The 60948-nt window shown below is 45.6% G+C and overlaps 1 protein-coding gene and 1 long non-coding RNA gene across 4 annotated transcripts; both read left to right on the top strand.

Moving 5' to 3' along the window:
• Window positions 1-8079: 8079 nt before the first annotated feature.
• GDF6 (growth differentiation factor 6) lies at window positions 8080-27596 on the top strand. The gene is made up of 2 exons (XM_058698634.1): window positions 8080-9577; window positions 24455-27596. The coding sequence occupies exons 1-2, from the start codon at window positions 9154-9156 to the stop codon at window positions 25417-25419; spliced, it is 1389 nt and encodes a 462-aa protein (XP_058554617.1). The 5' UTR covers window positions 8080-9153; the 3' UTR covers window positions 25420-27596.
• Window positions 27597-42893: 15297 nt separating this feature from the next.
• Window positions 42894-50230, top strand: LOC131494332 (uncharacterized). Of its 3 annotated transcripts, XR_009253326.1 has the most exons (5): window positions 42894-42998; window positions 43548-43632; window positions 44967-45178; window positions 46039-46662; window positions 50022-50230. It is a non-coding gene; the product is annotated as an uncharacterized LOC131494332 (long non-coding RNA). The 3 variants fall into 3 exon arrangements; XR_009253328.1 differs by lacking the exon at window positions 43548-43632 and having other exon boundaries at window positions 50022-50226; XR_009253327.1 differs by lacking the exons at window positions 43548-43632; window positions 44967-45178 and having other exon boundaries at window positions 50022-50225.
• Window positions 50231-60948: the final 10718 nt, after the last annotated feature.

The following is a 60948-nucleotide window of genomic DNA, read 5'->3' as shown; positions in this document are numbered from 1 at the left end:
ACCTTTAGCATTAAAATTATACTTTCAGGTATTATTGAGTTACACTCCTAAAGTGATATTCTTGGCACGTTGGATACTGCCTAATATTGCTAAAATATGAACAAACTTCTAAGTGCGGGTCAAACAATCCATGGCAGCTCTTTAAACCTTCAAAAAAAAAAAAAAAACCCATCAAGGGAATCATAGTGTTGGCTCCATCCAATCGTAAAAATGCACCCCACAGAGAAATAATCAGTATTTATTTGATGCTATACTTAAATGAATATCAAATAATAAAATCCTTATGGGGAGATAGGGTTCCCCCCCCCACCACCATCAGGGCCACTGTGGGAAAATAAATCTATCAAGGGACACATTTAAATAAAAAGAAAAGTAGATTAGTTTCAAGTGGTAGGGTTTTGGGGTTTTTAAGGAGAAAAATATTTCAATTCACTTGGTGCTTAAATAAGGATCAACAGGAAAGCAAAGTTTTTTTAATGTGCTTCAGTCCCAAATTGTTCAAGGACAGGAATAGAAAGAGTGGTGGAATGAGGAGGAGAGAGAGGAAAGGAAGGCGGGGAGAAAGAAGAGGGGCGGGGACAGAAGGAGAGATTGAGGAACCAGGTGTGGGGATGAGAGCCAGTGGCCAAGCTGAGCCTGAAGAGCATTCTCGAAGGATGCTGTGACCGGAAAGTCTCAAGGAGTCAGGGAAGTGGAAACAACTGAAGGCGAACTGTGGTGATCTTAACTGAGGGAATAAATAAGAGGAATTGAGGATGGTTCACATAATATAGCTGGAGAGGTGAAGAGTTGGATTTTAATCCCCAAAAGACTAATATGAGTTTTCCACTTGAAATTTGTGTAGATAGGTATAAATTCACCCTTAGTTACGCTTATTAACAGAGTCTGTGCAAAGGGGTTAAAAAGCCAAAATTGTCAAAAAAAAAACTTGTCTAGATGTTTCTGCCTTTATAAACATTATTTTACAAATGGGCATTTCTTGAATTGTTTTATTAAATCTTTGTCTTTTTTTACTGAAGTAAAATATACACAACAAGAAAACTGCCCATTTTAGCAATTTTAAGCATACAATTCAGCGGCATTAAGTATATTCATGTTGTTGTCTTATTGGGACCACCATCCATCTCCAGAATTTTCTCATTTTCCCAAATTGAAAATTTTTATTCATTGAACATTAACTTCCCATTCTGACCCCTACCCCTCACCCTGCCCAGGTCTTTGGCAACCACTATCTACTTTGTCTCTGTACTTTTTCTGAAGACCAATTCATTATGACTTGTAACTATGACATTTCATAATCTTAGCATTTGGGAAGCAAAATCAAGGAGAGAAGTCTTTTTGAGGAAAGGTAGGGCTTACACTGACTTTTCGAACCTTAAGTTCCATATTTATCGATTTCAAAATGAAATTTCAACCATTTCTCAGATTTAAAAGTGTTCATTTAATTAATGCTAAATGAAGAGGCAATGAATTTGACTTTATTTTTAGTGATTCCCAGACAAGATACATTAGAGTATTGTTTTCTAAAAGTGCATGAAATTAAATAGTTACATCAGTCATTTCTATTTGACTGGAATATATTGAAACTAGTCAGTGTAGGCTCATGCCCTAAATATTAACATAAAACAAGTGAAATTGTTTCTAAAACAACTGAGGAAGCATGCACTATTTTTGATGGAGTAGTTAGTTGTTCTTTGCGACTTCTTTTACAAGTTAAACCTGGCCTTTAAACAAATGGAGAAGCGAGCAATAAACAATAGACACTGAAATCATTTAGCTAATACGATTTAGAGTTCTGAAGCAAAAATAGATTATGATACATTCATAGTAAATGTGACGTTCTTAGTGCATGTAAATAAACCCTGAATTTGAGAACCTTTGTTTTCCCAGAGCCCTAGTAAATACACTTTTAACAGAGATCTCATGTAAAGTAGCCATATGCTTATAATTATCCAAATATTGTAGATCCCCTGTGTGAGATTTCACATCTTTATTGCTTCTATTTTAATGTTTACAAAGTTGGTAGTAATTTTTAAAACCAAATCTGATCCCAAACAGGAAAGACAATTTCCTATGTAATTGTAATTCTCTATGCGAGATTTGGCAAGGAGCAAATCGTTTCTAGGATTTAATCATCTTTACTCTTGTAAGCATCCTCTACGCTCATTTGAGAAGGCACTTTGTCTGCTCAGTTTAAGTATCCCAATACCTATTGGCAAACTGCAATGTGTTTTTAATCTAGAATATTTGGACAAACATAAAACATGTCGAATCATTACAGAAGAAAAGTGTTGCCACCAATCCACAGTGAAATACAGTAAAAGCTCACTATGTCAAACACATTTAGCCTTTTGAGAGGAGTTGCTTAACAAAAAGAAATTCTTAAGAGGACAAGAAAGCTAGTCAGACTGACGTTTTGAAATGTAATTTTGAAAAAAAGTAAAATGTAATTTTGGAGCAAATGTATAAAGATTGAGAACTGCTAACAGAACTATTAACAGAACAGAGAACAGAGAACTATTAACAGAATTATTTGAGACTTAAATCCAAATGGTCAACTAATGAATGACCTCCATACTTACTAAACGTCTGTAATAAAAATTTATATGTGCTGTTGTATGTGTAATCTGCATAAAAAAAACCTAGAGAGACAGATTTTTACCTCCATCTGAGGGGACAAACGTAAAGTTAGAAGATTTTGTGTTCATGGAGTTAGAGAGTGAGACAGAGGTGGGATCTGGGATCAGAACCATCAGCTCCAATCCCCTCCTGTTTCTTTCACATCCGTAGTACATAAGATGTCTACACCCTGCTTCATTCTGATGCAGTTTCTGTCTCCCTTCCAGGTTCCAAACAGGCTCAACGTTGCTTACATCTAGCGATCTGACCAGATTAGGCACATTTGGCCTGCTATGACTGTAGACAATTAAATACACCTGGTTCGCGTGGGGAATGAAAATTATTTGCTCATTAGGAATAAGAATCACTAATTTGAGAATAAAGTTGCATACTATGCATTTCCTTTACAGCTTTCTCTTAAAAATCAAAGCATTTCTTGGGGCGCCTGGGTGGCTCAGTCGGTTAAGCATCCGACACCGGCTCAGGTCATGATCTCGCGGTCCGTGAGTTCGAGCCCCGTTTTGGGCTCTGTGCTGACCGCTCAGAGCCTGGAGCCTGTTTCAGATTCTGTGTCTCCCTCTCTCTCTGCCCCTTCCCTGTTCATGCTCTGTCTCTCTCTGTCTCAAAAATAAATAAAACGTTAAAAAAAATTAAAAAAAAAATCAAAGCATTTCTCGAAGTTTTTGGCAGGTAAATTGCCCCTATTTCATGGCACAGACAGTGTGGACCAATGGTTCTCCAACGTAGGCAAGCATCAGAATCCCCCGAGGGCTTGTTGATGTGTAGGTCTCTGGGCCCCAGCCCCAGAGTTTCTGATTCAGTAGATCTGAGGTAAGGCCCAGGAATGTGCATTCCTAAAAAGCTTCCCGGTGATGTTGATGTGATGTCCCTGGTCCAGGGACCACCCTTTGAGAACTATTGGTATTGGCAAACTACAACATGGTTGGACATCTCTGTGCCACGCGGTGCAACCGAGCAAAGGAGAGCAGTGAGTGGCTGATGTGACACTCCAGTGGGTCTTTGTGCTTCTCGCGATATTCAGAACTGAAGCTCACGTTCCCTGCCAATCTCAGTGCTGTCATACTGGAGGCAGGCATGGGACCGGCCACATCTGAGTCAGCCGATGGAGTGGGGAAACCGAGGCCAGAGAGGTTGTGAGTAGGATACCAGCAGGCACGACGCTTCATTCTGTTTCATCTAACTTGTCTGTGATTCATTCTGGGAAAGAATGGGAGTGCCAAGCCAACAAGCAGAGGAAACAACAGAAGAACCAGAATCATCAGTCCCAACACAACAGGAGGCTGTCAGAGCTGGTACCTCCCAGTCTGAGGTGTGAAGAAGAAGTTGTATCTTACGTGTACCCTTTCCTCCACGGTCTTTTTCCCATAGCGTTTGGTTAGGTTTGCTTTCGTCCCACCCTCTGCCGAGAATCGTCACCTTTTTCCTGCTGCTACATTTTTCACTCTTTAAGGAACATTGTTCATTCATGACTCTAAGCCAATGGCTTCTTTTTTTCCTTTTGGAAGGAACTTTTCTGCAGGTGAAATTTTCTGAAAATGTCAAAAACATAAGAGCGGGGCTGCTCAGGTTGGAGTGAGTATGGTTGATGTGAGCCTCACCTGGCTGGCTTCCTCCTCAGCACTTTAAAGAAAAAATTTTTTTAATGTTTATTTATTTTTGAGAGACAGAGAAAGAGACAGAGCATGAGCGGGGAGGGGCAGAGAGAGAGGGAGACACAGTATCCGAAGCAGGCTCCAGGCTCTGAGCTGTCAGCACAGAGCCCAATGTGGGGCTGGAACTCATGAGCTGTGAGTTCATGACCTGAGCTGAAGTCGGACGCTCAACCGACTGAGCCACACAGGCGCCCCTCTCGTCAGAACTTTAAACCCACTTATTGGACCCTTTCTGTCATTTGCTTTCTTTTAACCCAAATCTACCAATTTTGAATCTCATTTCTCTTGGTCCACATAGGTCACAACTAATCTTATCAGATTACCAGTTTATCAATTTATGCAGAATAGTATAATGCTGGTCATAAAATATGAATGGGGACTCTACTCAATAACATTTGTATTTTAACTCCAGAACCTTTAAAGAATGGTTACCTCACCTGTGGGTGGGGCCCACATTAAAATTCAAATCTCTGCAGTTACTTAAAAAAATTCTATTTATTTATTTTGAGAGAGAGAGAGAGAGCAAGCGAGCAGCGGAGAGGCAGAGAGAGATGGAGAGAGAGAATCCTAAGCAGGTTCTGCTCCATCAGCACTGGGCCCGAGGCAGGGTTTGAACTCACGATCAGTGAGATCATGATCTGAGCCGAAACCAAGTGTAGGACACTTAATGGACTGAACCACCCAGGCGCCCCTCTTCAGTTACTTTTACTAAAGTTGCTTTCCAAGTGACATTTCAATTAAAAATGACATAATAAAAGATATAAACTCCTTTATTTAAGAGCATCTTTCTCCTTGGGTAAATATGAAATAATAATTTAGAGACAATGGCAGCTCAGATTTCAGATAGTAACAGGCCATTTCTACTTGTTTTTGGTCCAATATTTCTGGGCAGGCACATCTCTCACCTATGGAGACTTTGTTGTCAAATGCTACACACATTCGAGAGTCAAATGACTCTCTAATTTCTTAAAATCATGTTCATAGATGTCCCTATCCCTAGCTGATCTTGGCAAGCTCCTATCAACATTCTGTGTCAGCATGGTTTGGGTGCTCCAAAGTTAACTCCCTCGCTGTCCACAGGGGGGCAGGACATACCATACTGCACGTTGTCCCTATTCCCTTCTACGTGGGGGAAAATCTAACCGTGGAAAAGAATGCCCCAGGAAACTGCTAAAGGTGCCTATGCCAGACCTCAGTTCAGCTCAAGAAACTCTTACCCCTTTTTTATGTTCTTCATAGATGAAACCACTGAGGAAATATGAGAGAATTGAAGACTGGACTGAAACTTAACTCCTATCTACTATTTCAAATTCTCAAAATGTTGTGAGAAGATCTAAAAGCATATGTTCACTTGTAGTTTTTTCTCTGTATATTTTTACCACACACACACACACACACGCACGCACGCACAGCAAAGGCCTTGGCATGGCCTTACTAACATTGGGGTGAATTCCTATTTGAAACGTATCCATGAGGGAGGAAGAGATAAGACTTTATACATGACTGGGGATCATTGCCACGATATTTGAAATATGAGATGTTTTTTAATATATGGGAAGCCTTGGATTAGGAGTCACAATGACTTGCCTCCCAGACCTGACTAGACTACTGACCAGCATTCGACCTTGGGCCCAGCCCCCGAGTTTATTTGCTCACCTGTAAGTCAGAGCTGCAGCCCATCAGGCAAAGGGCAGCCTACACTTTCCTTGCATAGACCAGAAGTGGGTAGTTATGTAGGAGAGTAGTATTCCCCTCCCCCCGCCCCCCCCCCCCCCCCCGCCGGGGGAATCTTAGAGCTGGGAAGACAGACCACATCCTTTGTGGTCCCTGTCTCAGTGTCATTTACACTAACACATGACTCTATCTAGTGTGCTGAGAGATCCCAAGCCACAGCAAATAGGCTCATTACTTTGTTTCCTGTTTACCGATAACTTGTAGCTGATAATGATTGCTGTGAGCAAAATGAAGAGAGAACACGCTGGGTTGCAGTTACAGGCAGGAAGCATTCTTATTGGATGGAGGGTCTGAAACCATGAATCATCATTAACCAGACTCCATACTGATAGAAATTAAAACACTGATAACACAAACCACAAGTGTTCATTTCCCCGAGGGAAAGGATGGAGAGAGACCACAAGGAGGAAGCCTCTTCTGGATGACACTTGGAGACGGATGTACAGAGCCAGAAGCGGGGCCAGGCCAGGAGAGACGGCGTGCATCCCAGGGGTGACAGGTAGGCAGAAGGGGGGAAATGCTGCTTCTGCAGGTGAGAAGTGGCTTTTGAGTCTGTGGTTTTGCAGAGGTGGCATGTGCAGGCCTGGAGAAAGGGGGTGAAGACCTGCAGAGAGGGGCAGGAGGGCACAGGGGAGAGATGTGGGGGGAAATGGGCTTGGCCTTAATACAAAAAGCAAACAAAAGAATGAAAAGAAGGACCAGCAGATGTGCTTTGGGCATAATGTTAAGTGACAAGGGCGGGATACAGCACGGCATCTACCCCTGGATTGCAGTAATATGGAAATGATGTGCACAAAAAAGTAAAGAAGGAATGGAAGGGAACTCATAAAGGTAAAAACATTTTAATTTGGTGATTTGTTGGAGCAGCTAAAAATCTGAGAAACAACTTTTCCCCATTCAGTGTCATTCCCTTTTATGTTCCTAATTTAGTAAATAGTAAACAATTTTAATGCACAGACAGGAAAGAAGGTCATGGTAAAGCATCCCTTGAGTCTAAAGGTCAGAACCTGCCAATCACAAAGTTCAAACTAGGGGATGTACATGGGATTGCTATAGGGCCACAGGGGCATCTGTGGAGGAGATGAGGAGGAGAACAGCCAGCACAGATCCTGGAGCTGTGTGACCTGAGGTCTCAGTTTCCCTACCTGTAAAATAGGGATAATACAGCACTTATAAGACTATTTTGAAGATTAAATAAAATAATATGTGTAAAGGGCTTACAATCCTGCCAGTTCACAAGTTCTCTTAGGTGTTTGCTATTATCTGGGGGAGGCCAGTGCCGAAGAAGCCAAACCAGAGCCCAAACCTTGAGGAAGTTAAGGCATGAAGGGAGAGGGGAAGAGCAACTTCCCCCTGCAGTCAAGCCAGTGGACCTCTGCAGGGACAGAAAAAGGCAGGGAGAAGCAAAAGTGAGAGGAAGGGGAATAGAAGACTGGCAACACACACATACAAAACAAGTGTGGGAGGAAATCATCTGAGATCAAATAAAACCATAAAGAAGAAAAAGGCACAAATGCGATAGAGGTTTAGGGTCCGCGATGCATTCTTCTATGTTGGAATGGGAACACTGGATTTGGGGTCTGTGCCCTCGGTTCTCTCCCTGGCTGCATGTCCTCTTGTCTGAGTGTCCTTGGAAAAGTCATTTATCCCCTGTCTCATTTTTTTAAATCTGTGAAAGTGAAAATGGTGAGGCCAACTGCACAGAGCTGTTGGGATGACTAAAGGAGAGCATGTTATGGTTGGTGGCTGAACACCCAAAAAATGCACAAGGAGATTCTAGGACCATAGCATTCCAGGGCACAGAGCACTGTGGGAGAGAAGCAGTCCTCCGCCTTGACTTCCAGCGTTCAGGCCCAGGAATGAGCGAGGCAGTGGGCGGGGAAGACACGCACGGGGAATCTGGGGACAGATAAAGGAAACTCGTGATGGGGCGAGGCTGGGCTGAAGAGAAACAGATTGGGGAAGAGCTGCAAAGGGAGGGGTCCGCTGAAAGAGGAGGGGGAGGCCGCGGAGGGAGAGGGTGGGAAGGCAGAGATGGGAGGGCAGTGTGAGAAGAAAAGCAGGCTGGGGAAAGAAGGATTGGAATGCAGAAGGAACTTAGGGAAGGAGAAAGTATTGAAGGCGGGAGGGAAAGACGAGTGGGAGAATGGGGATGCAGTGGAGCGGGGGACCAGGCCGCGCGAGGAAAGAGGACCCCGGGAAGAGACGGAGGAGAAAAGAAGCGGCTAAAGCCAGCGCCAGAAGAGTCTGGGGACTTCGAGAAGAGAGGCTGGGGCCTGCAGTAGAGCGCGGCAGCTTTCAGCATCCATCCGGACTCTAAAGACTCGTGGCCTTTGCTTGACCTCGAGGGTCGGGAACAGACGCCCTGTCTTTGTGGAGAGCGGTACCCCACCGAGAGAATGGGGCTGTTCGGGGTTGGGCCCTGCGCCTGGAGCCCGGTGAGGCTTCGCTGGCCCCGGGCGGGCCCCTGAAGGCGACGAACGGCCGGCCTGGAGGTCGGGGCCGAGGAAGGAAGGTATCACCAGCCAGAGCCAGAGCGCAGTCCGCTGCAGACGCGCCTGCCGGGAGCAGTCTCTGGGGGGCGCCGCCGCCGCTTTCCTCCTCCGGGGCCGCTTGCTCCCCGAACAGTGGAGGCAGCGGGAGAGGACTTAGCGCCCGCGCTGCGCTGCGGGGGAGGTGAGGGGGCGGGGGCGAGCTTCCGACGGTGCTAGGGGGACTCTGGCGCTGCGGATGCTCCTGGCCTCCTCGCCGCCGGGCGACCGCGCCCGCCTTCCCTGGCCCAGCGCTCCCGGCCCGCTCTGCGCACGCCGCCCGGCAACCCCGCGCGCGTCCCGCGGGGGCGCTGCGTCTCCCAGCCACACCGGCACACCGCGGCCCCTCTCCCCCACACCTCCTGGCCACACCACCGGCCTCTCCTCCCACCCTCCGCTCCCCTCCTCCCCCCACCCCTCCCCTCCCAACGAGGGGCGGGAGGGGGCGTGGCAGGGCCGGGGTTTGTGTGGCTGGGACCCGGCTCCTTGCACTCTGAGTCCGCGCGAGGAGCCGGGCCCCGGCCGCTGTCCAGCCGCTCCGTGCCCCTCACGCCCTGCGCCGCTGCCTCTCTGGGAGACGCTGCCACTCGCTCGCCATGGATACCCCTAGAGTCCTGCTGTCGGCCGTCTTCCTCATCAGTTTCCTGTGGGATTTGCCCGGTTTCCAGCAGGCTTCCATCTCATCCTCCTCGTCGTCCGCGGAGCTGGGCTCCGCCAAGGGAATGCGAAGCCGCAAGGAAGGGAAGATACCGCGGGCGCCACGAGACAGTGCCACGGCCGGGGAGCCCCAGCAGCGCCACGAGCCACAACCGCGGCCACAGGATGAGCCCCGGCGGCGGCCGCCGCAGCAGCCCGAAGCGCAGGAGCCCCCCGGCAGGGGCCCACGCGTGGTGCCCCACGAGTACATGCTGTCAATCTACAGGACTTACTCCATCGCCGAGAAGCTGGGCATCAACGCCAGCTTTTTCCAGTCTTCCAAGTCGGCTAATACGATCACTAGCTTTGTAGACAGGGGACTAGGTAAGTGGCAAAGAAGACGCCCCACTCCTCTCTCCCTGGAACTCCGCAGCCAGGGCGCTGCTTCGGCTCTGGCAGGAGGCTGCGTTTGTGAATTACCATTCCGCTCTGGACACCTCCCCCTTTCTTTTCTTAAATTGTTTTTCTCAAGCCCGAATAAGTTTGTGACTGCAGCTGCAGATTTGACTCCAGTTTTCGACCCTCCCTTCCTCGCTTCCTTCTTTCCCTTCCTTCCTTCTCTCTCGTCTTTCTTTCTCTTGTCTTTTGCAGAAAGCAGCGTGGTGGCCGCTCGTCTGGTGGCTGGTGGAGGAAGCGTGGAGGACGGGAGGTGGCAGGCAAATCACTGGGTCTGGAGAGGGGACGCGGCGGGGACTGACGGCACCCTTGCCACGGGGTCTCGGGGTGTGCGTGGTGCGCGGTACAAGGCCTGAGCTGCGGTGGCCGACCGGGAGGGCCCTGGGGCACGAGTGAGCAGTTGTAAAGCCCCGAGCTCCCGTTCGCTCCGGGAAAAGCCGGCAGAAGCAAGTCCCGCGGTCGGAGGAGCGAGTCCTTGAGCGGCGTCTGGCATTACCCCGACCCAGCCGCAGCAAGGGTTCTCAGCTCACCCCAGCGCTGGATGTGGGGGGTATTAACAGCCTGGAGGGAGCCCCGCGCCCTCGGGCGTTTTTGCTCCTGCAGCGTGCTCTCTGCGGCTCCGAGGCGTCAACTTGGTCGTTTCTGCTAAGGCAGCCGCGAGCAACTGGCAGGGCGGGGCAGGGGCAGGACAACTAAGTTTGGGGTTTGTTGGTACTTAATCCATATGGGTGCATGGATGTGTTCATCCACCTTTCCCAGCCAGGCATCGCTCCTCTCTTTGAGCTTCTCCCAGGGGCCCTATTCGTGGTCCCCTCCGAGGGTGTGGGTGCATGAGTGGGTGCCTGCGGAAACTCGTGCACCAGCTCCTTGCCACCCGGGATGGCCCACGTGGTGAGTGCCTTCAAGAGAACCCCGCTCTCTCCATGGCCCCCAGAAACTGAGGAGGGATCCACAGGCACCAGGAACTCAGCAACTAAAGAGACAATAACGTGGAAGGAGGCAGGAAAGGAGGGGAGAAAAGGGAAAGAAAAGGGAAAGGGGAGGAAGGAGTCGAGAAGAAAGGGAGGAGGAGGTAAAAGAGAGCGAGATTTGGGGGCAGCTATACATTCCACCATCCTGCCCAGACTTCGCTCCGCGGCTTTGACCGGTTCCCCTCCTCCTACTTCCAGGTCAGTGAAAGTGGGGTCGCTCAGGAACCCGCGAGCGCCAGGGTTCAGGCGGACAGGGCTGCTCCGCTCGGCCTGCCTTGAATACACGCAGGTCCTCGGACCTTTTCGGAGGAGGCTAACGGCCCCCGAGCCCCGGGCTCTTCCCGGGCTTCAGACCCCAGCCTCCACCCTTGCAGCCACCTTCCTTGCAGACCAGGGTTCCTGCCCACGCTGGATTCGCTGCTGCAGCCGAGGTCAGCGAGGTTCATGAGCTGCTGAAAGGTCCAGGCAGCAAATTAACGCCGGCTATTTTATGGTGATTTTAGGGCTACTAAAGTCACCTTTGCAGACACACGTGGCTTCTTCGTAGCGCTGCAACTGGATCCCCAACCTCGGTGCCGGCAGCGCAGCTCGCCCCCTCCCCCCACCCGGTCTTCTCCCTGCGTCTGTTGTCTCCCTCCCTCTAAATCCTGTTTACCGTCCGCCTTCTCTGCTACCCTAGTCAAAGACTACCCTACACTTCCCTGGTGGGGACACTAAAGAAGCTCAGAGAAAATTGCTTAAGAGGCCTTTCCCCAGGGGAAGAAATCCCGGAGGCCCAGGCTGGCGGGAGGCTGGGCGCCTGTTTTCTTTTCCCCAAAGGAAGTGGCAAGAGTCTCCGCCCCTCCCCCAAGCAGGCACCCCTAACTCGTAAGCTGCGCCCTCCGAGTTTGGCCCGGGACCAAGGGACCCTGCAGGCTGTCGGGAGGTGTCTACCGAAGCCTGTGGCGTGCAGGCAGGAGTGGGAGGTCTCTGGAGGGTTCAGCTCCCGCGCCGACGCGGCCTCCCTTCTCCACTGCTGGCGCTGCAGTCTCCCCCCCCCCCCCCCCCCCCCCCGGGCACCGCACTGGGCGCCCCGGGCGCCGGAGGTAGGGAAAGGGACTGGCTGCGCGCCCAGGCCTGGGGGCCTCTGTTCCCCAGCCAGGTCTCCAGGCTAGCGGGACCAAGACCCAGACGTCGGCTTCAACTCTGGAACGCGGTCCCCAGCCGGAGGAGACGCGGAGTGACCACTTGGACCTCAGCTTCGAAGGCGCGGTCTCCTCCACTCTCTCAGGTTCCCAGAAAACGCGAAGAAAGGCAGTTAGTTGACTGGGAAGGCTGTGCGACTCGTCGCACGCCGCTCGGGGGCGAAGGCGTGCGGAGCTCGAGGCCGGAGGGGGCGCGCAGAGGAGGGGTTGCGTTGCGGGCTACAGCGCCAGCTTGATAAAGGGAAAGCCTCACTTTCCCTCTCAGTGATTTTGATTTGATGTGTCACCGGCGGTGACCTCGGGCTGGACCTTCCGGGGCTTGCTTAGCATCGGGCCCCTGATTGGAGTGTTTCAACTCAGCGATCTAATTGAGGGTTCATGTCATAACACATCAAACGGTGTCTAGTCTCCCGTGATGGAAGGGACCCGCCAGCCGCGCATCCCCGGCTCCTGGCGAGGACTTCCGCCCCTCTCACGTGGGGACTCTGAACCGCGCCAAACCCTGCTACATCCCCTCCCCCAACCCGTGGATGGCAGGGCAAGTAGGAGAGAGCAGCGGCCAGCCGAGAGCTGGGCCCGCCGCGCTAACTTGGCGCCTTGCCTCGGGGATGTTTAAACCGCCGTCGAATGCGGCAGGCTTGGCTTGGAGCTGCAGGGTCCCTCAGGGGGAGGAGCAAAGAAAATGCAAGGAGTCCTGAAGCCGGTCCGGGAGGCAGGAACTCCTTACTTACCTACAGTATTTGTAAAAAGCCTTTCTCACCCGGGAACCCCGGAACCTCAAAAGTCACCCCTCAAGCTTGCGATTAAGAGTGGGCGAGTAGGGATAAATTCTGTCGGAAGTGAATGAAGAGCGCTTTGGGTCTATAAAGATAGCACGTTCTCTGTTACCTCACCCTTGCCACCTTCTCCCCACCCCATACACACACCTAATGAGGAGACCTGGTTGCAACTTTCAAAAAAAGGTCCCTCCTTTCGGTTTGCTCTTCCAGCATCTAGGGGTGATAATAATAGCCAACATATATTGAGCATTTACTGTATACCAAGTACTGTGCTAAAATCTATTACCTGAATTATTTCATCTAATTCTAACAACGATCCCTGGGGAAAGTGCTATAAACAGTGTTTTACAGGTGAATTAAGGAAGACAGAGAGGTTAAGCAAGTTGCTTAAGGTCACACAGAGTGAGGGGTGAAGCACACATCCAATTCTAGATCTTGCGTACTTAACGATGACACTATATGGATAGGATAAGGGGTGAGAAAGTTTCTAAAGGATGGTGGCAGGAAGCGGGAACAAAAAAAGGGAGGGGGGCAGATTTGCCACCCGGTCTAATATTCTATGATTTCTAAGAACCAGTTTGGAGTTGGAGCAGATCTTTGGATTTGAGGGTCTGAATCTGTGCTGTGCTTTGTAGTCTCTGTAAAGGCACAAACCACATTATCCCTGATCTTTACAAATTCTTGCAATGACTTTGGATCCACAAAGATGGAAACTGCACGTTTGTGCTGGTGCAGTCATAAGATCAGAATAGATCAGTTTGGATACAGAGAAATTGCAATTAGCACATGATATAACCATTCAAAGGCCACTAGTACTGGCAGACAATTAGAACTTGTATGAACTCAACATGGCTGAGAGATAGAGGATGAGAGAAAGAGAGAAACAAATCTGGAACTCTCAGCTTTGTAGTTAGAAGTGCCACATAAACAAGGGGGGAAAAAAACCTCCCCCTTGGTTTTGGAAGAAACCAAAATGAGTCTAGGAATACTGCTGTAAGTTTGGTTTCCAGATGATTTGGAAATAAGACTCTTTAAAAAATTTTTTTTTTCCCTGGTGGTGGTGGTGGTGGTTGTTACAATAGCCTTCTCAGAAAGGCGGCGGTAGGGGACAGATTAAAAACCAAAAATGAGATCGGAACATCCTTGAGGAACTTGACACCCTAGAAATGAATCGCTGGAAAGTCTGCCGTTGACTGTTGCCTTCTTGGTTTACCTTGTGGGTCTCCATTATCAGAGGGCAGGGCAGGACAATTGTGGGGATAGCCGGGCCGCGAGGAGGGCATTCTCAGAGCTGCAGAGTTCCCTCGCGATTGAAGTTTGTCCGGCACAGCATGTTTAGGCAAAACAGCGAGTTTCTGGGTGGATCTGGGCCGCAGAGTGGCGTAATCAACGCAGCAGCGCTTTTGCCCCGACCCTGTTGTCGTTGGCAAACGGAAAATGAAATATAAGCAGGGAAGTATTTTAATGGGGACGGAGGGAATTCACAACTGTTAATTATTTGGTGACCTTGTATTCGATTTGTTTGAGTCCCTTATAAAAACACTAATGCAGACCAGACGGCCAAGTGAGGAAGCCGGCAGAAGGTTCCAATCTAGGCTTTATTTCCCCGGAAAGAGGGAACAGCCTTGGAAAAGGATTGCTGAGCGTTCAGAGTGTGCGCGTGAGGGCGCGCCCGAGTGAGCGTCCGCGTGGGGTTTGCTTTGCTGTCCAGGTTCATGATCTTCTACCAGGCCGGTGGACTGGAAGGTCCTGGGAAAAGGCCGAGGGTGAGGGAAAGGAAGCTTTAAAGAGAATCCTTCTCTTCTGGCGGGAAGGATTAAAACATTTTCAAGGCCACAAACCACAAACACCTAAGCCATTGGCTTGCTGTTAAATATCAGTTACTGTCACCCCCTTCCCTAAGGCCCTAAGGCCTTTGAAGACTCTTACAAGGGCCGCCTTAGCAAGTAAGCTAAGAACACCTAGTGTCTTCTGCAGCGAGAGTGCGAGTGTGGCCAGAATTCTGGGCGAGCTTCCTCTGCAGGGGAGGCTAATTTGACAGGGACACTGAACGTTTTCCCCGGCGCGGGAGGCTCTTGGGCTCTTCGAGTTTGCGCGATAGAGTTGCTGGTGGGGGAGGGGATCGAAAAACGTGCCCAAACATCCTTGCCTTTCCTCCACGCTAAAAGAAAACCAACCAACCAAACAAACAAACAAAAAAAACAAAACAAAAACCAAAAAACAAGTTACCTAAGCCACAGCCCACGACAGGCCTTGAGAATCCCTTCCGCAAGCTGAAAGAAGACACGAAACCTCCCCCCTTGCGACCCGAGCGCTTGCGCGTCGCCCGGACCCGCGGGGAACGCGGGCGTTGCATAGATGGAGGTCCTAACGCAACCGGTTTTTTCTCCCAGTCTCAGTTCTCTGGGTTCTGGCGGCACACCTCCTAGCAATTGGTGTCGTCTTTCTGGGGGCGGTGTAGGGAGGAGAAGAGAACGGGACGGAGGGGCGGGAAAAAGATAGAGAGAGGGCAGAACGAAAACGTTTGCTTTCTGCCGGGACTGCTGCGTGCTTTAAACGACGCAGAGCAAATCAACAATAACCCCTGGGGGGCTTTTAAGGGAAGTGAAGGGCACTAATTCAATAAGTCCTCTGGTACAGAATAACCCTGGTCGAAGGATGCTGTCTAGATCCGGGGACAGTATCCCAGCGGAGGCCGCGACGTATGGCAAGCGGGACTGTGGCTCTCCGCGTCATTTCGTGGCTGGGGGCATCAAGCACCCCACACTACCCCCGTCTCCCTTCAAAGCCCTGGCTTTAAGCTCAATGGCAGTTAAGTGGTGCCCTCTGTTTACAGGAAAGAAATCGGGCCTCGTAGGCCTAACGAGTTCCAGGGTTGCTGTTCCCTGCCTTCCAGGACCGTCCACTAGCGCTGCTGGGGGCAGAGGGTTGGGTCGGCGTGGGGTGAGAAGCTGCGGGAGCTAGGAGGGACTGGCGGCGGGCGGCGGGCCGCGCTGGCCAGCATTCCCGGAGAAGCGCGCGCGGCGCAGCCAGTGGCCGGGGTGTCTGGGGGCGGAGCTCGGCTTAGGGACCGGGTAGTGGGCGTGCTGGAGAGGAGAGGGGCGGGCCTGTGGCTCAGGCGGACGCCGGTGGAGCTGAGTGAGCCGAGCGGAAAGTGGGGGCAGGAGCTGCGCGGAGGGTTGGTTTTGGGATCCCGGGTGGTTTATACGGCCCCCTACCCCGTACTCTCCCTAAATAACGTGAGAACCAAAGAGAATCCTTGCGCCCGCTTTGCAAATCTGGCTTTGCAAGATGGTCCAGCCCTCATCCCACTTCCCAGAACTGTTGCTCCTACGCCCCGTGGGGAGGGAAATTGAATGATGTTGGCCTATGGTCCATAGCTGCCACAGCGAATCTCATTTTGGTGCGACGTTATTTTGGAAGTCAGCTCAAGGTAAACTCATTGGAGCAGAGTTTCCACGATCCCAACCCTTTAAAGAAGACACACCATTGAGGTTTCTCCTACGCAGGACCCCTGGACGCCGAAGGTCCTATCCTGTCCGCACAACACGCCGGTTGGAACCCCTCTCCACACCTGCAACCTGAGAACTGGTCAGGGAGGAGAAACCAAATAAAATGGAACCTTTTCTTCTACTTTTGATCTCAAAATTCTCTAGTCAAAAGGCCCGATCATGTTCCAACCGGGAAGGCTGGTTCACGTCGGCAATTCATCCTCCTGGCCAATCCTGGGTCTGTGTCACTCCAGTGGGCTCCCAGAGACCCTGCTGGTCAACAGGGCAGCGAGGGCGGCCCCTGGCAGATCAACCCGGTCCGGGCCCTGCGTGCACAACTCCAAGGGAAGGGCAGTGACCTGCGGAGGACGGCAGGACTCCGCAGAAAGTTGGGGACAAAAGCTACAGCATGAGGGAATGGTACCAAGTTTCCGTCTGGATTTCATCTGCAGTGATGTCAAATTAAGATTTTGGGAGACCAGGGTGAGACTGCAGTGAAAAGAGATGCCTGTGAAGTGTTCTTGATCTAGGCTTTGAATCTCTGGCTCTTGAACCCCTCTCAAGAACTCGTAGCCAAGAGCATTTGCACTAAGTCCTTGGACACCACTTTACAAATGAATCCATTTCATTTTAGAGAAACGAAAGGATTCTCCTTGAAGCTTCTTTGCCTTCCGAGTCCTGCTGGGGGTGCGCAGTGCCCAGTGCTCCCGGGGAGGGCTGGCCGCCTTCTCCCGCCAGAACCTCACCTTCTGCCATTGAAGGCTGTGCTGAGGCTCCGGGTGTGCTGGAAGTTCAAAGTTCAGTCGGGTGGCATTCAGGGTTCGCCTTCCCTCCCCCTCCTCACGTTGGACCCAAGTGTGGTACTCGAACACTGGGATTTCTCTGTGGGATCCCCGCTGGCCACCAGACCTGCTGAATCGTATGGGGTTTACAAGGCCCAGACTCTTTGCAGGGAGGAGGGTGCCAGTCGGCCAGGCTTGGGAGAGAGGCTGGAAAAGCCTCTGAAGATTCCGTGGAGGACCCGCCTGAGGCCTCTCTGGTCTTTGAAAGGAGGAAAACAAGCTGACAAATTCTGGGCCAGCTATTGGAGAAAACACTGGGGAAGCCAAGAGATCTAGAGAGAAGCTAGATGGTTGACTGTGTGGTGATCACATACACACACACACACACACACACACACACCGACCTATAGAGCCTTCTCAGGTGACTCAGTGGCTGGGCCTCATTCATTGCTACACCCCATCTTCCCCACCAAATGTGCCTGGCTCTTTGCCCTGTGAAGATCACCCTCATCCCCACCCCGATTGCCTCTGTGGACAGATCATGCCCCACAAAAGGGCTCCAAAGTGGGAAGTGAGGGGTGGGGAAGGCTACTAACCCCCAGGCCTGTCTGGGCTGGGTCTGCCCAGCCAGGAACCAAATGCCAGGGTTGGCATATGGGCCAGCACTGGCCCTGAACCCACAGAGGAGGGAACCTGCTAGGAGGGACCTATCTTTGATGAGATTCTGGCTGGAGGTTGGTTGCCCACCTGGAGGTTGTGAGAGAGACCTTGGTGGTGGAGGGACATAATGACAGGAGCACTGAAAAGGGCCTGTGTGATGGGGGTGAAGCCACAACCCCTATAGGCCTTGCCCCTCACTGGACCTCAGATGAATAGAAGCTGGAAGCCCTTGCTTCTCTCCTCCTCCCAGCACCTCTCCTTCACTCACTTCTGGAAATCCTGTGGAAACAATTGGACTGCATCTCCTCAAAGAAGGCCAAGAGGAGTGCAGGTGCATCTTTTGCCTACCTGATTTGGGTGGTTACAGTAATCTTGGCTGTGTTCATTGGGTGCTTCTGTGTGTCATGTACAGCTGGCCCTGGCTGCTTGACTCTGACTTTTACAATGACTCTGCAAGGTGGGGGGTGGTTCTCCCATTTTACAAGATGAGGCCTATGAGGCTGGGAGAGATTATACGACCTAGAGTATCCAAGGTCATCCAGCCACTAAGTTACAGGTCAGGATTCAAATCTATGTCTCTTAGACTCTAGACTTTTGTGCTAATTCCACATTGTCAGTAGTAACTAACATTCACACGTGTCTTCAGATAAATGTCTTTCCTGCTCTTCTCATTTGCCACCCCTCCCGCAGTGACTCTGTGAGTTGATGTTATCCTCATTTTGTAGATGAGAGAATTGTTTCCCTGTAAGTTCTCTTTCAAAAGTCCAACTGTTAACATCCCTTCAGTTCTGCTGTTTAGGAAGTGATTTACTCTTAGAGACTAGAGACCAATGCTCTTCCCCCAGGCATGGGCTACATGAAAGAGCAGGAGACTTCTCAGAGTTTCTACCAGACACAGAGATCAAGGGCTAGGATGTCCAGGGTGATGGCACAGATTTCGGAGCCAGATGGCCATGTTTACTTCTTAGTATCTTGGGCAAGTTACCATTCAGCAATCTGCATGTGAAGCTTTCTGGTCCATAACATAAGCATACTCGTGATATCCTTTTCTTTTTCATAGTTACTTTTGAGGCTTAAATGAGTTGTTATAAGGATTTAGATCATGCACAATAGATAGTGTTTGCTATCATGATTTCTATTCTGGATGATCAAGCAAGTGCACCCTATGGAGGGTGAATTGCGTGGATGGCCTCTTGAATCTGCACCTCAGTGAGGAGGCTTCGTGAGATCAGCAGTTTGCAACAAATCTCAACAGAGGCAGGACTCAGGACAAGAATACAGGAGGATGCTCAAGATATTACTGTGTCCCAGGAGAGGGTAATCGTTGGAGCACAAATTACTCAGAGGCCTTCACGCCCCAGGAGAGAGGGCTGGTGGCTCATTTTTACTCACCCTGTTCATCTGACTGTGTTTCTAACCTGTCGACTTTGGCACCTCAGGCAGTACTGAAGCTGAGTAACTAGGGAGCAAGTGACTTCCAATCTAACCGTGAAATTCCTGCTTGGAGATCCTCCTTCTAGTAAAGGAAAAAAAAAATCCTTGGGGAACCCAGTTCGCCTTGAATTGGTGGCATTGGTGATGAATCTGCGTCGCGTGTCTTTCCTCCCTCTTTGCTCCACCGCCCAACGAGTGCCCTGGAAGAGGCGTGGCCACAGGTCTGAGGGCCTCGGATAGAATTAAGACCTTCAGATCCTGTCCGTTACTAGTGGCAAGGCACTGGGCAAGTGAAGATAACTCATAGAATCCCAGTTTCTGCATCCATAAATGAGTGTAAAGTCGAACGGGTCTCACCGCCAGCGGTGAGGATTCAGGGACAGAGGCCATCAAAGCCCAAGCACTGGCCTGCCACAAAGGCGCGCCCCATACGCATTCTGTGCGGCTGTTGGCCAAAAAATGAGGGGGTTGGGGGAAAGGGTTAGCTGCAAAGACGTCTGGAGTTTTAGTTGTAAAGATGGGTGACTATCCCGCCCCTTCTTACTCCCCCCTACCCCACCTAGGGAAGTGGGGGTGGGAAAGTCCACTATCATCTCGGCTTTCTGAGCCCCTGCCTAGTGGCAGGATCTGTACCATTGGAGGACGTGGGGCGGGACGCGTGGGGGGGTGTCGGGTGGAGGCGAGTGGGGCCCTCTAGGGTCACCTCAAATGCAAAGGACGAGAGCCCGGCACGCACTGAGGAGCCTAGAGAGCTGGAGCCGCGGGGGCACCCTGGAAGGGTGAGGGGCGAGAGACAAAAAAATCCCCGCAAGGACTCTCAAGCGGGACCTCAAGCTGTGTACCTATCTCAGGAATGTCTTGGAAAAAATGCAGTGTGTGAGCTTTCCGCCCCAAACCAAATGAAACTGCGGGTTTTCAGAAACTCTCCACTGGGTGGCCCAGCGGAGCTGGCCCCAGCGTGAGTAGCCCTGGGGGACCCTCGGGGCGCATTTCCTGCCGCCTGGAGTCCCTCGAGGAGGCCGCCCTCCTGGGGCTCAGGTTCTTGGGTGTCGGGTCTTTGGTGCTGTGGGCAACCTTTCCTTTCCCATCTGGTGTTTGTTTCTTAGCTTTCTCCGGCTACGTACTGAGACTGCGATCCCGCATTGATGACTTTACCGTTCTAGGCCAGTTTTCTAATTTAAAATGGGCATTACAGTCCCTACCTTGCAAGTGATTCGTTTTTTTCTTGTGCCTTCATCTGTTTCCTTTTTAAATTGTTTGTCAAATTCCACACTAGATGTACATGTTTGAGGTGTCCTCAGCCTTTTACCAACTTGCTCTTAACTCAAAAACGGCTGACCTATTTATGAAGACTTCTCTTCAAGTATACAGATGTTTGTCCCTTCTCCTTCTCTCCTCCCCCTCCTTCCTCCATCCACCCACCTGGGAAAGTTGATAGGCACAAATCCAGCAACTGTAACTCGAAAGGTCTGTACGTCTAATACTCAACAAACACTGAGTAAACTGGAGTCTGAGCCAAGCTGTAACAAACCAGGTCGGTACAAATTAAAAGCAAAATAAAAAGCTCCCATGATTACTGATTGATTTCAATTTAAAGGCGGAAACCTTAGGATTCCCTCCCAGGATGTAAGAAAGTACCACAGACAGAAGGGAAGGTTCATGTTTCTAGTGAGGAGGATGGGAGAGAGGGTCAATTGGTGATATCAGCCCTCATTTATACAGGACTTGGTGGGAGAGGAGGCTTGTGGGAAGGGAGTGTGAAGGGCTGGCTTCCTACCCAGAGGTGGCCATGACGGCAAGGCCAGGCTTTCTGATGCCAGGTCAGCAGTCAAATTGTCTTCAGGGTCACAGGGGATGGTGGTGTGTGCACTCCCCAGGTTGGATGCCTCCTTTGGGCGATTTCTGTGATGCATGGCCCCAGAGCAGGTCCAGACAGGTGGGGAATGTGGTCTGTAGGAGAGCTGCACAGAGAAGCCACCTTCTCGGACCCTCTGTTCAGGGGTTAGAGGTTCTGGAGACCCAGCGAGAGTACATGTGGCTGAAAGAGTACCAAAAATGTGGGGGTGGCTGTGGGGGGCAAAAAGGAACTGGGAAGAATAGTGACTTGGTTCTAGTGAGTACGACCTTAGAGTCTGCCCTGGGTCCTGTGCTTTGGAGGACCCTGTTTTGCCTCACCTCCAGTGGTGCCCCACCCCACATGGTGGGGAATCTAAGGAGCCAAGGGGACATGCTCATGTAGATTCATGGCTCTTACAGTGAGATCCCAGACCAGCAGAATCAGGATTGCCTGGGAGCTTCAGAAAGATGCATTTTCTAGGCTCCATAAGAAACCTCTGGAACTTGAGAGAATTTGCATTTCTAAGAAGCTTGACGCTGTGTGGTGCTGATGGTGCAGACTTAAGGGGCCTCTACAGGTTTAGTGGCCTTGAGAGCTACTATTCTACTGTGGTCATTGAACCATAGAGCTCTTGCCCAACTAGCCCAGAGTCCCCTTCAAGCGCCTGGACAACTTCTTCATTAGGTTTGTCCTCCTAAGAGTGTATCTGCCCCAGATATATGCCTGGAAGCTTACACCTGTTGCACCTGTGAGCAAGGGAGTCCACATTGGTGCAGGTGAGGCTGTTGGAGCTGCGATGGAAAGAGAAAGGAGCAGGTTAGACTGAAGCCCCCATTTGCACTCTTTCCCTGAGCCCTGGAAAGATTAAGAGCTGGCTGATCTTGCTAGAAAGACCATCAGAAATCCCAAGGCTGCACAATCAGTAGAACCCTCTCTCTACAGATGCTTTCCTCTGTTCTGACACCTCTTGAGAACTAGAGAAAAGTAATTCAGCTGTGCAGACTAACCATTATTAGCCCACACTTAAAAAAAAAAGAGTAGAAACAAAATAGGCTGCTTTCTCCATGTTTCATGAGAGATATATAAATAAATCATTACCCTTTGCACCTTTCTATGCTCTCCAGCCAGTGATAAATTGTCTCAAGAGTTATGTAAGCAGGGATGGAAATGATTTCCTTAAGGAGTCCATGTTTTATTCCTAGCAAGCCCTGAAAATACAGTTTGGACTGTATCCCCCCATCCCTTATACCCCAGCCATTCCTGGTTGCTTTTAAACTCTAGTACCTGGACTACAATGGAGAGGCAATGGGGCTTAGGGGCTAAATGCTCCAACTCTGGAATTAAACAGACCTAAGTCTGGATCTCAACTTCACCACTTACTAGCTGTCAGACTTTGGTAATTAACTTAATTTCCCCAAACCTTGGTTTTCCCACCTGTAAAATGGGAACAATAAGAATATCTACCTTACAGAACTGGTCTGTTTGTGGATAAAGTAAGGATGAAAAATACATCAGCCCTCACAATATTTAGCTGGTGCAGCAAATGCCTTCTGTTTGTCCATCTCATCACACCCTTAGTTTAGGGAGAGAGAAATATGAGAGGCAAGAAAGTGAAGCCTAAGGCAATAGGTCCAGAGATCTGGGTGGTGGCTGAGGGTTGTCAGACACAGGTTTCTTTAAAGGAGGAGAAGAAAGTGTGCTGAGTTCCCACTGATTTTAATGTGACCCTGGCCGGTTTGAAGGTCTTGGCTTCCATAAATCAACCGCCTCCAGCAGCTTTTCCCTCTTCACCTCTCTAACCCTTCCCACAGCTCCATCTCAGGTCAGGACTTGTGCGTTAGAGTGAGGTAGCCAGCCATGCAGTCAGCCTAGAGTGGGGACTGGGTGTGGCTGAGGCTCCAGACCCAGTGCCCTGGGGCTACATCTGGATAGGCAGGGAGGGTCGGACCCAGGACCCAGTGACGCTTTTACTATTGAAATCGAACCAAACTTTACTAGCTTCTGGGGAAAGCTGGGGGCTTTGGGGATTTTTGTATTTGCTGGGTTGTAAATATTTTATGAGAAGGCAGCCCAGGAAAATCTGGTTAGCTTTCCGCCTTGCACATTGAAGTGGGGTTGGCTTCATGCACAAATGCATCAAAAAAGAAGTCAAGTTGTGCCTTGGTCCCAAAGAATTCATCTTGGATTTTAAAAGCTTGTTATTCCTGCCACCCACCCCCTGCCATCATGTGCCCCAAATTTCTTTTTCTTATTTGTAATCAAAAATTTAATCTTCAAGATGAGTTGCAAAGCAAGAAGATTTCAAGTTGGGTGGGTGGGTGAAGGGGAGAGAGAGAGAGAGAGAGAGAGAGAGAGAGAGAGAGAGAGAGAGAGAGAGAGAGAGTGTGTGTGTGTGTGTGTGTGTGTGTGTGTGTGTGTGTGTGTTTGAGGTATTCTCCTTACTGGTGTATTTCTCTTTGACTGAGGGATCTTCTCAATGGATAGATGCCTGGTGTGTGTGTTTGTTCCTTTGCCCCCTGCAGACTTCTGAAAGCTTCATTGCTCTTTTGTTTGTTGTTAAAATGGTAGGTGAATTTGAGAAAGGAAGGAAGGAAGGAAGGAAGGAAGGAAGGAAGGAAGGAAGGAAGGAAGGAAGGAAGGAGAAGGAAGGAAGGAAGGAGAAGGAAGGAAGGAAGAAAGGAAGGAAGGAACAGATCATATAGTCGATCTTCAATCTGTCAGCTTTGTGTTGGGCCTAAATGCTTCAGCAAAACTGTCTAATGGGCAGCAACATCCCCCCAGACCAGTGGGTCTAAACTAGGGCTGCATCTTCAAATCGTCTCGGAGCTTAAAAACAAACAAACAAACAAACAAACAAACAAACCTGACAAAAACCCAGTACCCAGGCTCTACCCTCAGATATTCATGCAATTGGTTAAAGCAAGCCCTGGCACTGGTAATTATTAACTTCTCTAGATGATTATAATGGGCACCCAGAATGCGAATAGCTACGTTTCTCACTTATTGCCCAGCATGTACTCCAGCTGGCACAGCTGCACCGGCTGCGGTGAGCAAGATGGACATGACATGGTCCTAGCTCCTATGGGTCAGTGGAGGGGGGCAGGATGTTGCTGGGAAAGACCACTAAAGAGACAAATATAAGCAAGTGTTTTTAGATAATGCTAAGTGCCGGGAAGATAATAAGCCAGGTCCTGTGATAGTGACCAAGGAAGGCTACTTTAGATCAGGGTGGTCGAAGATGGCCTCACGGAGGAGGTGACATTTGAACCGAGACGTGAATGATGAGAACGAGCCAGCCAGCCAAAAGGAGGTCTAGGGGAAGCGCGGCCCAGGTCCACGACCACAAAGGGCACATTAGTGGTTACGCAGGCTCCTTGGAGGGGAAACCGGGGAGGCCGCCGCCACCGCCGCCTCTCCGGCAGCCAACGACTTCCGCCCTGGGAGCCCCCGGCTGACAGGAGGAGGGGGGCCTGCCCCGATGCTCCCCCTCCTCTGGCTGCGCACCGGCCAGGCGGGGAGCTCGGGTGGTCAGGCCCCGGGCTGGCCGAGCTGGACTCCCAGCCGGCCTGCCCCGCTCCCCGCCCTTTTCCTCCCGGGGGCGGCCGCAGAGCACCGGACTGATCTCCCCCTTAAGTGAAACTGACTGTAATTATTTTTTATCTCGCAGACGATCTCTCGCACACTCCTCTCCGGAGACAGAAGTATTTGTTTGATGTGTCCACGCTCTCAGACAAAGAAGAGCTGGTGGGCGCGGAGCTGCGGCTCTTTCGCCAGGCGCCCGCAGCGCCCTGGGGGCCGCCGGCCGGGCCGCTCCACGTGCAGCTCTTCCCCTGCCTGTCGCCCCAGCTGCTGGACGCGCGGACCCTGGACCCGCAGGGGGCGCCCCGGGCCGGCTGGGAAGTCTTCGACGTGTGGCAGGGCCTGCGCCAGCAGCCCTGGAAGCAGCTGTGCTTGGAGCTGCGGGCCGCGTGGGGCGAGCCGGGAGCTGGGGAGGCCGAGGCACGCGCGCCGGGGCCGCAGCAGCAGCCACCGCCCCCGGACCTGCGGAGTCTGGGCTTCGGCCGGAGGGTGCGGCCCCCCCAGGAGCGCGCCCTGCTCGTCGTGTTCACCAGATCCCAGCGCAAGAACCTGTTCGCCGAGATGCGCGAGCAGCTGGGCTCGGCCGAGGTCGCGGGCCCGGGCGCGGGCGCCGAGGGGTCGTGGCCGCCGCCGTCGGGCGCCCCGGATGCCGGGCCTTGGCTGCCCTCACCCGGCCGCCGGCGGCGGCGCACGGCCTTCGCCAGCCGCCACGGCAAGCGGCATGGCAAGAAGTCGAGGCTGCGCTGCAGCAAGAAGCCCCTGCACGTGAACTTCAAGGAGCTGGGCTGGGACGACTGGATTATCGCGCCCTTGGAGTACGAGGCCTACCACTGCGAAGGCGTGTGCGACTTCCCGCTGCGCTCGCACCTGGAGCCCACCAACCACGCCATCATCCAGACGTTGATGAACTCCATGGATCCCGGCTCCACCCCGCCCAGCTGCTGCGTGCCCACCAAATTGACTCCCATCAGCATCCTGTACATCGACGCCGGCAATAACGTGGTCTACAAGCAGTACGAGGACATGGTGGTGGAGTCCTGCGGCTGCAGGTAGCGGCGCCTTTCCTGCTGCCTTGGCCCCTGACCGCAGGGGAGGCTTGACTAAAGAGAGGCGGAGTTGGAGCTGGCCTTGGAGGAGGCAGAGGGTGGGGGAACAGCCTGGACATGCAGCCCGGTGGGAGAAGAGGGAGCGCAGCCTTCCCAGAACCTTCCACCTGCCAGCCCAGAGGGAGATACGGATTTTCACACCTCGCCTGGCCACCCTGGAAAAACAAGCCAAGGAGGATTTCTTTAGTTTTTTTTTTTTTTTTCTTTATTATTGTGGCTTTGGATTTCCTTGTGTGTCTCACAGGTTTTGATAGGAGGTGGGGGACGGGGAGACGCATACCTGTTTTTCAACCGCTCCAAGGATTGAAAATTTTGTAGCTTAAGAAGAGAAACAGTGTGGGAGGAAGAATCACCTTTGACCACATCTTGGTTTGATTGTTTTCTATCCGTGTAAAGAAGGTGGGTTTTTTGTTTGTTTGTTTGTTTTTTCTGGCCATGGCCTAGCCTATGCCTTGTGACCTCCCAAGCAGAAGAGTGTTCAAATAGAGGGATTGGCACCGGGAACAGGAAAGCCAGGAACGGCCCTAGCTTTAGAAGAACTTGCTTTTATACCTGGCTGCCCTGGGCTCTCCCAGGAGAGGGAGCTGGCAACCGGCATCTCACTCAAGGGGGCTCAGGTCCTTTCTGTTGCTTTTTCTGGTAGGGGAAAGGGGGACTGGTATGGATGGAATGACAAGAATGAGTCCAAATGGAACCCCCTGAAGGATAATGAGAAACCACAAGGCCTGCCTCTGATGGGGCTGACACTGAGGTGTATTAGCCAGGCTGGAGGTAACCCAGGAAAAACCCTTCTGTGGTGTCTGTTTCTAATTGATTTTTTTGAACAGAATTTGCCAAAATTCAGACATCCCCTTTTAAGGGGAAGGAGATTTTCCAGTTAAACAAAAAGTGAGTAGGGACGGGAAGCTATGTAACTAAGGTAAGAGGTGCAGAGGAGGGGAAATGAGCCAAGAAGCAGAGGATGAAGTCAGGACGGGAGGTTGTGGGCCCCAAGGAAGGATGGGGAGAAGGGGGCAGGCCGGAAGCAGGGAAGAGAGGATGAAAGGGGACACAGGTCCCTGTGCCCGTAGATTTCTTTAAAATCTATGTTTTCTCCCCTCTCTCTAACATTCCTGAAAGATTACCAACCAGCAATAGCCCAGGGCTCCCCCAAAAGAATTGTTTCAGATTGTAATTACCAGTTAGGCAATGTTTTTAAAACTTAGTAATGAGAAACTGTGAAAAGAGCTAAGTGTTACATTGAGCTTGGAGTGGGAGATGGGGAAGGGACAGTGAGGGAGGAGGCAGGGGCGGTATTCATCTTCCGAAAGGAAGCAGGAGAGAGCACAACACAATTTCAATACCATTCCCAGATTGTCAGAAACATGAACTTTCCCCCAGCCTGCACCAGTATTATTTCAAACATTGCCCATATGTAGGCCCTTTGCAGCATTAGTTTCCTTCCTAGCTTTGACCATGAAATGGTTTAAACAAGGGAACTTGTACCAACCATTAAAAAAAAAAAAAAAAAGTTTTTGTTTTTTCCTAAGTGGTTTTGCTCTCTCTAGATCTAAACCTGTTGCTTGTTTGGTTCAGAGAACTACAAACTGTCCAAGAAAGGGTGAGAATGAGTTTTAAAAAATGCTAATATAAAATGCTAAGTAAAAAAAAAAAAAAAAAAAAAAAAAAAAAAAAGACTTGGCCAGGAGAAATAATTTAAAATGCACATTTGCTTTGGATGCACTGTTGTTCTGTTATGGCTGTATATATTTGTTTATTTAAGGTGGCTGAAAGTGCAAAGGGGAAATGGACAGCATGCAATTCATCTTAATGTACAAACCTTATATGCACTCAAATGTTATAGTTTCTAATATTTTAAAAGTTTATATTCGAGTTGTACAAAGTTACGCATTAATCAGATATTTCATTCTTTCATAATGTTATCATTTTCTTAAATATTATTACAAAATTTTAAGTCTGTCTAATGGAGAGTTTTTTTAAACTGTCTACCTCACTATAATACAAGTATTTACAACACTAAAGTTACCGGAGGTCAATTTTATATTCAAAACATTTTTTACAGTACACTTTACTTGGATGATACGCAGTCTAATACTGTATTATTAAACTCATTTTCCCCCTTAATCACTCAGCCTGGTTTATATGGATCTATTTAGAAAAATCATTTTCTCACGGAACTGTTGTCAGTGGTATTTTGGTCCAGTATGGGACTGGATGTCTGGAAAGGCACTGGTTATTTGAAAGTGCATCATTTAGAGCATTGCACTTTTTCTTCATAACTCTTCCATGACTCTTCGTGAAATTTTCATTTACCAGATTAAAGCCAAATCCTCGTCAACTCTTAGAAAGTGATGATAAAGCCTGTAATGCACTCCAGCATCTCAAGACCCCAAATAAGAATTGGGATTATTTCTTGGCTTCTTTAACGTTGAGAAAAAGGCTGTAAATTATTTAAGCCCACCAACATGTCAGTAACTACTGTCTTCATGTATGGCATACTGCAAGCAGAAGATATGAGACGTTCTCTGTTCACTTACTGTAAATCAGGCTCGTACTTGCTGTACACACAAGTGCAAGTCTGAGCCCTCGCTGTAGGTCAGGCACAATGATGTATGTGCATTATTTCATTTAAACCCCTCAGAAACTCCATGATATAGGTATCATTTTTATCCCCATTTTACAGACCAGGAAACTGAGGTGCAGAGAGGTTAAGCAACCTGTCAACATGTAGCCACGGCGTGACACTGAGGTTTTAAACCTAGTTCTTTCAGACTGTAGAGCCTGAGGCATCAACCCCTATACAATTCTCCCCCAACCTCATCTACCTGCTCTCTGGTTGTTGCCTAAATGTCAGTGTGGGGAATTTGCAATTAGTCACAATTCTGGAGGTTGGTGAGCTGTCACAGGGGCGACCATCGCTGCGTGCGGGTTTGGAATATGTGAATTGTGTGACTGCTAGGGTGGGGGAAGCTGAAATGTGGGTACAGATTGCAAAGCTCAGTGAGTTCTTAGCTTAGGCTTGCCCCAGGAAACCCCGTAGTTTAGGTCATTGCTGGGTTTCTGCAGTGTCTCTGCGGTTTTTTGGAACTGCCTGGGTGTGGTTTTGTGAGTGGGTTCTCACAATAATGGTCAATTTACAGATAGGTTATGTTTCAATAGACTGGTTGTAAGTGGTCTGTGTAAAGGTGAGAAACATTTTCCTATGGAAACAATAATGTTGGTTTGAGTTTCCATGTCATTTTGCATAAGTTTTATTTACCCAAATGGAACTTTTTAATAAAGCAATTTTGACTTCTGGGTTTTGGGGACAGATAATCACCTGGGAAAGAAAAAAAAAAAAAGAGGCTCTTGCTCTTCTCTTTCCTGGGTGGAGGTGGGTTTTGAAATATTTGAGAATTCTTTGCGCTCTCCGCCACTCTTTCTGTATCCCTCACCCAATTCCCCAAGCTCCCCAGCTACCCCTGGGACTGCCAGCCCTGCCCTGTAGTGTGTCCCCAATCCAGAGATTTCCCTTTTCTGCATAAATATTTCCAGCCCCAAAGTTATTTTTCTCTCTTCCTTCCATCAGAAAGTTTATTCCTTCACTCAGATGATAGAAGAAACACGATCGGATTGAATTACATGAAGATGTAAATATCTCCTAGTTCCTTAACCTTGGAGACATTTGCATTTTAAGAAAAGAACCTTGGGTAACTCAGATTTCTTGGGAGTGATGTGAAAGACTAAATAGAAGATTCAACACTCCAGCCACACACAATTTTGAGGTTGAATATGAGCTAGGCACTAAAGATACAGGGTGAATGGAAAGAACTGTCAATGTGAATTTTTTGATGTCCTTTAAGGTACATCGCTATTTATAGCTAATGTTTTAAAAATTAAATGCAATGCATTAAAGCAAAAACATTTAATAACTTAGTTTTTTCTAAAGCTCTTATGTTTAATGAGTGTAGGCCCCATAAAGAATTTGTTGCCCTTGTTTTTACTCATTGCTATATTCTTAGAATCCAAAATAATGCCTAACACATAGCATACACTCAATAAATATGCTGAATGATTTTACAAATCCCATTTTACTTGTTACTATAATAATTTTAGTAAGCACTTCGAAGGGAGCCTTAGATTTATGCCTCTTCCACTCAAATTGAATGGATCAGCCTCCCTTAATTCTGGTTACAAACCTAATTAATAGACTTCCTTTAAATATTGCACACTGCTTTTATCAATTTAATATATTCATTTTTCTTTTAGAGCCCTTCAAATTTCTCTAATGAGAAAAAAAAACTTCTTATATATTTAAACCCCTCTTAAGTAAAGCTAATAAATTAAACTTCTTAAGATGATTCTTAAGCATTTCAATACTGTTTATATCATTTGGCTTAACATCAGGAATCTAAAATTAGTTACCCAATTATCCATTTAAATTGATTTCAGAAGGCTAACCTGCTAGATACCTTAATAGACAACATTTTTTAAAGCTTGAAAATGTTTTAAATACCAAATATATACAAATTGTCTGAATAATTAAAAAAAAAACAACTATTTTTGGGGCACCTGGGTGGCTCAGTCGGTTGTGTCCGACTTTGGCTCAGGTCATGATCTCACAGCTCCTGAGTTTGAGCCCCTTGTCAGACTCCATGCTGACAGCTTAGAGCCTGCTTCAGCTTCGGTGTCTCCCTCTCTCTCTCTGCTCCTCTCCCACTCATGCTCTGTCTCTCTCTTTCTCAAAAATAAATAAACATTAAAAGAAAGTTTAAAAAAAAAACTATTTTTGAACATAGTACACAGTGTTAATGATTGAGATTCAATTTACTTAATCTTTGTACTCTATTCCAAAATTTCTTTGGGTTAAAAACACTAGCCCACTCCTGAAAATTGTAGTGTCACAAGCAAAGTAGAGCGGCCATTTCAGCAGACGACTGTGGCTGCAAATCTGCCAAAAGTTTCAGTTGAGAAAGGAGATGGATTCTCCCTGGGACACTGACCACATGCCAACTCCCTTTTAACACTCACTGTAACTACATGAACTCCAGACTCCTGTCTTTTATGAGGTGATCTCTCTTGGTTTCAAGATAGGTCATTAACTAATTTTTCCTCCTGAGTTGGGTAAATTGAATTCCACACCCCTTATTAAGATTATAGCTAACTTTCTTCACTGATTAATTGGATTTCACATTTATTTAATGATCTTAGGACTTACCTTTTTTAAAAAAAATCTTTTAATGTTTATTTTTGAGAGAGAGTGCGCACACATGTGCACAAGTGGGGGAGGGGCAGAGAGAGAGGGAGACACAGAATCCGAAGCAGGCTCCAGGCTCTGAACTGTCAGTAGCCCAACGTGGGGCTCGAACTCATGAGTCAAACCATGAGATCATGACCTGAGCCGAAGTTGGACGTGCAACCAACTGAGCCAGCCAGGTGCCCCAAGACATATCTTTGTTTTCGCCTTTGGTTTTAAAATTACTGCCATTTTATTGAATTATTCTGCCCTTACACAATTCTTCCACAACCTCTTCTGACTTTATTTATTTTTCCTATAATCTTCCTTTGTGGAAGAGCTACAACTCTTACAGATATTAAAATGGCATCTGATGGAAGCTGCACATCCCTTGTTCTTGGTCTAGTTCTATGGTCACTGTACTAAAACCGTGTTAATAAAAACACAATCCCTATGCTTGAGGAGTTCATAGGAATATTATTATTATGATTACTATTATCTTATGAGGTAATCTTTATGAAAACCCTAATTCTTATCACTCTGCCTTACAGATGAGAAAACTGTGGCTTAGCCAGGGTCAGCCACTTCCTTGAAAGGAGTTAGGATGCAATCTGGTAGAATCCAGAGCCCAGTCTCATCTGCTCACTCATTTGGCAGCTGATTCATAAATTCTCATAGCATGGTATGCATTGTTTGAGGCTCGAGGAAACTTTACGAATTGAACTGGAGATACAGGCAGTTCCAAAATTGAATTCGTAGATTTTGCAGACTCCTAAAGGCAGGATGCTCTCTTTATCTACATTCTGCATTTTTATACTTTATTCATTTCCTTGCCAACTCACAAATTCCCTGAAAGCTTAACCTACCCTTTTCCATAGCTGTTGAGGAAGCAGGGAGAATAGGATTCAGGTTTGAGGGATGGAGAAACATTTACAGCCATGAGTTCTCTACCATCCAGATATTCAAAATTACAAAGGATGTAATGCTAACCCTTCCAAGTAGTCCAAACTTTTTGGAAATAAAATGTGTTTGATTTAAAAAGAAGAAATTTAATAAATATTTGTTATGTATTAGTGTCATCTGTGACTAGAGGCAGAATTTCCTAGATGTAACTGAGAATGATCACCTGAGTGGAAATTAGAACCTCTTGATGTAATTTTGTTTTCAAAAATTCATATTTCCAAGTGATTATTCTTTTACCTCTACTGGGAATCCTTAATCATGATAATGAGGGGGCCTGGGTGGCTCAGTTGGTTAAGCATCCAACTCTTGATTTCCGCTCAGGTCATGATCTCAGGGTTTGTGATATGGAGCCCCTGTTGGGCTCTGCGTTGTTAACATAGCAGAGTCTGCTTGGGAATTTCTTTTCTCTCTCTCTCCCCCCCCCCCCCACTTGCTCACTTGCTCTGTCTCTCTCTCTCTCTCCCCCATAAATATATAAATAAACTATATATATATACATACATATATATGTGTGTATATATATACATACATATATGTGTATATATACATACATATATATGTATACATACATATATGTACACATATATACACACATATATATACATATATATATATGTATGTATACATACATATGTATGTATATATAGATAAATAAAATCCTGATAATGGTTCAGCAGCAGGAATGTGAGACTAGTTAATGTACTTTTTCATCTCAAAACAGCTAGAAAACCAATAGTATGTGTCCAGGGAATTTTAAAACAGGTTTGACAGGATTATTTAGTCTTGACCTAGGGCAATGACCAAATAGGATTACATCCATGATGCGATTTGGCCATCTGCAGCTCCATGTTTGGTTGTCCCTCTTTGGAACAGAGGGAATCTTGTGTCTTTACCCAGAAGACCTGATGATTTACTTGTGAATGCCAACATACTTACACCAGCCAGGTGTGCCCTAAACTTTTCTTTTTTTAAATTCTTGATTAGATCCTTACTTTCTGAATTTTTGTAAGTTCTCCAGAAATGACAGTTCCAATTTGTTGGAAGAAAGGAATAATTGAACTGCCAAATGTCTTCACTCCTTTCCTTTGAAATTCATATTCTCATTTCCACAGGGGATTATTTACTTGTCTCTGTTGAGATTGTCTTAAAAGTCTTGGAGTTTCAGTTTGAATTTTGAGACTTGCCTTATCTCCAGTTTTATACCTAAAATCTCTGATGAGTTGAGAAAACCATGGAGATAATTAGCTTCTGAGTTATATTATTATTTTTTTCCCTTACTAGTAGATAATGTTTATTGGATACCACTAGTGTTCAAATCATGGTAGAAGATTTAAATTTATCCAAGGCCCTTGGTTAGATGGCTCAGTTAATAATTTATTCCCACCAGAAAGAACTTTTAACGTTGCTTACTTTAAAATTACTGTCCAGAGCAAATGGACATTTACCTTATAAGAATGTTTGGTTTAGGCTTAAACAAAATTATGTATTCTTTCCAGATTTCAATTTTGCCAAAACTTGAAGTTTGTTGGGAGTGGGTTGCCAGTGAGCAAGAGCCTCTGACACTGCAGTGAACAGATGGTTCTTCAAAATAAATAGGTAAGGGGCGCCTGAGTCGCTTAGTTGATGGAGCGTCTGACTTTGGCTCAAGTCATGATCTTGCGGGTTTGTGGGTTCAAGCCCCGCATCAGGCTCTGCAGCTGACAGCTCGGAGCCTGGAGCCTGCTTCCGATTCTGTGTCTCCCTCTCTCTCTGCCCCTCCCCTACTTGCTCTCTCTCTCTCTCAAAAATAAAATAAACATTAACAAAAAAGAAAATTAAAAAATAGATAATAGTTTCATTAAAAAACAATGATCTGATTTCTAAAGATTACTTATATCAATTGGAAAGTGACTTCCTAGCCAGCACATTGTAGTTGTTGTTACCTAGTTGTCAGTGGGAGTACCCTGGATTGAGCACTGGGACAGCATAGTGGTTAAAAAATCACTTCAGGCATGATCTGAACAGCCACTGTATCTTAGAATTCCTCCAAATCTCAGAATTTGGGCTATTTGTCTAGCGGTGGGGTACACAGACAGGCAGATCTGACTCCTTCGTATCACTGTCTCCCAATCTCTTGGTGTGACCTAGGCTGTGGATGCTTATCCTATGATCATGTTTCCTGGGTCTGGGGTGATCCGCCCTTGTTCTCTAGCAGGGAAGTAGCCAGGAATTCATATGCTCCCTAGAAGTTCAAGAATGTGAGGGAGACATGATTAGGACAGGAATTTTGCTCAGTCTTGCTGGAATGTTGGTGGATTTTGTGGTTGGTGATGAGATTCGACTGTTTACTAGTTATATAATATCATAGACGATAGTGGTGGTGACAGTGTTTGTAGTGTCAGCCGTTTAACCATTAGTAGTTAGAGATAAAGTTTTGACAATAAAAGATGGTTGGATCACTTAGGCCTTTGTTCAGTTTTATTTAACAGAAGCCCTCAGGTTAAGACTAGCTTAAATTTTAGAAATTTAGCTTTCACACACAAAAAGTTCAATGACAGGCAGTCCAGGGATAAATGAGGGTTCTGCAATGTCTTTCAGAGCCTAAGTTTCCTATATTTCTGCTTCACCATTCTAGTGCATAGCTTTCATATTCAAAGTTAACTTATGGTCCAACATGGCAACTGAAGTCCAGCCATCACATCCCAGCTGTAGGCCAAAAGAAAGAGGAAAGTCAGAAGGGGAAAAAAAAGGGCTTCTTCCAGCTGGACCAGCTCCTTTTAAGCAGCCTTCCCAAAAGTCCCAAACAACATTTCTCTTTATTTTTCATTGGCCAGAGCAAACCCACACCTGGCTTCCATGGAGACCAGGAAATGTAGTCTTACTCAATAAAGCATATGATTGTTCTTTGGTTAGGCAACACATAGCCTCATAATCCTAGGGTTTTAAGGCATGGACCCAATCTTATCAGTTACATCTCCTCTTCCCTGAAGGTGTCCTAACTCTGAGAGCTCCTCACAGAGAGTTCAGTTAGCTAGAACAGAAAGCAAGTGTCCCTAAAGTGATGGTAGAGAAGCACAGGCCCTGCAGTAAAAGCTTGACTGGAGAACCAAGCTGAGGAAGATAAGCCTTTTGCTCTCTCACTCCAGAAAATGTCTGGATCTATATGGCACACTCTGATTTAGCAACTTAATTGTAGGAACAAAGAAGGTTAAACTGAAAGAACAGAACAAGTACTTATTGAAGGAAATGTTGACCAGTAAGGCAAAAGCTTTGACCAGTCACATTAGAAGCTCCTCCTCCTGTGGGAAGGCACTGACAAGGGAAAGAGCATAAGGTAGAAGATCCCATCTCAACCTTAGCTTTCCTACTGCAGGTGCTCTTGTTGGGCTGTGTGTGTATCTAGACATAGATACTTATAAATGTATAAATAATCCCATTACTATATACACATAGAAATATTCTATATCTTTATATATTCCCTATGTATATATAATATACTGCATAGTCTTATAACTCTGAGCTCTGCAGCCAACAGGCCCTCAAGGATTAAGGTGTACTGAGAGATTGGGCCCGGGGCGGCCAAAGCCTATAGCAGATCACCTCTTTCCAAGAGCAGGCTCTTCTGTTTGCCCCAGTGTGTTCCACAAACATTACCACTTTCACTGTGAGCTCTGGGCCCCCAAAGGCAATGAATTAGTTTATTCTAGGCTGCCTCATGGTATGTGTCACAGGAATATCACTTTTATTGTCATCTATCAGCGATGGAAAATTAGTGGAAACTTAAGTCAGTTGTAGGCATCAAGCCACAGTCTGACTGAAATGCAGTGCTGACCTGGGCTCTTCATCAGTGAATAGAGGTGAAGAACTAATCAGGCTAACCACGGTGAAGAACCAAAACCTCTTACCTTCCAGATCAAACATCTTTAATGAGATAGATGAAAAGACCAGGTTACTCCTAGAAATTACAGTTGACTCTTGAACAACTCAAGCGTTAGGGGTGTCTACCTTGCACAGTTGAAAATCTGAGTAAAACTTTTGACTCCCCTAAAACTTAACTACCAATAGCCTCTTGTTGACCGGAAACCTTACCAATAAGTAAACAGTCAACTAACATATATTTTGTATGTTATGTGTATTATCTACTGCATTCTTACAATAAAATAAGCTAGACAAAAGAAAATTATTTAAGAGAATTATAAGGAAGAGAAAATACATTTACAGTGCTGTATTGCATTTATCAAAAACAAATCCACACATAAGAGGACCCATGCAGATCAAACTCATGCTATTTCAGAGTCAGTTGGCACTGATAATAATAGTGTCATGATATTTGTGACATTTTCTGTGATAAAAATCAAAACCAAAAGCGATATTTCACTACTTGGATGTTTTGGGGGGTGGGGAGGGGCGGGAGTTTGTGAGGTCTTGCCATTCAAACAGCACCTTTTACCTCACACCAAAAACATCCTATGTTGTTAGTAATTTAACATTGATGTTTATTCCACAGATGGGCAAAATGGTCAATTATATGAATGTTAAAAGTTGAGCTCCTATCATGGACCAACCTTCAGTGTCCAATAACCTCATAGGTCATTTTGCTTCCTAAAGGTAGATTACAGAACAAAAATTTCTTACAAAAAGTGTGCTCAATAAGACATTCAGAAGCCAGTTCAGCCTCTGTGAATGTGAGGTGGTCCGTGTCAGTGGTCATTGTACCAAATTACACGGCTTCTTTTAAGACTATGTGTGGTCTGAAAGCATGGGCCATAGATAAAGATAAAATATAGAAATACACACACACACACACACACACACACACACACACACAGCTCTCTTACAGAGCTTTTTCAAGCTTAGCAAATGACCTAGTATGTAGAAAGTATTCAGTAATTATTAATTATTATTATTGTATTTTTTGGATAGATCTTTGAAAGCTACATTAATCTTTGACTGGTGATAGAAATGAGAGTTCTGATAGTTCCAATAAGCCTCTAATAATGGACATCATTGATTCATTAAGGAGTGGTGACTTTTGGGGCATCTATCATTTGCCAGGTGCTATGCTAGGCACTCAGAATACAGACTTAGGAGAGTCTCTGTAAAAGAGAAGACTTGCTAAAATCATTGCAGCACAATATGGGAAGCATTATTAGGATTTGAACATCATGCTGAAGAGGAGAAAGCAGCACCCCTTCACACAAAAGTGACATCCCCTTGAGTTTTAGTGAGCCATTCACCCTGATTGGTAATCTCTCACATTGGTGAGGTGGGTTGCCAACTTAGTGTGCAGCATGTGATTACAAAATTATTTTTTCTCTCTACTTAAAATGAAATAAGCCTTTGGAAAATCAAAGTTCTGACATACATCTTATTAACCCTGCTGAGCAAATGCACCTGGGCTATATATTTTACTAGGCTACTTAAAGGTTACAGGGTGGGCAGTGTAATAAACCTTGTTATGTTATCTCGGGTAGAACAAACTCTGAGAACAGATATTCAGATGAGCCAATGCAGAGAATTCATCCTAGAGTCAAAAAAAAAAAAAGGAACAGAAAGGTGTGTCAATAGGGTCAAGTTCATCTGCATAAAACAGAAAGCCCCAAATAACAGTGGCTCAAAACAGATAGTTTATTTCTCTCCCATAAAATAAATTTGGAATTTGATACTGTAGGGTTGATATGGCGATTTCTTAGACATCAAGGAATTTTTCATCATTTAAATGTGCTTTTTATCTTCAAGTTTGCCACATAGTCCAAGATAGCTGTTGGAGCTCCTGGCATCTCATCCCTATTCCAGTAGGCAAGAGAGAGAAAGAAGGAAAGGCAAGAAGGGTGCACTCTCATCCTAGCAGTGTCGATTACCTTTATAGAGCCTTTATGAAGTTTCACATAATACTTTAGCTTGCATCTCATTGACTAGAACTTAGTCACAAGACCTCACCATGGCTACAGGGGAGGGTGGGAATGTAGTCTTTTGCTTGGATACATTGTTGCTGGAAATAACACTGAGTTTCTGTAATCATGGAAGGAGGAAGAACAGGCATATTGGGAAGACACTGGCAGTCTGTGAGATAACAGGCACGACAGGTTGCAAGGTTTTTAAGAGGAGTATTGACATAACATAATATAAGCCACATATGAAAAACCCACAGTTAACATAATACTTAATGGTGAAAAGCTGAGAGCTTTCCCCCTAAGGTCAGGAATAAGCCAGGGATGTCCACTTTTACCACTTTTACTTAACGTTAAGTACTGGAAGTCCTAGCCACAGCCATCAGACAAGAAAAAGAAATAAAAGACACCCGCATTAATAAGGAGGAAGTAAAACTTTCACTCTTTGCAGATGACAGGATACTATATATAGAAAACTCTAAAGATTTGACCAAAAAACTACTAGAAGTGATCAATGAATTCAGTAAGGTCACAGGATATAAAATCCACACGCAGAAATCCATTGCATTTCCATACACTAATAATGAAGTAGCAGAAAGAGAAATTAAGAAAATAATACCATTTACAATTACACCAGAAATAATAAAATACCTAGGAATAAACTTAACCAAGGAGGTGAAAGACTTGTATAAAACATTGATGAGAGAAATTGAAGACAATACCAACAAATGGAAAGATATCCCATGCTTATGGACTAGAAGAACAAATATTATTAAAATGCCCATACTACCCACAGCAATCTACAGATTTAATGCAATCCCTACCACAATACCAAAGGCTTTTTTCACAGAACTAGAACAAACAATCCTAAAATTTTGTATGGAACTCCAAAAGACCCTGAGTAGCCAAAGCCATCTTGAAAAAGAAGAACAAAACTGCAGCTATCACAATTCCAGATTTCAAGATACACTACAAAGTTGTAGTAATCAAAACAGTATGATACTGGCAGAAAATAGACACATAGGTCAGTAGAACAGAATGGCGAGCCCAGAAATAAACCCATTATTACATGGCGAATTAATCTTTGACAAAGGAGGCAAGAATACGCAATGTGAAAAAGACAGTCTTCTCAACAAACGGTGTTGGGAAAACATGCAGAAGCAGCATGCAGAAGAATGAAACTGAACCACTTTCTTACACAATACACAAAATAAACTCAAAATGGATTAAGGACCTAAATGTGATACCTGAAACCATAAAAATCCTAGCAGAGAGAAAAGGCAGTAATTTCTCTGGCAACAGCCAGAGCACCAGTTTTGTAGATATGTCTTTTAAGGCAAGTGAAACAAAAGCACGCATAAATGATTGGGACTATATCAAAATAAAAAGCTTCTGCACAGCAAAGGAAATAATCAACAAAACTAAAAGGCAACATACCGAATGGGAGAAGATGTTTGCAAATGACCTATCTGCTAAAGGGTTTGTATCCAACATACATAACATACATACATAAAGAACTTATACCACTTAACGCCAAAAACTCCACAAATAATCCAATGTAAAAATGGGCAGAAGATATGAATATACATTTCTCCAAATTCAGACATGCAGGTGGCCAATAGGCACATGAAAAGATGCTCAACATCACTAATCCTCAGGGAACTGCAAATCAGAACCACAATGAGATATCACCTCACACCTGTCAGAATATCTAAAATCAAACACACAAGAAACGGCAAGTATTGGCGAGAATGTGGAGCAAAGAATACCCAAAGAATACAAAAACGTTAGCTCAACAAGATACATGCATCTGCATATTATTGCTGCATTATTTACAATAGCTAAATTATGGAAACAACACAAGGGCCCATCGATAGATGGACAGATAAAGAAGATGTGGTATTTATGCGATGGATTATTAGCCATAAAAAAGAATGAAATCTTGCCATTTGCAATTGTATGGGCCGATCTACAGGGTTTAATGCTAAGTGAAATAGAGAAAGACAAATTCCATATGATTTCACTCATATGTGGAATTTAAGAAACAAAATACATGAGCAAAGAAGAAATAGACAAACTAAAAAGCTACACAGCACAAACTGGTGGTTGCCAGAGGGGAAGCCGTGGGGCGGGGGGTGGGGGGGTGGGGGGGTGGGGCCAGTGATGAAATAGGTGAGGGGATCAAAAGTACATTTATCACGATGAGCACTCAGCAATGCATAGAATTGCTGAGTTACTATATTGTATACCTGAAACTAATATAACTACACTTGACTTAAAATAATTAAAAAATAAAAATAATAAGTAGAATAAAATAAGGAAGAGTGTTGCATAAATTCTCCCTAGTAGTATGGGACACGGCAATGGGAATAGAGAAGCAGAGGAGTCAGCAACATAGGGTGAGCATTCAAATTAAAAAAACAAAAACAAAACAGGGGCGCCTGGGTGACTCAGTCAGTTAATCATCCGACTTTGGCTCAGGTCATGATCTCACAGTTTGTGGGATTGAGTCCCACATTGGGCTCTGTGTTGACAGCTCGGAGCCTGCAGCCTGCTTTGGATTCTGTGTGTGTGTGTGTCTCTCTCTCTCTTTGCCCCTCCCCCAGCTTATGCTTTCTCTGTCTCCTGAAAATAAATAAACATTAAAAAAAAAAAAACGAAAAAGTTGCCTATTTTTCTTAATTGTGAAGAGGACTTCTCGTTAATATCATTAAGTGGTATTGTCTGATGTGCATTTAAGATATTGCTTTCTTGAATTATCTGGAAAATGACGATTTTGTGAGGGAGAAAGCTCTTGTCATGGGAGCTGAGGGCAAGGGTGTTCATTTATGTGCCCTAAAGAGCGGTGGCAATCGGTTTTCCATGCACTGGACGGCGGTGGAAGGGTTAATGTGTTAGTGCTTGCCCGGGGCTGGAAGATGAAAACCAGTAGGCTGGGATATTATTTTTATTGTGTTGACACAGATGCATTTTCGTAAAGATTTATAAGAAACTTTTAATTTTTCAAAATACTCTGCCTCTTGCTTTTCAAATTCCATTTTACTTATGTATGTGTCATCTACACTATGGCCTCACTGGGGGAGAACAACAACAAAAAATATTTCTCTTTTCTTTGAGGTTTTACATTCACGTGGAACATTTTTACTGAGTCAATAAATCGTTGCTTACCAGCGAGGGTGCCCCGGAGATCTTCAGAAAATTTTCTGAAATTTGGGCGAACCCAGTAATCATTCAGGAAGAGGGAGCAAACAAACTGAATCTATTAACTTCCAAGAGAAGCAGAAGGTTTGGCATGATAATATCACCACTACCAATAATAATAATAAAAACCAGCAACCATTATAGACTGCTTGCACTGGGACCTGGCAAAGCTTAGTGCTGTCCACACATCCTGCTCCTCTCCCCTTTCCTCCTCTCTACTTGTACTCTTCCCAATGCACAGACAAGAAAACCGAGGCTCAGAGAGGTTAAGTAAAGTGCCTGTGAAAAAGGAAAAAAGGCCGGAAAAAAAGCACAACTGGGACTCATACCAGGCAATCTGATCTCACAGTCCACAGCAGTCTTAACCACTGTGTAATATCGTCTCACAAACATCCCCAGAATCTGCTCCATCCCTTATCACCGACAAAGCCTTGGATTTGCTGGGAGAGAAAAAAATGCTTGAAATCTAACTGGGCTCTTCTAGTATCTGTTTTGACAGCCGAAATTAATTGTCCATTTTCTGAGCACTTTTTGGCAACGCTCTGTAATGACCCGAACTGCCGTCCCCTTCCTTTTCAGTTTGGCAGGGCTCCCTGGTGTCAGGCTGACAGGGAGAGGGGTGGGCCGTGCACTCCAGCCATAGGTGCCTGGCCGGGTTGCCGGCTTTGATGAGAAAGGGAGCGATTGTTCTCACTCTCCGGAGTTGCTGAGAACGATGGTGGGCATTTTCAGTCTCTCTGATTAGAATGAAAAGCCTCACAAAGCTGATTAAACCAAATGTGATAATTGAGTAGAGCCTATCTCCCATCTTTGTGTTTGTCCTGTCAAAGTAAGACGAACTGTCGTCTTTCTCACTCTCCGCCTCCCGCACCCCTGCCTCTCCACTTTCCCTCAGTGCTGACCAGAAGAGGGAGCAGCAGCAGCCGGAAGGTGAGAAATGTGCAGGCACGTGTCAGAATGGACACCCATCTTTAAATGTGATCATGCCTTTAGGACTAAAAACATTTGTTAAATTGAAAAATGCCACTGAGAACAGAAAATTATCAACATTTCTTCTTGTAGCTCTGAGCCTCTAGGTACCTTTTTGGGCAACTTTATTTTGAAGAAACCTGAAGCCGCCCCCAAAAGTTCATGAATAATCACTTGAGAAAGCCCTTAACATCCTTGATACTTATATTATCAAGATACAAGGAGTCCTAAGTGTAAGGTGCTTATAGGGTAAAACGCAAAAGAGATTGTGTGGATAAACACTGTAATTTCCACCTCCCCTCTTTATTTTCTCTGTGTTTCTCTCCTGTAAATAATGTAGTATGCAAATAAATGGGGGGGGGGTCAATATTTGCCTTTTGATAGCAGTATTTTCTCCCCTGATTCCTCACCATCATTCCAGGTGAAGGTGAACTTCACATTGGGTTTCAATTAGGAGGAGAAAAGTAAATTGGAACGGCGACGGGGAGGTGATTCCTATAGGTGAGCACTGCCTGAAGAAGAAACAGAGAGGAAAATGAACCAAGAATAAAAGCCACCAGTGGCTACTTGACATAAGATGGAGCAAAGGGTTTGGATCAGGTAGACTCTCAGCAAACTGCAGGAGGAGGAGAGGAGGAGGATGAATTTGATGCTAAAGGCAGGGGAAGTGCTGGAAGTCTTGAGGCTGGAATAAAGAGAAGGGAGATGATGCTGGGCATGCTTAGACCCCAGTGGAAGCATTTAAAGCAGTGGATCCTGCTGGGCGGGTCAAATAAGAAAGGAGGCCACATGTACTGATTGGCCAGGGAGGGTCCCAGTTTATACCTGCTGAAACTTTTCATAGCTCCCTTGTTCATTGCCCAAGCATCTTGGCTTAGATGGTAAATTATATAGTCCCCTTAACCTTAGTTTACACACGATTCATGGTCAAGGGATAGATCATATATGGAGGGGGAAGGATAGCTTTTGGAGAGGTTGCTGTAAAACAAACAAACAGACAAAGCAGGATGATGGGAACAGTAAAAAGGGACCTAAATGGTGATCTCCTGACACAAGGGGATATGAGGGGGACCATGAGGGAGCAATGCATTGCTCCATGTGGTGGCAGGATCCCCAGGGACAACTGATATTTATTACATGAAAGTGTTGAGCAAACAATACATACTTGTGAGGTAGATAAAGTCATGCACAGGTGGAGGAAGCAGAGCCTGATGTGAAGAAGGCAAGATCAGAGCCCCAGCGGGAGCTTTTGGAAGCAAAAGTGATTTTCGAGAGAAAAGATATCTAGGAAGAAGTGTGGAGGGCATGGTGCGTTCTCGATCCTGGTGGATCAGAAATGGGGGCAGAAGAGAAAATAGAGAGGCGATGGTCTGGGGAATAAAATAGATGCACAGAAGATGAAGCTTCAAGAACAGAGGCACAGTTCAGATGCCACATGAGGCATCAGGGACAGAGTCGAGTGACGTGTGGAGGCAGCCCTCACAGTGTTCATGGTCTGGAATCTAAGACCATCACAAATAAGCAGTTACAAATCAAAGTGATAGTGTTAGAGGAATACAGTAGGAAGGGCTTCGTCTTGTTTTAAGGTGGGATGAAGGTCCTGTGGGTGAGGGGCCAATATGAGTATCAGTTTGTTGGAAATGGCTGATGGGGACCTCGAGGAAAGAAGAGGAATTTTCCAGTTGTGGGAGTGGCAGGAGGGAAGATGAGAACATTATTCCAGGTGGATCCATGGGGTGAGCACGTGCAGGGCAGTGCACCTGGCATACAGGGTATCTGTGGGATTAAGACCACAGAGGAGGGCACATGAAGAGCACTGGGAGTTCAAAGCTAGGGCATATAACTTTGGTTCCGCAGCTCACCATGCAAAATTGTTAAAGAGGGGGAGTGTTCCACAAGTGAACTTTGAGCAGTGGACGATGGAAGGGCAGATTGAAGGAAGGTGAGACTGGAACAAGGGAGAGGGGGAGGGGGACAGCACTCTTGCAGGGTGAAAGGAACAGAGAGGAGGGGAGGGAGGGAACTAGGGGACACCTGTAGGGTCTGTTTGCAAGGTCTGCAGGGCAATTTGAATGTGGAAGGTGAGGGAGAGAGGAGACGCAAATATTTTGACTATGAGGAAATCTCTGAGAGGGTGGTGAAAGGAAGCAGCTCCAGAAACAGGGCTTCAGGGATGTGAGAAGCAAGTTTGGTGAAAGAAAGCAGAGATGGGTGGGGAGAGAGTGGAAGGCTGGAGGGGCTGAGATGGGGTGACAGTGTGATGGGGAAACAGGGAGGAGGGGTGCTGGGGGTGGGCACACTGCCAAGGCTGAAGGAAAGTGGTTAATCTTGTTTCCTGAGATGGATAGGGGAAGCCTGGGTATATTTGGTTTTGATGGGGTTATAGAAACAGGAGGTAAAAGCTGATGAAAAATGAGGGAGAGTCTGTGGTCACTAGAGAAAGCAAATAGTTCCAGCTGATGTTACAGTTTTAGTACTAGGCTTACCCCCAGCAGGTACTCTAATTCTTGTAGATGATGGTTGTGAGTTCAAATCTAGATGGAAATTGGTGGGGAGGCAGGAGAAGAAAGATGGCTGAAGAGGCAGAGAGCAGCCAGGGGTGAAATGGCACTAATATGTGTTTGACAAAGGGACCGAGATATCAATAGAGATACCAGTAGAGAAGGAAAGAGAAAGAAAGGGAATGTAATATGCAGCCATGTGGGTGCAGAGACACAAGAAAAGATAAAACCAGAAAGCAAGTTTAAGGTGGTTGTGAGTGTTTGTTGTCTTCACCACCTGACATTCATACCTACTTTTAAAAAATTTTTTAAAAATATTTTTATTTATTTTTGAGAGAGAGAGAGAGTGCGCACAAGCAGGGGAGGTGCAGAGAAAGGGGCACAAGATCCAAAGCAGGCTCCACACTGACAGCAGTGAGCTTGATGTGGGGCCTGAACTCATGAGCCACAAGATCATGACCTGAGCTGAAGTTGGACGCTCAACCAACTGAGCCACCCAGGCGCCCCCATACCTACTTCTTGAAGCAAGAATGCCCTGAGTGTCTTTTGGGGAAACCACCCTTATTCAATGTTCAGATCAAATGCTTAGCATTTAGCTGACTTCACTGAACCCAGCACTGGAATGTGAGACTAGGTCCAGTCCTAACGTATTTCACCCCCTGTGCATTGTGGCTGGTACAGGCATATACACTTAGCTCCAGTCAGACCTAGGGAAGCTCAACTCTGGGATTCATTACTGAGCTGTTGAGGGACAGGGCCCTGTTTTTAATGCTAGACTTGAACCTAGAAGGATACAAGCTGGAGTGGCAAGAGACAACTCTACAGCCTTGAGGGGAGAGCCTATCACAGAATATGGACAACATGGTGGAGTGCACAATTAATAGAGTGAGAAACTGGGTCTTCATGATATCCTCTGAGTCCTATGTCTGAGGCTAGCCTCATCACTAGATTTTCAGCTTTATGAGCAATAGACAGATTCTTTTTCAGGTAAGCCATTTGGATCGGGCTTTCTTATTTGCCATAGAAAGAGCTACAACTGATAAAGGATATACACATCGACCTAGGATTTGAAGCTGCCCTTGGGATTCAAATTTTTCCTCTCATGTACACTTAGACAACAGCTTGTGGTATTGTTAATCATGCTCTGGAATACTGATAGAAGCTCATTCATTCATTCTCCCAGTAAAAGTTCATCAGCATCTGCAAAACACTATATTGTAAGAATTAGAAGGTGGAAAAGACATGATCTGTTCCCTAGAAGTGCTTTAATGAGACAGGGCGGCCGACAGATGCCATCCTAGTGCTGGGCACTCTGCAGACTGGGGATAAATCCAGGAGTCTGAGCTTGGAGGGGGCCAGAGAGAGGTATCTACATGGCCATAATAAGTTCATAAAAGTTGTGCAGCTAACAGATGCCTCTGAAAGCTGCTAGTTTTGGCATGGGCAGTCTAGGTGAGCTTTGTTCTCTCTTGGAGTCTTGGTCCCATGGTGGGAAAAGAGGAACCAGATAAACATGGTTCTCTCTGTTTTCCTGTTCTATTTCTCTTAATGCAAATGGACACTTGCTTATTAACTCTGGTTATTGACCTCTGGTTATTGTAGGATGCTGTTCATTTAGGCAGTCAGATGTGGATTTTGAAAGTCCTCTTGACTTTCACAAACTGGTTGCAGTAAGTATAGTTGCTGTTATTTTTAAAAATCAGTATATCGACTATTTTGTCCACCTAGGTTGAACAGGCTCACCCTATGTGCCTCTCAGAACAGTGCGTCTAAGCAGCTGCAACACATATTTGATGCAATGAAAAAAGCAATTTTTGTCCTTAAAATAAACAAATTTTCTCTTTCAGTAAGCCTGTCCGGATGATCAAAAGCCAGACAAGACCTTCAAGCAAATTCCCTTTTACCATTTGCAATGTAAAACACTCCTTGGTTCCCCGTGAACCCTCCCGTTTCATGAATGGAAACACAGCTCTTATCTTGATGTATGTGTAGCTGGTGCCTCTTCAGTTCTGACAACAAGAAAAGTGAGCCAGGGAACATAATGGAGCCCTGAAAAATTGCTGTCCTCATACCACTGAAATTTCTCCTTTCAAGCCAAATCCACCCAAGGGTCATGTTTGAGAAATGAAGCCCAGAAGAGATATCTGTGAAGCTGACAGTCTGCAAAATATTTTTCTTTCCTTTCAATAGCCAGTGATTGCCAAGTCATTGGCCAGTCTCGAACAATTTTCTGGGTAAAGTGACAGTTATTGGAAGGGGAAGACACTCTCTTTTGCCCTTCAGAAGTTTCTAACCAGAAAAGGGCAAAAACAATTAGAAAAATAAATGAAGTACAAGAGCTACAGAGTCTGGGGATCTCTGGACTCACATTCAGTGGCTGCAGCTTCCCAGGCCAGGTCCCATTCTTAAAGTGTGTGATAAACAGAAAAAAAGGTATGATTCTGAGTCTGAGGTTCTCCACCTACTTTGAGGTGAGTAAAAAATAAAAATAAATTCTACCCCTGACAGGACCCTTGCCTACCCAAACTGTGCAGTATGGCGATCATGTGGGTTCTGAGTTCTGGCTGGTGTTCAGTGATGAGCACAGCACTGCACCCACCACTACTCGCAAGGGAGCAGCAATCTAGTGAGAGCAGATCTCCAGATGTTGCAATGGAGCTTCAGGTAGTCTATTTGCTCCTCATGTCATCTAGGATGATTATAAATCAAGGACTGTGAAATATGTTTGCTCAAGCCCTTTTGGCTAGATCTTCAGGTCAGACAACTTTGTCTTTAGTCAGTTTGGAGCAGACAAGGGCCACAAAAAGGAGGAAGCAGAGATGACAGTCTCCATCATGATAAGACAGCTAAGATTACTTGAATAACCACTCGGACTCCCTCATGGTAAGATACCCAGGGCACATAAAGGTGTTACAGGCTTCAGGATTTCCTGCTGACTTTGTGTGGGGGACATGAGCTCTGGCATGGCCACGGTTCTCATTTTCAAGGTCTACGACCAGGCCCCTGAGCACCTCTTGGTAAGCTTTAGCTTGAGTTTCAGACACCTTGGCCAAGTATCATCTTCTTTGTCTACTGGTTGGTGGAGACCATTAATAATGGAGTACTCTATAATTTGCTCCTGAAACTTCAAGCTAACCACTCTAATAGACAGTGACCCAAGTGTTAGGGAATGCACGTTTGTGTACCCCCTAAATCTACATGCTACGCTGAAGTCCTAGTCTCCAAAGGAATGGTATTTGGAGATAGGGCCTTTAGGAAGTAATTTGGCTATGAAGGTGGAGTCCTCATGATGGGATTAGTGCCCTTATAAGAAGAGGCATGAGAGAGCTTGCTTTCTTCACCATGACCCACAATCCTTCTCTGTCATGTGAGGATACAGCAAGAAGGCATCCATCCACAAACCAGGAAGTGGGCTCTTAGCAGGAATTGAGCTGGCCAGCACTTTGACCTTGGACTTTTCAGCCTCCAGACTGTTAGAAATAAATATTAATTGCCTAAGCCACCTAGTCTATAGTATTTTCATTAGACCAGCTCAAACTGACTAAGACATCTGAGCCACCTCATCTTGGTCTGCCTGTCTTCATTTCCCTGGGCAATTCAACACTAACTTCTATAAGCTGGTGGTCTGCCTGGTCCCTATTTATTACCTCACATTTCTATGCTGGGTTTTTACCTCACCTACAAGCCTAGACAACTGGTAGTACTGAGCTCCGACTGAACCAAAATTTACCCAGCAAAACCTGAATGTCAATGCAAAATGGCAGCATGTGACCCATGTCATGCTGCAACACCATTTCCATCATTTTCTGAGGGCAAAAGTCTATGAAGAAAGTAGATAAACAGATCCTCAACTGAAGAATGAGAGCAGCAGCTCCTAAAAATAATATATCCCCAGAAATATCAAGACAATGTCTACAACATTCTACCCCATGGGCTCAAGGTAGCCATTGGCAAAATCTGCTATCTAAGAATAAGAACTCTTCGTGGGAATCTCCTTGTCTGAGCAGTTCAGTGCCAAGTCCTGTCAGAAAGCTTCCTCTGCTAGAGCACAGGAAAAGGAGTGGATGAAATAGAATTTCTGGAGGATGAGATGAACAAGAACACCCTTGTTTCAGGAAATCAGTGGTATTAGGATGCTACAAGAAAGAGAGAGATTTCATGGAAGAAGCCAAGAAGGAGGCCTGAAGGAGGACACCAACCCCTTAGTCTTCTCAGTTTACCCAGATTTCACTGTGGTCCCATTCCCCACCCCCTTCAGAATTAGGAGGATCTCTTCCTACCCTCCCATTAAGTCCAGTGGAATATTTCCATCTAGGACTTCCCCCACCACACCCCTGCTCAGAGTCTACTGCTAAGTGCCCATAGTTTGGATGGCCTGATCTGAGCCCAGATTATGGTCAAGAGAAAAAGAAGACTAAGACTATTGACTCTTAGCAAGTAGAACCACACGGTCAATCCTGACTTTCTCCCTCATGTACCACCTCCAGGTGTTTCCTTGACTTTCCTACCTTCCCTTCCCTTTCTCTTCTACCTCAACTTCAGAGCTAGATGTTGGTGGTGTTATTCTTGTTGTTGAGTTCTCCTCTGAGTTCTGCTCTGAGCCCTCATTTTCCTCTGGAAGAGACTGTTCCACTCTGTTGAATTGGTCACCCTATTTTACCTCCTTTCTTGGGGGCAGCCAGAAAATTGGGGAAACTGCCTTGATATCTAGGCTCCTGGGGAGGATGCCCCTCCTCCTCTTTCCTTGCTCATTACATCCATAAAATAGGAAAAGGAATGCATTTTCAGCTGAAAAGAGAGTAACATTTTCCCCAGGATGGGGGGTCAGAGGGTACCCCACCATCAGTCCTTTGTCATTTTCTCTTTTTCTTCCATTGCTGGGCTGCTTCTCCTGTTTTCCTGGTCTGCCATTTAGTTTTTTGTTTTGCGTGGAATCTGTTGTGTTTTTGAAAAGGTGATGTTCTCTGAGCCAAAACCAAATAGAAAATGGAAAAAAAAAACCAAACTGAGCTAAGGCGCTCAGACTTAACGCTTTTGGTTTCATTCAACACACCTTCATTAAGCAGCTAGTGTGGGCACACATACACTGTGTGTGTGTGTGTGTGTGGCCGGCAGGGGCGGGGGTGGGGGGGTGGGGGTGGTGGTGGTGGCAGCAGCAAGTCTTGCTTCCCCTCTGGTGGGAGCTGAGCCAGAAGAGAGCTGAGGAATGGCTACTCTCTGGAAGGCAGGGATGAAAGCTAGATGGAGGTGCTAAAAGTGGATGACCAGGGCTGCAATGATGAGAAGTGTGTTGGGATTATTTTCTGTGATATGTAACTCTTCAAAGCCCCACTGGAATATTGAAATTTTCAGTTTAAGGGAAATCACCTTTGCCCAGTGGGACGTAGCCACTGAGATACACATTTATATAATTTTCATTGTTTATTCTAAAACAGTGGTTCTCAATCAGGGGAAGCTTGCCCACCCTCCCCCTTCCCCTTTTCAGGGACATTTATTAATGTCTGGAGGCATTTTTGATTGTCACAATTGGGGTGAGGAAGCAGAGATGGGGGAAGGAAGGATGGTTGTTCCTGGCATCCAGTAGGTAGAGGTCAGGGATAGGTAAATATGCCTCAGTACAGACAGCCTCCGACAACCAAGATTCCTCAGGTCCACATTGTCATTAGTGCTGAGGCTGAGAAACCCTGTCCTAAAGGAGGAGACCCTGGACCCCTCACTATACAATGCAAGTGATAACTAGCATTGCCAAACACTTGCCATATGTCAGAAATTGTTCTTAGGGTTTTACATGTGGCATCTCATTTATTTCTCACAACTGATCACTACGTAGGTTCTTCAATCATCACCGTTTTTCTGGATGAGAAGAGTGAATCCTGGAGAGATTAAGACTTTTGCTGAAATCAAGGCTGGAAAACAGCGGGGTCAGGATCTGAACCACCACAGCCTGAGTCCAGCACACCTGCACCTGACCACTTCATTGTGCCCCTCTGGCAAACTAAAGTCCATTGTTCCCAGTTGGGAAGTGTAGTTACTCTTTTTGTTTGTTTGTTTGTTTGTTTGATGGCTGGGTGATTATGGAAACCTAGAAGAGGGAATAGAGGAGAAGGGACAATCTCAACAACTTGTCTTTGTAATGAAAATAATCGAGGTTACTGTCTCTAAATGGCTGCACTGGGGTGGGTGAGTACTGATGAAAGTGAAAGAAGAGGTGCACCTGACCAGACAGGACCCGCATGAATGAGAGGACACCCTGTGTCAAGCACACCACTCCTCTTAAACCACACTCACCCTGACTGGCTGACATCCCGGCATCAGAAACTAGGTCTGCAGCCTCAGCCAGACTTGGAACCCTTTGAAATACCACGTTGGAAACTTCTTGGCAAAGCCTAACAATGGAAACCATAAGCAGATTCTAAATTACCATTATCATTAATCGGGGTTGACATTTAACAACCCTCTCCTAAGTACTGTTCAATCATTGTCCCTTTTCATTCCTTTCTCCAGATTCCCACAGGCCTCCTTAGAGTGAAGGGTACCTGAGCCCTGCCCCTGTGTGTGGTCCTCGATGGAACAATGGAGGCAAAGTAATCCCTGACAGAGCAGGCTGGGACCTTGGACATAAAGCAGATATGGGGGCACAGCCAGGGCCCTGCAATCTGAGAGAGGGCCACAGGGAGTGGTGCAGAAAAGGGAAGAGGATGTGGGAGAGAGGCCAGGCATTGAGGGGTGGGCAGGAAAGGAACGAGGACAGCCAGTAATCCAAAGTGGGGGAAATGGAGCTCAAGCGCATGTTTGTGTTCATACATACGCCTAGTTGTCACTTTAATGGATTCCAAAGAAGGAGGCAGACATGTTCTACAGGTAGCCTGGGAAACCAGCTTCATATGGGAGAATTTTTTAAAAACCGCTTAATTCAGGTAACCTATTTGTAAATTACTGTCTTAGAGCATTTTTTTAATAAGTATTAGCTATGCTTCAGATTTTTTTTTACTTAATTTAATTTTTTCCCAATGCATGTAGGTTTTAGAAACTGCAAAAGGCCTGGGCCCCAACTCTGATCTGTCCATTCATTCATTCATTCATTTATTCTGTGAATATTTGTTGAGATCCCACTAAGTGCCAAGCACTATTCCAAGGATTGGGAATATAGGTGTGGGCAAAATAGACATGACCTTGCCCTTAGGGGCCATGCCCTCATTCTAGAGGGAGACAATTAAAGAGTAAATACAACAAATAAGTAAGCGACTTCTGTGCATCAAAGGATACAATCTACAGAATGAAAAGGCAATCTGTGGAATTGGAGCAAATTTCTGCAAATCATGTGTCTGATAAGGGGTTAATATCTAGAATATATAAAGAACTTTTATAACTCAACAACTACAAAAACTAAAAAAACTGAGCTAAGGCGCTCAGACTTAACGCTTTTGCTTTCATTCAACACACCTTCATTAAGCAGCTAGTGTGTGCCATACACTGTGTGGTCGGATTAAAAGATGGGCAAAGAACTTGAACAGAGGTTTCTCCAAAGGTATACAAATGTCCAACAAGCACACGAAAAGATGCTCAACAGCACTAGACACTAGAGAAATGCAAATTAAAGCCACAACAAGAGGACACTTCGTATCCATTAAGATGGCTACTACAAAACACACACACACACACAAACAGAAAATAACAAGTATTGGCCAGAAACGGAGAGCAGTTGGAACCCCTGGTGCACTGCGGTGGGAATGTAAAACGGTGCAGCTGCTGTGGAAAACAGTATGGCAGGTCCTTAAAAATGTAAAAATAAGGGGCGCCTGGGTGGCTCAGTCGGTTAAGCGTCCGACTTCGGCTCAGGTCACGATCTCGCGGTCCGTGAGTTCGAGCCCCGCGTCGGGCTCTGGGCTGATGGCTCGGAGCCTGGAGCCTGCTTCCGATTCTGTGTCTCCCTCTTTCTCTGCCCCTCCCCCGTTCATGCTCTCTCTCTGTCTCAAAAATAAATAAAACGTTAAAAAAAAAATTAAAAAAAAAATGTAAAAATAAAATTAACATAGCATTCAGCAATTCCACTTCTGAGTATATAATATGCCCTAAAGAATCGCAGGCAGTGTCCCAAAGAGATATTTATACACCCATGTTCATAGAAGCCTTATGCACAGCAGCCAAAACGTGGAAGCTACCCAGGTGTCCATTGATGGATAAACAAAGTGGTGTATATTCGCGAAATATTATTCAGCCTTAAAAAGGAAAGGAATTCTGACACATGCCACAATATGGATGAAACTTGAGGGCAGTATGCTAAGCAAAATAAGGCAGCCACAAAAAACCACAAATACTGCACGGTTCCTCTTACATGAGGTACCTGGAGTAAGCAGTCAAATTTATGGAGACGGAAATTAGAACGGTGGTTGCTGGCAGCTGGATGGGGTTTGGGGATGGAGAGTTGTTGTTTAATGGGGACAGGTGACACGTGTCCTGGAGATGGATTGCACAGCAGTGTGAATGTACTTAACATGACTACACTGTACACTAAAAAATGGTTAAGATGATAAACTTCGTGATGTGTATTTTACCACAATTAAAAAAAAAATAAGGTGAGTGTCATGGAGACATGGAAATAAAGCAATGTGACAGGGAGTGGATGAAGTTGGTGTTGCAACTTAAACACTGAAGTTTTTAGGTGATATCGGAGCAAAGGCTTATAATTGGTGAGGGAGTGAGCCATATGGATCTAGGCAGGGGGTGCTGCTAGGACCAAGGCTTTAGGTAGGTTGGCGTGTTTGAGGGACAGGAGCCCAGTGAGGATTGAGCCAGGTGAGTAAGGGAGAGAGAGGCAGCAGATTGTGCTGGGCCTTGGAAGCCATTGTAAGGATCTGGCTTTTATCCCAAGTAAGGGTGAAGTCACTGGAGGACTGAATAGAAAAGAGCAAGGAGCTGCCTGATGTTTTAATGGGATCACTCCATCTGCTGTGAGAAAGGACTGCGGAAGGCACAAAGGAAGTCTGGAGACCAGGTGGAAGCTACTGCACCAACTCAAATGAATAAATTATGGTGGCTTGGACCCTGGCGGGAGCAGCAGAAGCATTGAGAAGTGGCTGGATTCTAAACGTAAAGGTAAAGTCCACTGAGTTTCTTGCTGAATTGGAAATTGTTTGTGAAAGAAAAAAAAAATGAGTCAAGGATGATCTCAAGACTTTTGTCCTGAGCAACTGAAAGAATGGAATTAGTGTGAACTGCAATGGGGAGAGCGGCAGGGGGGACAGGTTTGGGGAGGAAGAGCTGGTGTTTGATTTAGACATGCTAAGTCGGAGATGATGATCACACATTCAACAAGGACATCTGTGGATATATGGGTCTGGAGTCCAGGGGGAAGCTCCCCGCTGGAGAAGTCGACGGGGAAGCCATCAGTATGTAAATGGTGTAGGTTGAAAGCCATGGGTCTGGAGGAGGTCTCCAGAGTGTAGGTAGAGAAGGGAGGAGGCTCTAACATGCTCCAAGAAGGACCTAATGTTTTTAGGTTTAGAGAAAAGGAGGAACCAGAGCAGGAGACTGAGAAGGACAGACAGAAGCTACTGTTCAGGGCCCACAGTAACTGCAGAGAATCTCCAAAATGGAGCATGCACATCGGCATGTTGGAGGTAAGGAGAAATGGAGTCCCAGAAGGAAGAAGTGACATGCTCAAGTCACAAACCTAGACAATGACAGGCTGAAAGTAAGTACTTTTCATGGGAACCTGCCTATTGAGGAGTCAGAAACAAAACACCTAATTTTAAGGGGGTACAGACCAACCCTTCAGTAAAGAAGAAAATTTCTTTCTTTGAAGCTCATCTAGACCAGCATGTAACCAGTACAATACAGATGCTAGAAAACTGATGATACAATAAGCAAAGCTAAAGGGAAGAACACTTAACGGTGGATCCTGGTGACTTCTTGGGGGTTGCACAGTTAATAAGATGGCAGCACTAACACTGCTACAAATTTAACTTTCCAATCTGCTTCCTCTGAGACATTCGTCACTCTGCCCTATTAAAAACTTCTCATTTTGTCAAAACTTTTAAAAATCACTAGACCCATCAGAATACCTGGAAATGTTTTGGACACCTGTGTTGTAGACATTTTCTCAAAGTTCACCAGGTAGAATAAACAGAGTTTTGCAACCAGATGTTATCTGTAAAATGAAGTCTGAAGAGATGTGAATTGTGTATTTTGGGACAGTCAGTGCAACGTATAACATGGCTGTGCTTTAAAAGTTTTTCCTGGGGTGCCTGGGTGGCTCAGTCAGCTAAGCGTCCCATTTTTGATTTTGGCTCAGGTCATGATCTCATTGTTTGTGGGCTTCAGCTCTGCAATGGGCTCCTCGCTGACAGCGGGGAGCCTGTTTGGGATTCTCTCTCTCCCTCTTTCTCCCTGTCCCTTCCCTACTCATGCGTGCATGTTCTCTCTCTCTAAATAAACAAACTTAAAAAAATGTTTTTCCTACATTATCACTTCAATGGCACTCTTAACACACTGCATATTATACCTTGCCTGATCTGTCTTCAAAAAGATTTTTTAAATTGACATTGTAAATACTTTCAATAACATCTCAATCATATTTTTTCCCACAGTACAGGCACTTTTTATTGTTTCTTTCTTTCCCTAATGGCAGTCCCATATCTCATCCTTTATAGGTGTAGATTTTCAGAAAAACTTAGAAGAGGGAAGAAAAGAAAAAAGTCAAATCACCCATATGATCATTTTCTAGAATCAATCGCCACTACTAACATTTTAACATGTTACTTCCAGTGGATTTCTTCCCCCTTATTAATGATTATATAAGCATAATACTTTAGGTTATTCACACTTCCCAACCAGCCAGACTATTCTGGGTTCATTGCTTCTGGGGAAATCTGTGTGACTGAGTAGAGAGTGGAGAAAATAAGAATCTCTCTCTGGCTTTAGGGTTTGAAAAGCCAACATGCTTAGGTGTATAGAGACCATAGACCATAGAACAGGATTTGAGGAGTATAGGATGTTCTCTTTCTCCCTACATCCTCAATACACACACACACACACACACACACACACACACACACACACACACTTCCCCTGGGAGAAGGAACAAAACATTGGAGTCCTAGGCCCTGTTCTCCATGTTTACCTCCAGGAAAATGGCAACAACTCAGCACAGATTGTCAGATCTGAAAGCAGAGGAACTTGTTCCCATTTTCCAGGTGGGACCTGGGAAAGTGGTAAAATTGCAGAGAAGAAAAGAAATGGCTGTGGGTGAGTCTAGACAACAAAGCCTAATCAGTGTCACAGAATGTCCTGTACCTCACTGTGATTTGGAAGCAGCAAGATGACCCCACTGGAAGTTGACTTTGGTTGGAAATGAGGACCATGGCCAGGTTGGGGGATGGACTTTTCCATAGATGCCCAAGTGCTTTGTTGATACTGAAAAGCAGCTCGGAGAAAGGAAGAAACATGGATTCCGAGGTTCAGTTTCTAGTCCTCTAGACTAGAGGGGAAATTAAATTGTTATAAAAAGTATTTGTTCACCCTTGGGTTTGTGGACTAAAATCTGTACTTGTTAACTATTCTATAGATTTATTTTATATCCCGATTTTTTCCCCATTATTTTCAAGACTTCTATCTGAACATAATTTTTAATACTGGCTTAATATTTACTCAGTGGATGTCATAATTTTTTAACCAATTCCTTATTGTTAAACATTTTGGTTATTTCCAATTTTTTGCAATTTTAATTAATCATGTGTATATCATTAGACACAAGCATCCAGGGTGAGGGGTTTAAAATAAATTCCAGAAGTGGGGTTATTGGTCAAAAGGTGTGAACAATTTTAATTCCCAAAATACATAGTGCCAAACTGCTTTTGTTTAAAGGTTTATTTTTGAGAAAGCACAAGAGAAGGAGGGGCAGACAGAGGGGGACAGACCATCTGAAGTGGGCTCTGCGCTGACAGCAGCCAGCCCCATGTGGGGCTTGAACTCTCAACCTGTGAGATCGTGACCTGAGCTGAAGTCAGATGCCCAACCCGCTGGGCCACCCAGGTGCCCCGCAAAACTGCTTTTGTGAAAGTTTTGTAGAAATGTGTACTCTCAGGGTGCCTGGGTGGTGCAGTTGGTTAAGCATCCGACTCTTGATCTCAGCTCAGGTCATGTTCTCACAGTTGGTGAGTTTGAGCCCCACATTGGGTTCTGCACTGATGGTGTGGAGCCTCCTTGGGATTCTGTCTCTCCTTCTCTCTGCCCTTCCCCTGCTTGGGCTCTCTCTCTCTCTCAAAATAAATAAATAAACTTAAAAAAATAAAAAAAAAAGAAATGTGTACTCTCATGAGTCATCTATAAGAGTTCATTGTTAGAATTCAACATTAGATCAGCATCAAATGACTATTTTATACTTGAAGAAGAGATTTCACTGGTTTATAAATAATATATATCATTTTTCTCTGATTAAAAAAGCAAAATATGTTCATTTTAGAAAATTTGGAAAAATACAGAAAAATACAAAAAAATAACTAATAATCTCATACTTGAAAATGGTCACTGCCCACATGCCGGTGTAGATCTCCTCATCCCTCTAGGAGTATGCATGTATCACATGCAATCATATGTGCCTCTATTTTGCTGCTTACAAAGGTAGAATTATTGTATATGTCATTTTTTATTTAACAAAGCTATATTTTCCAATATCATAAAATATTCTTCTAAAACGGTAATTTACACTATTATTAACGTCCTAAACATGCCTTAAATACAAAACACTCAATAATAGCTTGCTGTTGACATGATGAAATGGGGATATACATACACAAACAGACACACACACCTATTTCACGTGGATGCTGGCATGTGATTCTGGCACTCAAAATATATGATAGTTTGCAGTATAGTGTAGAATGAGCACTGATGTCAGAAAATAAGGACTTTGAGTTTGATTCCATTGTTTAGCAGTCATGAGACTTTGACCAAGTATCACCACCCTTTGCCTACCTTTGTCTTAGGGGTTTACCGAGAGTGTGAATAAAAAATGAGTAGGAGGGGAGCCTGAGTGGCTACATCAGTTGAGCATTTGACTCTTGATTTGGCTCAGGTCATGATTTCACGGTTCTTGAGTTTGAGCCCAGCATCGTGCTCTGCAGTGACAGAGCGGAGCCTGCCTGGGATTCTCTCTCTTCCCCTGTATCTGCCCCTACCCTGCTCATGTTTTCTCTCACTCAAAATAAATAAGTAAATTTTTAAAAATGAATAGGAAATGTCATAAATCTGACATCTTTGACTCACATAGTGTGTCTCCACAAAACTTGATACTTAAAGTCACAAAACCTGGGGCTCCTGGGTGGCTCAGTCGGTTAAGTGTCTGACTTTGGCTCAGGTCACGATCATACAGTTCATGAGTTGGAGCCCTGCATCGGGCTCTGTGCTGACAGCTCAGAGCCTGGAGCCTGTTTCAGATTCTGTGTCTCCTTCCCCTGCTCCCGGTCTGTCTCTCTCTCTCAAAAATAAATAAATATTTAAAAAATTAAAAATAAAATAAAGTCACAATACCCAACTAATTAGCTGAGACTTGGAGCCTAAAACATCATTTCTGATTTGGCATCTCAGGGCTTTGTCCCTATCCAGTCAATGTACCAAAGTGCCTGTGAGATGTAGGACCACCAGTATAGGGTAACCACTAGATCTAGATACCATTTTTTTTTTTTAAGAACTAGACTAGAAAAGAATACTTTTTTATCTTATCAGATTGTCTTCTGCTTAGTGATGAGTTGGCTGCCAATCGGCTTTCGTCATTTGGCTCTACCACAGGCGACTGCTAAATACTCAGTTCTTGGGAGTAATTGCCACTTCCTCTCACTTTTATACAGGAGTGGTCTGTTTAAAAAGCTGTCCCAGTAAGTGGAGCAGCTTCTAAATAGGCTGCCTTACATTCAGCAAAGCGATTATGACAAAACCCGGCCAGGGTTTGCCTTGCAATTGTGGAGAGGCTTTCAGCTGTGAGCCTCAGCGTATAATGTGAGCTGTCTGACCCAACTTGACCTAACTTGCATGTTGCATTTACCCTCCTCATTCAAGGAGATTCTCACTTTTGAGGCTCTGGCTACTGGAAAATACGTGAGTTACCTGAGGGGAGAGACCCAGGGCCCCATCCTTATTCAGGCGAATCTCAGGTAATAGTAGGGGTTTAACCCATCGTGTTTATTGGCAGTATTTTAGCAGCAAGATGTAGTTTTTAAAGGTATGTTATTATTAAGATTTATTATTGTGCTACTTCTAAAATATTGATTGATCTGGATGCTTAGGAAAAAGACTGAATTATTGTTTAGCAAATATTTTTAAAAACTCATTTAGAAAACGTTCCCAATTTTTCTACAAATGACTCAGGAAGACTCTGCAGCCAATTCCCTTAGTACCGTTGAGAAAATCAATTTAGCCTTGCTTCACTTTAGTTTCTTAAATATAAAAACAAATGTTTGGGTCTTTTAGAATTTCTTGAAACCTTTAGAGAAAAGAGGCCTTTGAGAAGATTCAGAGAAGGAGAGTGTGATAGGAGGTTACTTTGCTCTCTGAGCCTTAGGATGTGTCCCCTATGGAAATGTTTTCTTCTCACCTTGGTTGTTGAAATAGGTTGGGTCACTGGGGGAATCATGGTTTCCTTACCTACTCAGGGGAATTTTGCTGTGGACACTTCCCTCCTCTTGCCACCTATGTGTACGTATGCACACACAAACATTCACACACACATGTATACGTATACACTCATGTGCGTTCCTACTTGTCTTCAAGTATTCAAGTGTATGTACATACTTGTATTCAAGATTCAAGGATTTTGGAGAGCAGACATGATTGGAAAGACTCTTCAGTGAACAATTAGAATAGTATTTATTGGACGCTTACTATGAATTGGGCACAGTTTGTGATATCTCATTTTATACCTTATTTTATTGTCATCCAAAAACTGTCACGAGGTGGGACAGTTGCAGATGAGAAAAGTGGGGCTCAAAGCAATTACATTACTTGTTCATGCTCACACGGCTATTCCGTGACAGAGCCAGAATTCAAATCCAGGTCTGGCTGACTCTGAAGTCAGATCCACATCAGAATGTGAGAGCCTGTGGGCTCTAGACTTCTTAGAGATCTGACCTGGGGGCAGTGCAGAATTACCTCAGGACCTTCAGTCTCTCACCTGATGTGGGGTCTGTGAGGATAGGAAGTGGGCACTGAAGGCCCTGGAAGGTGCTGACATGGTGGGCTCATCCCCCTAACATGGATCATCTGCTCTCATTTCCTCTTGTGAACCTGTTATGGTTAATTATATGTGTCAACTTGTCTGAGCTACAGTGCCCAGATATTTGTTCATGCATTACTCTGGATGCTTTTGTGAGGGTGTTTTTTTGGATGAGCTTCAGGAACATTTAAATTGGTAGACTTTGAGTTAAGCCAGTTGCCTGCCATGACATAGGTGGACCGTGTCTAATCAGTTGAAGGCCTTAAGAGAACAAAGACTGACTTTCCTCTCAGAAGCCTTCCTCTCAGAAGTCTATCTGCAGACTGCATTTGGACTCAAACTGCTGCACTTTCCTGGGCCTCCAGCCTGTTGGCCTGCCCTGAGGATTTTGGACTCACCAAGGCTACATCATTATATGAGCCAATTCCTTAAAATCTTTCTCTCTCTTCCTATATATATGTTTGTGTGTGTGTGTGTGTAGTGCATATACACACATATGCACTACACACACACACACACACACACACACACACACACACACACACACACACACAAATCCTATTGGTGCTGTTTCTCTGGAGAACCCTAACCAATACATAATGTGTCTAATTTAGGTCAGAATCCCTTTAAAACTGATAGTGAAAAGTTAGATAACTCTTCCTTTAGGATTTCCTGCAGCTTATTACTTCTTTACTCCTGGAAAGCTCTGTCCAAATGCTAATGAGCATCCCAAAGACATGTTCTCTTCTAATTTTTAAAAATTACAACTATTTCCCTACTTACCTTTTTCTCATCAGATTGCTTTTTTTTTTTAAACGTTTATTTATTTTGAGAGAGAGCACGAGCTGGGGAGGGGCAGAGAGAGAGAGAGGGAGAGAGAGAATCCCAAGAAGACTCCGTGTTGTCAGCACAGAGCCTGAGGCACAGGGCTTGATTTCATGAACTACATGATCATGACCTGAACTGAAATCAAGAGCTGGATGCTCAACTGACTGAACCACCCTGGCGTCTTATAAGATTGCTTTCTAACAGTGAACTTGGTGGGGTTGAGAGTTTCTGGTCCACAGTGGGCTCCCCACCTTTTCTGTCCACTCTTACTCCAGGTGCCCTGCCCTTCTTATGCTTTGACAGGGCTCCTTCTGGGCTTTGCATTCGAGGCTTGTGGTGCCTGAAATAATATCCTGTGAGATACATATCCCCTTCTGTTTTCCTCTCCACATTCGGGCTCTGGCTTACAGATTGACTTCTAGGAAGTTTTCTAAGGCCCAGGACAGAGCAGCTCTCCAGTCTCTTTCTAGCACCTGCCCTATTTCACTGTCTTCCTTGCAGGTATCACTTCTGATGTGTCCTATTTCTTTACTTGTTTAGTGTTGCTCTTTCCCTACCGGAATGTCAACTTTGTGAAAGTCTGCCTGGCCTTTTTTTGTCTTCTCACTGCTATATACCTAGAGCCTAGAACATTGCCAAGTTTGCACAGGAGCTCAATGAACAGTTGTTGAGTGAGTGGATGAATGAACGAATGAACGGATGGATGAATGAATAAATACAT

This window comes from Neofelis nebulosa, chromosome 14 (assembly GCF_028018385.1).
Source record: "Neofelis nebulosa isolate mNeoNeb1 chromosome 14, mNeoNeb1.pri, whole genome shotgun sequence".
In the NCBI taxonomy this organism is placed as follows: domain Eukaryota; kingdom Metazoa; phylum Chordata; class Mammalia; order Carnivora; family Felidae; genus Neofelis; species Neofelis nebulosa.
This window is presented reverse-complemented; position numbering and strand designations above follow the sequence as displayed.

What these genes read in the sequence shown, in the direction of transcription:
- GDF6 (XM_058698634.1), top strand. Translation starts at nt 9,154, where the DNA reads ATGGATACCCCTAGAGTCCTGCTGTCGGCCGTCTTCCTCATCAGTTTC. An exon ending in CTTTGTAGACAGGGGACTAG is followed by an intron (nt 9,578 to 24,454) that starts GTAAGTGGCAAA and finishes TTTATCTCGCAG; the next exon opens with ACGATCTCTCGCACACTCCT.